Consider the following 57,343-nt stretch of genomic DNA (forward strand, 5'->3'; position numbering starts at 1 on the left):
ATAGTAAAACCTACAATAAAATCCTGGGTTTAATCAAGAGTGTTAAATATTATTCATTTGGTAAATGAGAAAAGCAGCAGTTGAGCAAGCCAGATGGTGTAAAGTATATGCTTCTGTCATCATATAATCCCCAAAGCTGATATGTTTATGGAGCTCTGCTTCCATATTAAATCAAAACAATGGGACTGTCTCTTTTTCTTTCACATTCCTCTATCCAATCTGTCCTTTAGGACTTTTTCTCCTTCAGATCTGGTTTCAGAGCTCAGATGAATCTAAAATCACCCAGATATGGTTTTACAGCAGGTCCTCAAGAAACATCCTTAAATTCAACGTCATTTTGTTATAACATTGATGAGATGCAGTAGAAATTTGACTCTTGTTTATGTCAATTAGCGGATGGTAAAGTTGGTTTCATTGTATGTCATTTTGCTTAAAGTCACAGAACCTATCAATGACCTTAAGTGGGACTCCATGTATTTGACCCAACTGTTCCAGTCCCAGGAACAGTGCAGGATCCTGCTGTCCCTGAAGATGGGGACCTCGCACTCTGTCTTCCAGAACAGATGTCACATCACATGAATTAGTATCTACAATGCTGGTCCTTTTCAAAACTAAATCGAAGTGAAAGAAGGCCCTATAAGTCTCTTTAGCTTTTTCTCTTGGGCTTAATTGGATCAACATTCCACCATTCCATTATTTACCATTCAGGGTAAATAGGTTCTTCTGTTCAGAAGGTGCAGCGTGGGACTACTTCCCTTGCAGAGTGCCTGGTCTCCTTGGTGATGGGGAGGAGGAACTGAGCATGCCTGCTTGGTGCCTGTGCTTTATGGTGCTGATCCCCTGCTCTGCCTCTCCTCAGGAATCTCTCATTCTGTTTCTCCATGAGGTAAGCTTTCTATGTCAGCATTTGGCCTTATAGTGGGGAGACTTGAAGTTTGAGTTCTGTAGGGTTAATTCAAAGAAGAAATGATCAGGTGACCTGAATTTGCTTAGTACCTATGCTCCATTCTCTAAAGTGGCCCTTTGAGTAATAAGACTGATTCTTGTGTCCGCTTCTAAAGTCAGAGGGTTGACAACAAATTATCATTTCTATAGACACAAAGAATCCCCAAATCTTAGTGGCTAAACCAACAAAGGTTTGTTGTTACCTATTCAGCAGGGTTCTGCCCATCTGCGTTGACTCTTTTCCAAACGCCTGAAATCTGAGAGCTCAAAGCAGTTTTTAATATTTGAATACATGCCACACAGTGGGAGTTTAGGTTTTAAGAGACTGGTTGAAATTTTAGCACCTCTGAGCAGGACTTTATTAGAAAATAGAACTAGAAAAAAAGTTTGAATATGAATTCTGCGATGCAATTACAAAAACTGTGTCAGAATGGTGTTCTCAAACGGAGAATCGTCTTCCTATTGGAGACCACATACATCTATAATAAACAACAGAAAGAAATACCGCCTACCACTGAAGGCCTTTCATATCTCCCTGCCTTGCTGAGAATTATTTTTAGTAATACTTAATTCATAGCTTTTCTTTCAGGGTGTTGGTACTTTCCCTTTTTAGATATGAGTTATACTAGACCAATCTCTATTATTTCTGGATTACATGTCAGCAATGAAAAATGAATTGAGTGCTTTGAGAAAAAAAAAATCATTACTGGGAAGATGAATAGATCCACTGTACTGGGTTACTAAAAGCTGGGGCTCTGGAAAGGTCATTGGTTTGCTTTTTCCAGGAAAACATATCTTTTTGGATACTCTTCAAAGTTGTGATAATTTCCTCCAGCAGTAGGTGGGAGGTTGGTGTATTGATATCACTTTTTCTCCTGGCCCACTGACTTCACAGACAGACCTTTCTTTGCTATGTGGTATTTAAATGTAAAAACAGCTTTGAGCTCTCAGATTTCAGGCATTTGGAAAAGAGTCAGCAGCCAGCCAAACTTATGTATTTGTTGCTTTTGCCACTGGAGATACCTTTTTTCAATAGATATGTATTGTTCCTATTATGTACCAGATAATGCTGTGTGCCAATAATACAACAGTTATCAAGACTGACACAGGCTACCACCTAATAGAGTTCTCAGTCTGGGGAGAGGGAGATGGCTCTATATGGGTAAACAGCCTACAATTCAGTTTGAGAAATACCATGATGAGGACACACAGGGTGCTATGGGAATCTTATAGCTGAGGCAATCAGGGAAGACTTCCTGAAAGAAGTGACTTGTCATTGTGATCTCAGGGACAGTAGGTCTTAACCAGAAGAACAGAGTCAGCAAAGGCCCTGAGGTTGGCATATTTGAAGGAACTGTGTATGGGTAAGGGAGAGAGACATGTTTTCTAGAGAATAATTGAATAGGAAAGGGACAAGGCAACAAGTTACAGGGGTAAGGAAATACAAGGTCATGGAAAATCTAGAAAAATATGTTAGTAAGTGTGGACTCTACATCATGGAAATAATCACTGAATGGTTTTTAGCAGGGAAGTAGCATGATAAGATTTGTTTCTAGAAGCCACTCTGATTGCTATGTTCAAGATAGATTGGGAGAGACAACGTGTGGAGGTAGGAGATAGAAAGATCAGCGGGGGGATTATGTAGTGATCCAGGTGAGAGATTATGGTCTCCTGAGATTAGTATTGACTGTGGAATGCACAATATGGACACATTTGAAAAAAATATAGAAGGTAGAACTAACAAGCTGATGACAGACATGACATGGATGGTGTATGAAAGAGAGAAATCTAGCATGACACTGAGATTGCTCAAGACTCTGAGTTGGACACTAGGCTGATAATAGAAACCCAAGAGGAAGAGCAGACCTGGAGGTTAAGACCTTGAAGTCAGTTTGGGAAATGTTGATTTGAAGTGTGTGGTGGACACTGCCATTTATCCACTCGCACCCCCTTGGCCTACCGTTGAAGTTGCCTGCAGATAGGCTTGCAGGTGAAGACAGCTTCCTACCTCTCTGCCTGAGGCCGTTCTCTGGCCACAGTGTAAGCTGAGCTGCAGAGCACCTGGAGTCAGACCAGAAGTTCCAGGAAATTAATGTCCCAGGAGTGACCATCAATAGTGAGGGACAGGGATTAATGAATAAATGACTCAGCTCTCTTGTGTCTTTTTGTATCAGTTCTGAAGCATCTTCCTCCCAGTGTCTCAGAGGGTCTCCAGTGAGACGGAGACACATTTGCCTGTAGTAATAACTATTAGCTTTCTTTAGTTATCAACACTATTAGCTTGCTTTCTTTCCCTGTCTCCCATCCCCTTAGAATTTCTTCCCATCCCCTTAGAATTTCTCCTGGTATCACCTTCTGCCAAAATAAACCAGTGGTACCCAAATAGGAGTATCAGAGTCTAAGATGAAAGTGTTCGTGAACAATCAAGTGGCGGTTCCAGAAGACAAAATGGATATTAAGGTCTGAAACTGGGGAGCAAAGTTTGGGCTGTATGTATCAATTTGGGGGAGACATCAATATATGCTTTCTCATTGAGGTGATGGCTGTAGATGATTTTCAAAAGAGAATGTGAAAGAAGAGGAGGGTTTATAATAATAAATTATAAAATTAGGGGACAGGCAGAGGAAGCATTGGCCACAAATGTGACAGAAAAGGAACAGTCGGGGCGAGGGGAGAAGGAGCAGCAGAATGTGGGACCACAAAAATCAAGGGTGGGTGAGAGAATCTCAGGACAGAGGGGTTCTCAGAGTTGTGTAAGAGAATAACTGAAAAGTGTTCACTGGACTTAGCTGCAGGAGGGAATTGGTGACTTTGGGAAACACAATTGCAGTAGTATGTGAAGGCAAAGCCAGGCATCATGGGTTAAGTCATGGCTCCCAGAACATACAGTAGATCTTTTCTAATGATTCTTCTCCAACCAAGCCCAGTTCCTGAACTTCTTTGTTGGCACTATGCCTATAAAACTTTAATGAGCTCTATTCCACTTTGATCTGAGAGGAAGTGAAGCAGAAAGACAGACGTCATCAATGTGCAAAGCGACCGTGGAGCATGAAAAGGGTGGCCTCAGCCACCCATCCAACCAGCCTCTGGTGTGAGGTGGCCAACTCACACAAGGGCCACAGCCCAGCCTGCAGGGCTGACCTGAGTGGAATGAGGCATAATGCGAGGCTGCTGAATGGCCCCCAGCCTAAACACACTTCTTAAGCCACCACTCTCTAAGTTGAAAAGTCAAAGTAACCAACATCTCCGTGATGATTACTTTACCAGGTTGATGGGTAGTTCAGCAGGAGCATAAGGGAATGGGTCAACAGCCCAGCAGGCAAGCAGGCAGAATTGCCCAGGGAATGTAGGTCACCCTAAGCAGAGTGGAGAAACTGGGCAGCAAAACACCCTTCTGGAGCCTTCCATCCCGTCCTGTTCATAGACATGGAAGTGACATAGCACATGAAAATAGCTCACACTTCCTGAATATGCATTAGCAACAGATCTTGCCTTCGATCCGTTACATCACCTTTAATCTTATCACCTGTTCAATGAGTTCCTTTTAGCACCTATAATTAAGAAAACGGAGGCCAGAGAAAGCCAGGCCACACAGCTGATACATTTAAGAGCTGGTTTCATATTTAAGACTTCTAACTCTAGAGTTCCCTCTTTCAAACAGGAACTACTTCATACAGCCTTCTTTTCTGAATAGTTTTTTCACAGTGGAGGGACGATTCAAACCATCAGCCCATCTTGCACTATAACAAGCAAATTTTTTCTAGGGGGATTTAGGGTGAAGTCTGGGACAAATGTGTAAAACAAGTAAGCTATGAAAAAATACCAGCAAGGGAAATAAAATAATGATGAGCAGGTATTTTGCTTTATCTACATTTCAAAGATGATAGTTAACTTTTGATTGCTTACACGAGAAGTGTAGAGAATGTATACTAGTTCACATGAACAAATATTTATTTAGTGCCATCACCAGGAACAAAGATGGTAGCTGGTATTTTACACTTTGTCTTCAGGAAGGCCTGTTTGACTTGATTTTCCTCTCTACCTTGAGAGACTTGAGGTTGCTAAGCCACTGTGGAGAAAGGAACTTGTGCTGGAATTGCTTTTCTAGATCTGACACTGCCCTAGAATCCCTAGTTCTTCATTTTTGTTGAATCATCCTAGGGTGTGTTGTGGCAATGAACTATAAAAGATTGTGCCGTGACCATCCATCAGTGTCTAATTGACTGGCTGATTCACTAGGGAGGGCAGTTACTGTAGGTAGCTAGTGTGTTCCTAGTAAAGATGAGGCTGAAGTTACTCTCTGACTCGCTCTGAAAGAATCATGTTGAGGGTTAGGGTTATCATGTTGAAAATAAAATTACAAGCAAAACCTTGTTGAGTCTTGGCAGAGAAGCAAAATTTAAATGCTAAATTATGAACTCCGCTTTGGGGCTATGCTCTTGCCAGAACCCCCTTATTTTGATGCTTTTTAGCCCAATGTTATTTATTCTCCTAATGTCCCTTCTCTTGGGATTCTTTCCAGTAAAGTACATTCAGAGCAGTCTATTATATTTACTTTACTCTATTTTATAAGGGTATCATATTTTATTTAAGCATCCTATTACTGATGGTCATGTATGTTGTTTCCAAACTTTGCTCTTACAATGAAGTCTTGTAATGAATATACCATTTTATTTGAAACCTTTTCACTTATATGGAACCATTTTTGTGGGATAATTACTTACAAGTGGAACTTCTGGATCAAAGGGTATGTGCATTTCTGTTTTTGAAAGATATTGCCCAATTGTCCTTCAGGGAATTTGTATCAATTTTCATTCTGTTAGTGATGATTCAGTGTTTCTCCATTATCTGCCTATTTTTAGTAATTAATTATTTTAACATAATTTCAGACATTAATGAGTATTCAATATCCATATCAGGAAATTAGCATTAATAGTTTCTCAATCTTTTGTTTGTTTGTTTGTTTCTATGACATTAACACTTTTGAAGAGTCTGGGACAGTTATTTTGAAGAATGTCTTTCAATTTGGGTCTATCTTTTCTTTAAAACAAAGAATCAATGTCAAATAACTCAAAGCAAAAAAACAAGGAAAAATTGCCAAGCATAAAAAAGAACAAGCAAAATAAAATTTAAAAATGTAGTTAATAAGAATACCTATCACTTTTTAATTTTTATTTTTATTTTTACTACTTAAGCATTTTTTTGACACTTACTTGATGCCAGATATCACTTTCCTGGTGATAATAGTCAGCATGTGCTGGATGTCAAATATGTGGCAGGAAAAATACTAAATGCTTTATATGCATTACCTCATGTTCCTCATAATAATCCCCCATATTATGGATGATTACATTATGGTACACAGAGGCAGAATGGTTTCTGTAAGGTCACAGAATTAGTTCTCTCTCTTCCCTTCTTTTCAAGTCACAAAAGTCATACATGCCCATGGCAGTAAGTCAACCTAATCCAGAGGGGGGTATAGGAAAAGTAGAGTGCCTGGCCTCTCTCCAGTGCCCCACACCAGAGGTAACCTCTAATAACAGTATTTAATTCCAGACCTTTTCTATTAGAACCAAGATTTGAATAAAACCTTTCTGAATTCAAAGCCTTTATTCATAATGAGTATTCAGTGTTGTCTCCTATATGCAAATAGAAAATTACATAACTATATATATTTTATTAAATAAAATGGCTCTTAAGACACTTATCAACCAGATTATTGTTGACAAGCAGGTGAAGCAAAAACATATTAAGTTTTTGCCATCCATCTCTCTGATGCGAAGAGCCTTTTTTATTCACAGCATAAAGGACACAAAATTAATTAACTAATTGAAACACAAAGATGTTTGACAACTGACCCCCTGCAAGTGCCTTTTGTGAACTTTCTATTTGGCCAAGTGTTGACTATAAAAATAGAAATACTAAGGCATATAACCAAGGAGGAGGAACAAAAGCAGTCCTGCTGTGCACTAGCTAATCTAGTTGAAGGGCTGCTGTAGGAGGAAGTTGCAGTTAATGTTCTAACAAAATACTTGTAGCTTCAGGTAACCTAGTATTAGATACCCTGTATAGTGCTGACTGTCCAGTATCCTGGTGAGATTATAATGGTGACCAGCATCTCAGGCATGTTTCATCTACTCAAGGTCAAGGTAGCAAACTATCCATGGTAATGGCACTGGAAAACAAGAACTCACTTCTTCAGGTCATAGAATGACCCAATGAAAATGTTATCCTTGTGCCTGGCAGGCATGGCCCAGTGGTTGAACATCAATCTATAAGCCAGAAGGTCATGGTTTAATTCCTGGTCAGGCACTCAGGCCTTAAGTATGCTATCCAGGTTTTGTGTGAATATCTATTTTAGAGGTTTTGTGAAAACGACAGGATGGATTATATCACTTCTGCTGGTGACTCCAGAAATACTTTATTAAGGGGGTCTGAAATGCCTCAGGGTTAAGAAATCGAAACCTAAGGACAACTAATCACAAACTACCAGTAGGCTTGCCCATATACAGCACTTAGCCTGTAGCCAATCAAAATATCCCCTTGCTTTGCTTTAGTCTCTTCTCCATAAGTCTTTCCACTGGCTGCTATCCGTGGAGCACTCCTAACCTCTCCCTGGTTAGTGCTGCCTGATTCCAATAGATTTTTGATCAAATGAACTCTTAAAAATTTTAATATGTCTCAGTTTGTCTTTCAACACTACAAATATGCCCTATTCAAATCATTAGTAAGCATTTATAATCATTACTCATTGTGAAGGATACAAAAGAGGCATGTAGCAAAAATATAATGGCTAATATGTACTGAGCACCTGATATATGTCAAGTTAAATGCTTCACATTCATCCTCTTACATATCATTTATCAACTTCTATTGTGTGGAGATTGTAATCAATGGCTGACTTAATTATCCACTAGGCTCACTAGCCACAATGCCTGGGTTCCACAATACTTTTGTTAAGTCCAGGAAAATGTTTTAGTTTCTTTCAGAATTAAAAGGGAAAAGAAATAAATATAACCTTCCCTGGATATTAATTAGTCTTTGTGCTCACACAGTCATAACTATAATTCATAATATTTTTTATAGAGTAAGGGGCCTATTAAGGCAAAAGTGCCTTCAGGCTCTGAAAGTCATAATGCAGCCTTCACCATATTCATCCCCACTTACCAGATGAAGAAACTGAGACTCAATAAAATTAAGAAATAAAACTTGTCACACAGCTTGGAAGTGGCAGAAGTTATGTTTGGAGTCTGTAGGACCTCACCAAAGACCATTTTCATTACCACACTACACACTATACATTTTATAGCAAGAAGTTCTAAGTTGAGAAAATGAGTGGTTGTACATTAACCAATTAGAAAACACTTCTTGGAAAGAATATAATCAACTGCTTAAACTCAGGAACAGATCCAGATTATGTAAGATCTGAGGCTTTTACAACTTAAAAGATCTCCTTTAAGAAAAAAAAATACAAAATTATAAATAAAAATTGGGTACATAATCTTGGAGAGGGCTGTCCAAGTAAGGGGCCCTCAAATGTAAGCTCTTTAGTTCATGGCAAATTCGCCCCATCTAAATGTCCTTGGGCCTGAAGGATGCCAGAGAAGGAAGGATCAGAGTCGGTCAGGAATATCAGTAAAGGTTTTAAGGAGAAAGGGGACTTTGAAGTGTGGCTCTGGTCTGGGAACCCTGCAAAGTCTGGGGGGCACATATGAGCATAATCTGATCAGGGAAGGGCAGAGAACTCCACCTGGCTGAAACCCACAGCATGTTAGTGACGGGGGGGAGCGCAGGTTCACTCAGGAAGGTGGGGCCTATTTTAAATGCCAGGATGGACAGGCTGCTGGGAATCTTTGTGTGCTCCTGGGTCTCCTGCCATCACCCGGGAAAAGAAGCACAAGGATGAGGAATCTAGCGCCGGGGCAGGACTCTCGGAACGGGTGACAAGAAGCAAAGAGATGGAACTGGAGAACTAACCTGGGTGCGCTTTAATGAGCACTTCATAAATTACGGTTGGAAGGGAAGAGGCGGGAATAAAAAAGAAAGGAAAAAGGGAAAAGTAAGAATCAAAAAAGGATCAACCAAGTAGATACAAGGAATAGAAGGGACGAAGAGTCTGTGATAATTTTTACATTCTGAGCCTGGATATTTGAAGGAATAGTTGTGGGATAGCCAGAATTTCAAGGTTGGTTAGGTTTGGTTTTACCGTATAGAAGGTAAAGTCAACAAAAAAGATTGCAACAACTGGGCTACGTACATCCCCCGAGGAAGCTGAACCCCTGGGACAGGGATGCATCTGACCAGGGCCCGGCTTGACTCTGCTGACATTGTTAGCTTTCGCCCTGTTTTCTGCATACCAACTCTCCATCTGCTCATCACATTCTTTCTCAATTATGTTAACAGCTTTAGGGACCTTGCAATCAGGTCTCATTCTTCTTGCTGACTAGGAAGCATTTTGCCTTTTTTTTTTTTTTTTTTTTTAGACTGCTGGGCTTTAAAAAAATGTTTTATTATTATTATTCTAGAGAGAGGAAGGCAGAGGGAGAGAGAGCAACATCAATGGGCCGCCTCCCACACAGCCCCCACTGGGAATTGAGATCCCACCTCTAACCCTCGCCCCCCAGCACTATCCCCACCCCCAGCTCACACACCCCACCCGCCCACCAGGGATTGAGTCAGCAACCTGGGGATGTGTCCCAACTGGGAATCGTAGGACCTCTCAGTGTGTGGGATGACACTCAACCGACTGAACCACACTGGCCAGGGAGAAGCATTTTGCTTTTTAACATGACTTTTGTTAAACACTATATTATGAGATTAGTTATAATTTAACTCTGAGTTTCAGCCGGCTCTGTGCCTCTCCAGGTGAGTGGTCAAGAGGACTAGTCACAACAGAAACAGAAGGAAGAGAATGGATTTGAGAGGGCATGACAGAGCTATAAAAAATAGAAGGATGTGGAATTAGAAAGAGGGTGGAGGCTTTTGATGATTCAAACATCTTAGTATGTGTCAGGCTCTTTGCTTGGAACAAAAGCCATTCCTATGAGTGATGCATCTGAATGGCCTGAAGGCATCTGAATTTTCAAGATAGGTATTTGGGAAAGTGACAGGTCAGACAGAGGATCCATGGCAGCAGATTCTAGAGGGTGAGGAGCAGGATGATGAGTTTCGTGTTAGCCAGGTTATGTTTGGGGTCATGAAAATGTAAATGAGGGCCAGTACACAATTGTAAACATGGGGATGGAGTTTAGGAGAGAAGCCAGGGCAAGAGGTATGCACTGTAGAGTATACCAATCAGCAGGAAGTTACTGACCGAGGCAGGCATGGGGGTGAAAGCATTGCTTCCAAGGCTGATAGGCTAGCACAAGTGGGGTTACAGGTACTTCAAAAATTGGGGCATGATACATAATTGGTGAAAAAAAAAGGAGAAGAGTTAAAACAACTTGACCAGTGAATATAGTACAAACAAGTCATTTAAACTTGGAGGAGGGTCCACCTGAGATCTTACTTTTTGAGATATAAATTTCCCTGTAAGTAATACTTTACCTACATCCCAAAACTTGGATATGCAGTTTTTGTTGTTGCTCTTCTTCAAATATTAACCCATAAATTATTTGGATGTCAATTCTAATTCTACAGAATTCTATCGGTCATGACAGAGAGACCACGGGAAGACACCCCGCTCCATGATGTGACTGCTGCCTGACCTGCCTCACTGCCGCGGACCTTCGCACTAGATCAGCTAGATCTGAGCCAGAGCAGAGGTTGCTTCCCATAAACCTCTCAGAGACTGTCTGACCTCCGTCCTGTGCCCCAAGCAAGCTGGTTCCTGGAACAGGCTCTTGCCCAGCCCCTGTGTAAGTATGTAAGGCATTTCCCCCTTACCTGGGGCGGGTCACATGCTAGTATTCCTGTCCATCCTGTTTTGTCCTGTACAACCGCTTAGCACCTGCTGTGTAGCTCTGAGGATATCCATGTCACCTTGCTGCTGCCCACGATGAGCCTCGGATATAAATTCCCTTGATAAACTTATATAGTAATGCTGGAGTTGTCAGCCTCTTCCTTAAGGCTCTTGCCCTGAGAAATTTTACATAACAATGATAAATGGATAAATATAGATATACAGATTTGACTGGAGGGGACTTTAATACAGAGAATTGATTCCATGGTGACCATGTATTGAGAAACCAACTGGGGACACTGAGGCAATCCAGAGATTAGCAACAGCAGGAACCCATTACCACTTGTAGGTCTGAAGGGACAATAGAAGGAGGTGGCTTTACTCAAGCTTTAATCTGGAGTCATCTGAAGTGAGTTAGAGCTAAAGTGGGCACTTGTGTAGGAAGGAGGAAACAGCTTGTCTTTCCCTTCTTCCTCCCAATCTCAGGTCAGTGCTGTCAGTGTCTACCATTGTTGGAGACTTCCTGGATGCCAAAGCTCAAGGGAACCTGGGAATTGTAGTTCCTTTCAGAGGGGGAAGAATATGGGGAAAACCATGCAGAGGAGTTGAGTATCTTTTAATTACTGATTTGTGATTTTATTATATTATGGTCAAAGACTGTTATCTATATTATATGACTATTTGGTATTGGTTGAGACTCAACTTTGTGAGCTAGGACATAGTCAAGTTATGTAAATGTTGCACGTGTTGTTGAAAAATATTCATATTCTCTATCTTTGGTATGTGTATTCAGTGTTCCATATAATCCATCAGATTTGGTTTGTTAATTGTGTTATCCACACAGTAAAGATATCTTTTTATCTATACAACGATTTTGATGACATGAAGTCAGTTTTTGAAAGAAGTTTATTAAAAAGCTTTGATTATAATTGTGGATTTATCAAATTCTACATGTCAGCTACATGGAAAATAGTCTCTAAGGACAATGAATGAAAATAGTGGGAAGGCTAGTGCTGTGAGAGATGATGGTAGCCTGGCCCAAGATAGTGAGAATATAGAAAGAAAGGGAAAGAGAGAAATTAATGTTGATTCTGGCTTGGGTAACTGGATGAATGGCGGTACTGCTCAAATATATGATTGCCACTGATCAGCATTTTACCTTGTGCAAACTAAATAAACACTCTGGGCTTAGTTTTCTTATTTATAAAAATGGGTTTAATAGATTGTATTTCATAGGATTATTGTGATGGGGAAAAGAATTAATATACATAAAGTAATAGCACAATATCTAAATAACTGTTTAATATTTTTTTCTTATTACCAACTAGGATATAGTTAATGGAGAGAAGTTTGAATCAAGATTTCCTCCTGAGGCTCATTATATTTGAGTTGATTTGTAAGTTATCTTTCAATAAAGAGGGTCTAAGTCATCTCAGCACATACTGTTAAGGTATGAAAGAGGATAGAAGTAAGAAAAGCCACTGGAAGGTCAAAGGCAACTTTCAGGAGTTGGCAGAATCAAGGGAAGATTTTCTTAAGGTGGGGAGAGAGGATTATGGTTCCAGGCAGAGAAGAAGGAGCCATTTCAGGGGGAGACAGAATCACTGCCTACATGTACTTTCCTGTTGGTGTTTGCTTTGCAGTGTTAAGTGTTGTTGTCTGGCTTGGTTCTGAGTAAGACAGCTCGTCATCTCCACAAGGCAACAGAAGAGCAGAGCTCTGGAAAAAATGACTGCAATTAACAGATCAACATTAACTTAAAGAACAACATTAACTACCTTGTGTGTGATTTATCATATCATCAGCAAGCAGATTACTCTAGTGACAGGTTGTTAAGAAGTCTGTATTAAGCGTTTGGTACAACAGGGAAAAGTGATTAACTTGAAGATTCCTGAGCACATATGTTTCCAGCTTTGAGCGACTATGTGGAATGAAGACTGAAATTATGAATTCCACAGTATGCACTGTCTTGGCAGAGTTTAGCGTGAGATTATGCATGACTACACCGTCCCTACAAGTTTGCACAGGCTTGGGAATTTTCTTATTAAGGTTGTTATGCAATCTGTTGGCATACAAATGCCTAGAAAAATATTCCCAGGAATATTAGTCTTGACTTACAATTATGTTTCCCCCTTTAACTAAGTTAATGCCAAACTACTTTTTCTGTTCTATATTGTTAAGGAGAAAAATAGTACTTAATTTTAGATCCTCACCTAAGGACATGTTCTCATTTATTTCAGAGAGAGAGGAAGGGAGAGAGAGAGAGAGAGAGAGAGAGAGAGAGAGAGAGAGAGAGAGAGAGAGAGAGAGAGAGAGAGAAACATTGACCGGTTGCCTTCTGTACACCTCCCGACTGGGTATTGAACCTGCAATCTGGTTATGTGCCCTGATCTGAAGTTGAACCCGTGACCTTTCAGTGTATGGGATGATGCTCCAACCAACTAAGGCACACCAGCCGGGATAGAAAACATCACTTTAAGATATTGTAACTGGAGCCATCTTTCATAAATCAGTTTTAGATCTATCACAAATAAATTATAAGCTAGATTTAATTATGAAGCCATTAACACACTTCATATAAATAAAAAATGAAAAACAAGTTATGTTTAAAGATAGAAGATTTAACAGGCATTTCTACTTTTTCATATTCTTGGAACCCCACTAACACAACCTGTGAAGGAACAGTTTAAGGCCGAAACTCGATGAATGGAGAGAGTGGGAGAAGAGATCAAATATATGGTGATAGAATAAACAGAGCTGAGAAATGGAATCTAATCAAGTAGTGGAGAAGATTAAGAACTAATCCGATTTCCAGAATATCCAAAGCCTTAGAAACTAACGGCAGCAGGCACTTACTGGAAGTGCGTATAAAAGGGGTGTGCATTCAATAAGAAGTATTGTTGGTAAGTCTGTTTAGAAGGAACTGCGTCCCTATACCCCTCCCTAGATCCATGCAGCATCCCGGAAATTGCCCTTTCTTAATTGTCAAAGAGCGATGGTTCATTTTCAGAATGACATAAAATAGGTGGTCTGCATGGAGGAATACCAGTGCAGCTGAGGCTCAGGGGTCCGTACTAACAATAGGGGATTAAATGAATGTATGCATATTAGCTTTGGAGACAACATGCCACATCTGTTTTCTAGAAAGTCTAGAAAGCTAGACTTTCACCCTCCTGGCAGGACACTGGAAGAGTCTTTTCTTGGAAATATGGCTAGTCTATGATGAAAGATATGACATTGAAAAGATACTGAAATTCTAAGTTTCCGCTTTAAACTGCCCATTCTGATGCTCCTACAGAGAAGCTCACATCAGACCAACATCTCTCATATGCTCAGGGCTTCTAGCCAGTGTTCTAGTGTTCTAGTGTTTCATTCTTAAATATCATAGGATACAAAGACTGAGATATTGAGGAAAGCCTTGAACCTGGAAGATAGAAAATCAAATAAAGAGAAACAAGTAATGTTGAAGAAATAAAGGTAAAATAAACGCCAAATATCTCACAAAGAAAAGCTACTGTGGCCAAAACCGGTTTGGCTCAGTGGATAGAGCGTCGCCCTGCAGACTGAGGAGTCCCAGGTTCGATTCCAGTCAAGGGCATGTACCTGGGCTGCGGGCACATCCCCAGTGGGAGATGTGCAGGAGGCGGCTGATCGATGTTTCTCTCCCATCGATGTTTCTAACTCTCTATCTCTCTCCCTTCCTCTCTGTAAAAAATCAATAAAATATATTTAAAAAAAAAAAAAAGAAAGAAAAGCTACTGTGATCATGAAACAAGAACAGAATTCTACCCAAATATAAATTAACAAGCAAGTAGATAAATGGAACATAACCAAAACATAAAGAAGGTGTTGGAAATTAAAACAATAGCAGAAATGGCAATTTTCAATAGAAAGGTTGAAATATAAAGTTAAGAAGTTTTACCAGCCAAAAGAAAAAGAGATGGAAAATAGGAGATAAAAACTAAGATAATTAGGAAACTGATCAAGGAAGATGAGCATTTTTTAAAAAATAGGAAAATGTAGTGCACCACATAAATCTCTTTGGCCACCATTTCATTGCACACTAGCCCGTCCTCCCAAGGGCCAGCAATAAATCTCTTTGTAGAGGGTTTTCTGTGGCCACCAGGGCCTGATCTACCTATCGTGTGTTTAGTGCTGATTTTCCTTGTCTTTGTGGAAACAGTCTTCAATGGGTGATTGGCAGGTGCTAACTGTCAATTACTGATAAAAGTATTCTAGTTCTCTTACAGCCCACGTGAGATAACTGCAGTGCATATTCTTCACTTGCTCCCAGAACTCCCCAGGCAGGATTGTACTTAATAGTCCAAAATATTGACTTGCTTGATAATGAACTTTTTATTGGCTTCCTTTATTTCTGTCTCAATTCTCTACTCCCCTACTGGTGTTTTCTTGGATCACCCCCCAAATAAACTGACTGCACTTACAAAAAGGAAAGAAACAAAAGAAAAGTAATAAAAAATAAGGAAAGAAAGAAGGAAGGAAAAACAGAAAATGGAGAGGAGGAGAAAGTTAATAATCTGAGTTTCTAGACTGAAACATTTACCCAGTGAAAACAGACTCAGGCAAATGCAACAACACTGTGAAATTTCAAACAATGAAGGCAAAGAGAAAAACCTTCAAGACTGTAAAAAGGAAAAAAATATCCAGGTCATATACAAAGGATCAGCAAGTAGTGAGTAAAAAATTGCTCCTCCAAACTTAGATGAAGACAATTGTTTTGTAGTCATGATAATAAATAGCCATCAAAAGTTGGTTTTGAACTTATTTAAATGTCTATCAAAGTCAACTCCCCGCAATGAACCAATCAGCATCAGTCATTCGCTTCTGAACACTGACCAGTCAGGGGCAGACTTACTCCAAAGGAACTATGATTCTACTGATGATGCCAATAAAGCCTCTGAAAGTCCACCAGTCCCTGAACTCCATGCTTCCCCAGGTTCAGCAGTCTGCTCTGCTTGGAGAGACTGAGCCTAAATAACATAGCTCTCCCTTACTACAACAAGTAGTAAATTCATCTTTGTCCTTTAATTTTAAATATTGTGTGGTGGTCTCATCATCCTTGGACATAGATTAAATTTTAACTTCTGACCAGGAGCATTGGAAGCTCCAAAGCAATGCAGGAAGGCTTTCAAATTTCTGAAGGAAAATAATTTACAACCTAAAATTATATCCCCAACAAAACTATCATTTAAATATGAGAATAGAAAATAATATCTGTATATATTCTCCAGGAAGGTCCAAGATGGCGGAGTAGGTGATAGCTGCACGCACCTCCTCCTAGGATGACATCAATATTACAACTAAATTACAGAACAATCAACCTAGATAACCACTTGGAGAGTAGCTGAACAGAAGCTCTATAGTCAGAATTTGCAGAAGAAGCCATATTGAGACTGGTAGGAGGGAGGGGCCCCCCAGCCTGGAGCACCAATGTCAGGAAGAGGAGCCCACATAACATTTGGTTATGATTCCTCTGCCTCCCCTGGGAGACAGAAGGCTGCTGGAAACCCAGGCATCCGCGGTTCTCAACCTTTGGGTCGCAACCATCAGAAAATACATATAGCATATCAGATATTTACATTACGATTCATAACAGTAGCAAAGTTACAGTTATGAAGTAGCAACAAAAATAATTTTATGGTTGGGGGTCACCACAACATGAGGAACTGTATTAAAGGGTCGCGGCATTAGGAAGGCCGAGAACCACTGTAAGGGACAGCACACAATCTCACTTGCAGGCACTCACCCTGGACTCCAGCAGACGGATGGCCACTCAGTAATTCAGGGAGAGGCTGAGTTGTGTGGCTTTGGAGCAAGGGACAGAGGAAAAGTCTCCAGTACCCCTGTGTTGAGTCATGCCATGGACTCCATCTTTCCTGGGTTAAGCACTCCCCCCAATGCAGCGGAAGCCTAGTGAGGTCCACTGGCTCCACCTGTCAGCTCCCAGGCCCTGCCCAAACCAACTCTGGTGGGGCCAGAGACTCTGTCCCCAGCACCCAGCCTGAGCCTGCTTTGTAGTCTTTCTTAAAAAACTCTCAAGGAATTCCTGTCAAGCTGGAGGGGTGCCCGAGACACACAGGGAGAAACTGAGTTGTCTGGCTCCAGGGCAAGGCCGTCTTCCCCCAGCTGACAGGCTCCGCATTTCCTGTGTCAAGCCCTCCCTACACACAGACAAATCTTAAATCTGCTTCAGCCTGGTGAACTCAACTAGCTCCACACTGACAAATCCCTGAGACCCCTTGCCCCACTGAAACATTCTGCAGGCCCCGGAAGGTGGTGGCTGGCCTCAGTGTACCCTAAAACTTTTGCTGAGTGACCTCAGACCAGCACTGGGGCTGAGTTTGAAACTGTATGAACACCACTCACCCCTAACTGGTTAGTCCCTGAGAACCTGTCTCACGTAATTCGCATAATGCCCAAGGCTTTTTTAGTAGCCCAGCTTAACAGGCAGCCAGCAGGCAGTGGCAGGTCTTGGGGTGCCTTGGGGTTTTTGCTAACCTGCCTCAGGCCCAGTACTGGTGGCAGCCAACCTTGGTTCACAGCTTGCTCCCTCCCATGCTCAACCAAGTTCAGCAGAGGAAGCTTCCAACCATGAATCTCTTTGTAGCCTGAATAGGTAGCCTGGGGCTGGTCTCAGGCAGCATCAGACATTGATCCTCACAAGAGTCCCTGCAAAGGCCCCAGATCCAACACATCTTCAAAGACCAATTCAAGAAGAAACAGAAAATCTGAACAGAGCCATTGCTACCAACAAAATTGAACCAGTAATAATAAAAAAAAACCAAAAAACTTGTAACAAACCAAAGTCCTGGAACAAATGGCTTAACAGGCAGATTTTACCAAGCATTCAAAGAAGAATTAATAGCTATTTTTCTCAAACAATTCCAAAACATTCAAGAGGAGAGAGAGGTCCCAAGCTCATTTTATAAGGCCAGCATTATCCTCATTCCAAAACCTGACAAAAACATTACAATATATATATATATCTAATCTAATAAAAGACAAATAGGGTAATTAACTGTACCTCCGATACGCTTCGCATTGGCTAATCAGGGCGATATGCAAATTAACTGCCAACCAAGATGGCGGCAGGCAGCCACTCAGCTGAAGCGAACATGAGGCTTGGTTGCCCCGGCGATGGAGGAAGCCAAGGTTCCCCACCTGCCGCGGCCCAGCTCTGAGCTCCGAAAGCAACTATGTTTCAATTATAGAAGCTAAACAAACCCCAGATACCTGCTTTCAGCCGGCTGGGCCTCAGCGAGCAGGACTGCAACAGTGTTTCAATTATGGAAGCCAAACAAACCCCAGATACCTGTTTTCAGCAGCCGAGGTCTCAGAGCTGGAGCTGGGCCTCAGAGCTAAAGCCAGCTCTCAGCTCCAGTGACAGCCATAGAAGGTAAATAAATCCCAGAATTAAAAAAAGAAAAAAGAAAAAAAGGAGAGGTTGGGAGCTTCAGTCACTCGCCAGCTTGAAAACGGCCCTCAGCCCCTCACCCAGACTGGCCAGGCACCCCAGTGGGGACCCCCACCCTGAAGAGGGTGTGGCCAGCCTGAAAACAGCCATCAGCCCCTCATCCAGGCTGGCCAGGCACCCCAGTGGGGACCCCCACACTGAAGAGGGTGTGGCCAGCCTGAAAACAGCCATCATCCCCTCATCCAGGCTGGCCAGGCACCCCAGTGGGGACCCCCACACTGAAGAGGGTGTGGCCAGCCTGAAAACAGCCATCATCCCCTCATCCAGGCTGGCCAGGCACCCAAGCAGAACCCCCACCCTGATCCGGGACACCCTTCAGGGCAAACCAGCCGGCCCCCACCCGTGCACCAGGCCTCTATCCTATATAGTAAAAGGGTAATATGCAAACTAACCCTAACAGCAGAAGGAATGGGAATAACTGGTCACTATGACACACACTGACCACCAGGGGGCAGACGCTCAATGCAGGAGCTGCCCTCTGGTGGTCAGGGCGCTCTCACAGGGGGAGCTCTACTCAGCCACAAGCCAGGCTGATGGCTGCCAGTATAGCGGTGGTGGTGGGAGCCTCTCCTGCCTCCTCAGCAGTGCTAAGGATGTCCGACTGCAGCTTAGGTCTGCTCTCCGCTGGCAAGTGGACATCCCCAGAGGGCTGCGGGGCTGCCAGAGGGATGTCTGATTGCCATCTTAGGCCAAATCCCCCAAGGAGCAGGCCTAAGCCAGCAGGTGGTCATCCCCCGAGGGGTCCCAGACTGCGAGAGGGCACAGGCTGGGCTGAGGGGACCCCCCCCCCCCGAGTGCACAAATTTTTGTGCACCAGACCTCTAGTGTGTGTATATATATAAAATCCTTGACTTATGAATGTCCCGACTAACGAGTTTTTCGAGATATGAGCCATCTCTCTGCCGAGTTTTTGCTTTGAGTTGTGAGCTAAAATTTGGGTTACGAGCCAGCTTCAGATACCCCACCGCTAGTTGGCACAGCGAACGTCACAGTGAACACCACAACATCAGCCCAGCATCACGTGTCTCACTCGTTCACTTTAACACATTGTATGTGGGAAACGTATTTATATGTTTTACGTTGACTGGTAGTAGAGTGCAGGACACGCATTAATACATTTTTTATAGACTAGCGGTAGAATGCGGGTAATGTATAAATACGTTTATTTTAATACTTTTTTATTGCTCTAAAGGGATGCTAACATGCAGATATACGAATTCCAAAGGACAAAATTTGGGTCTCTAACACATACAATGGTGAATTATGTATGTACTTCCAGGTATAACAGTAATCAATCTATTCAACTGCAAAAATGGCCCGCGCCACCTGTTAGCGCGTGATAAAAACTACCCGCAAACAATGTGTTAAGATTTGACTTACGAGTAATTTGAGTTATGAGCTCCATCTCGGAACGAATTAAACTCATAAGTCAAGGCCCCACTGTGTGTGTGTGTGTGTGTGTGTGTGTGTGTGTGTGTGTGTGTATGCTGATATTCTAGATGAACATAGATGCAAAAATCCTCAACAAATATTAGCAAACTGAATTCAGCAATACATTAAAAGGATCATGCACCCTGATCAAGTGGGATTTATTCCTGGGATGCAGTGTTGGTTCAATATCCACAAATCAATTAACACGATACACCACATAAACAAAATGAAAGTTAAGATCATATGCTTAGCCTGGCCGGTGTGGCTCAGTAGTTGAGTGTTGACCCAGGAACCAAGAGGTCACGGTTCAATTCCCAGTCAGAGCTCATCCTCAGGTTGCAGGCTCAATCCCCAGTGGTTGGCGTGCAGGAGGCAGCTGATCGATGATGTTTTCTCTCAGCATGTTTCTACCTCTCTATCCCTCTCCCTTCCTCTCTCTCTAAAAATCAATACAAATAAATAAATAAAAATCACATGATTATTTCAATAGATACAGAAAAGGCATTTGACAAAATCCAGCACCCACTTATGATAAAAACTCTCGGCAAAGTGGGAATAGAGGGAACATATATCAACATAATAAAGGCCATATTTAACAAATCCACACCCAACATCATACTCAATGGGCAAATTGAAAAGTGTTAAGATCAGGAACAAAATAGGAATGTCTACTGTCATCACTCTTATTCAACATGGTATTGGAAGTTCTAGTCACAGTGATCAGAAGAAATAAAAGCCTTCCAAATTGGGGGGAGGGAGGAGTAAAACTGTCAATATTGCAGATGACATGGATCTATATAGAGAGAACTTTAAAGATTCCATCAATAAACTACTAGAACGTATAAATGAATTCAGTAAAGTAGCAGGGTAAAAAAATAAATATTCAGAAATCAATTACATTTTTATACACCAATAATGAACTATCTGAAAGAGAAACTAAGAAAACAATCTTATTTGCAATTGCATCAAATCAAAATAAAATACCTAGGAATACATTTAAACAAGAAGGTAAAATATCTGTACTCAGAAAAATTTTAAGACATTGAAGAAAGGTCTTGAAGAAGATACAAATAAATGGAAATGTATATTGTTCTCATGGATAGGAAGAATTAACATCATTAAAATTTCCATACTACCCAAGGCAATCTATAGCTTCAACGCAATCCCTATCAAAATTCCAATGGTGTTTTTCACAGAACTAGAACAAATAATCCAAAAATGTATATGGGCCACAAAAGACCCTGAATAGTCACAGCAATCTTGATAAAAAAAGAACAAAGTTGGAGATATCATGCTACCTGATATCAAAATATCATACAAGGCGCCGAAACCAGTTTGGCTCAGTGGATAGAGCGTTGGCCTGCGGACTGAGAGGTCCCAGGTTCGATTCCGGTCAAGGGCATGTACCTGGGTTGTGGGCACATCCCCAGTAGGAGATGTGCAGGAGGCAGCTGATCGATGTTTCTCTCTCATCGATGTTTCTAACTCTCTATCTCTCTCCCTTTCTCTCTGTAAAAAAAAAATCAATAAAATATATTTAAAAAAATATATCATACAAGGTAATCAAAACCGCATAGCACTGGCATAAAAATACACACATAGATCCATGAAACAGGCTAGAGCCCAGAAATAAACGTGTATGGTCAATTAACTTAAGACAAAGGATGCTAGAATGTACAACACGATAGAGACAGTCTATTCAATAAAGGGTGTTGGGAAAATTGGGCGGGTACATGCAAAAAAATGAAACTAGACCACCTCCTTAAACCAAATACAAGAATAAATGCAAAATGGAATAAAGATTTAAATGTAAGACTTGAAGCCATAAAACTCCTGGAAAAAAAAACACAGGCAGTAAAATCTCTGACATCTCTTGTAGCAATATTTTCTTCTGATACATCTTCTCAGGCAAAGGAAACAAAAGAAAACATAACAAATGGATCTATATTAAACTAAAAAGATTTTGTACAGCAAAGGAAACCATCAACAAAACCAAAAGACAATCTGCTTAATGGGAGAACATATTCACCAATGATATATCTGATAAGGGATTCATATCCAAAATTTATAAAGAGCTCATACAACTCAACATAAAAAAAGCCCACAAAAATCTAATTAAAACCTGGGCAGAGGACTTGAATATACACTTTGCAAATGATAACCACAATGAGATATCACCTCGCATTTGTCAGAATGTCTATCATCAGTAAACCAACAGATGTTGGAAAACAGAATGTGAAGAAAAGGAAACCCTTGTGCACTGTAGGTAAGAAGGCAGATCGGTGCAGCAACTATGAAATACAGTTTGGAGTTCCCTCAAAACATTAAAAATGGAACTGCCTTATGACCCAGCAATTCCACTTCTTGGTATATATCCAAAGAAACCAAAAACAGTAACTAAAAAGATATATGCACCTGTGTGTTTATTGAAGCATTATTTACAAAAGCCAAGATATGGAAGCAGCCCAAGTGCCCATCAATAGGTGAGTGGATAAAGAAGAGGTGGTACATGTACATAATGAAATATTACTCGGCCATTAAAAAGAATAAAATCTTATTTGTGACAACATGGATGGAACTCGAGGGTTTTATGCTAGATAAAATAAGTCAGACAGAGAAAGACAAATACCTCATTATTTCACTTTTGTGTGAAATCTAAAGAATAAAATAAATGAAAAAAACAAAGCAGAAACATATTCATATATACAGAGAATAAACTTATGGTTGCAGGAAAAGGCTGGGTGAAGAAGGTGAAGGAATTAACAAATACAATTTGATAGTTACAGATTAGTCATGGTGATGTAAAGCATGGAGAATATAGTCAATATTATTATATTTCCTACTAGTGACCCAGCGTACAAAATCGCGTGAGACCCAGACCCGCGGGAAATTGCGTGAGACCTGGGACCCCCAAGTCCTGGAGTGCCACGGGACCCAGAGTCAAGTCCCTGCCCACCAGTGTACCTCGCTGCGCTGCTGCGCACGCAGCCTCCTGGTGACCGGTCTTTGGTCATTATCGTGTTACGACCACTGGGTTTTTATTATATAGATGTGTGGCGCCAGGTGGGTACTTGATTTATTGGGGGAATCACTTTGTAAATTATATAATTATCTAACCACTATGCGGAACACCTGAAACTAATATAAAATAATATTGAATGTCAACTGTAATTGAAATAAAATAAATATGCCTAAGGAATCCCTTTCTTTTGGTTGTAAAGGCTATGTGGGCCTGGTGATCTGAGTGTGTGAAATGTTGGTTTTAGTCCAAGCTGGCATTTGGCTTCTCCGGCAGTACTGTGATGACAGTTCAGAGTCGCTCCCTCCTGAGAAGCAGAAATGTTCAATTAGCCAGAATTTGGAATGTGACTTTCTTTTTTTTTTCTTTTTCTTTCCGTCTCTTTTAAACTTTTAAAATAGATGAATTTGCTTAAGGTATTTGTAATTAAAATGAGAAACTCAAATTAAAATATTGTAATATGTACACAGGATGTTTAAAAAAAGAAAAGAATATGTTTCAGACATGAAAGAACTTAATTTACTTCTCATATAGTTTTTCTTAGGAATTTACTGGAGGAAAGCGAGCAAGGGAAAGACATAGGTTACTGGAAACAGGAGATCCAATTTAGGAAAAAAGCAAAAGACAACTTCAGGATGACAGTGAAGAGAGTCCCAGTGTTATCAGTGAAAGTGGAGTTCTTGGGGTACCAGGAAGAAAAGAATTTCCTGAGGTCCCCATGGGAGGATGGGGTTTCGTGGAAAGCTTTATTAATGATGTAAAATTAAGGGGGTTCCCTCCAAGTTCTGTCCATCTCACCATGGCAGATGTCCAATCTTGTCTTTAACAGGGCCAGAATGAAGGCCACTGCCCAGAATTTCTGTTCCATATTTTTTTTTATTGTTTAAAGTATTACATATGTCTCCTTTTTCCCTGATTGACCCTCCCCCTGGGCCACTCCTGTTCCCCAGGACAAGCCCCCACCACCCCAGTATCCCTGTCCATTGGTTATATGCATGTATACAAGTCCTTTGGTTGTCTCTTACCCCTCTCCCCACCTCCCTTGCCTTCTCTCTGAGGTTGGACAGTCTGATCAATGCTTCTCTGTCTCTGGATCTATTTTTGTTCATCAGTATATGTTGTTCATTATATCCCACATATGAGTGAGATCATGTGATATTTATCTTTCTCTGACTGGCTTATTTCGCTTAGCATAATGCTCCCAGGTCCATCCATGCTGTTGCAAATGGTAAAAGTTCCTTTCTTTTTATAGCAGCGTAGTATTCCATTATGTAGATGTACCACAGCTTTTTTAAAAAAAATGTATTTTATTGATTTTTTTACAGAGAGGAAGGGAGAGGGATAGAGAGTTAGAAACATCGCTGAAAGAGAAACATTGATCAGCTGCCTCCTGCACGCCCCCGCCCCCCCTACTGGGGATGTGCCCGCAACCAAGGTACATGCCCTTGACCAGACTCAAACCTGGGACCCTTTAGTCCGAAGGCCGACACTCTATCCACTGAGCCAAACCAGTCAGGGCTGTACCACAGCTTTTTAATCCACTCATCTACTGATGGGCACTTGGGTTGTTTCCAAATCTTAGGTATTATAAATTGTGCTGCTATGAACATAGAGGTGCATATGCCCTTTCTGATTGGTATTTCTGGTTTCTTGGGATATATTCCCAGAAGTGGGATTACTGGGTCGAATGGGAGTTCCATTATTAATTTTTTGAGGAATCTCCATACTGTTCTCCACAGTGGCTGCACCAGTCTGCATTCCCACCAGCAGTGCACGAGGGTTCCTTTTTCTCTGCATCCTCGCCAGCACTTGTTGTTTGTTGATTTGTTGATGATAGCCATTCTGACAGGTGTGAGATGGTACCTCATTGTTGTTTTGATTTGTTCCATATTAAAGTCCAGTCTAGTCCTTTGATCTATTCCATATTAAAGTCCAGTCTAGTCCAGCATCTGGCCAGCTTAACTTGTATTCCCAGCTGCAGTGCATTGCAATGTGGGGTCTGCACGGCCGTGGTCCATATGGCTGCTTAAGGCCACATGGCTATAGAGAGAGAACAGGCAAGCACATGGGAGAGAGTGGTCACAGAGCAAGAGAGTGAGAGGGAACAAGGGGAGGGGGAGGGAACTCTTTGTCTGGGGATTTTAACCTTCCAAGATTTCACACACTTCTTTTCATAGATTTTTATTGATTTCTTTAGAGAGAAAAGGGGGAGGGGGATGGAGAGATAGAAACATTGATGAGAGGGAACATAATTGATTGGCTGCCTCCTGCACATCCCACTACTGAGGATTGAGCCCTGACCAGGAATTGAACTGGTGACCTCTTGGTTCCTAGGTCGATGCTCAACTGCTGAACCACACTGGCTGGGCTCACACACTTCTTAAGGGGGTCACCTCCTAACCAATCCATTGTTTCTCAGGCTAGACTGACAGGAAAGTACCTTCCCTACAACACCCTGACTTCACTACACATGTGCCTAACTCCCCCTTTGTTTGATCCCTTCCCCTAGTGGCCTGCAGGGAATGGACGGTGGTTCCCTGGGGAGTGTGCAGCTATAGCTTCCTGGTAAAGCTGCCCAGATGACTAAGCTTATATGTCTGGCCTTCCCCTTTGCTTTCTTCCTATTATTAATATTAATAAGCTGTCTAATTACCACAGTAACACAGGATAGTAGTTATACATCGGAGCAAACCAGTCCACTTGCAGCTTGTATCAGTTATTTAGTGCTGCATGACAAATTAACCCAAAATGCAGTGACTTAAAATGCCCATGGATTAATCTCTCAATTTGGCTGGGTAGTTCTAGATTTTCCTAGTGAGCCTCACTTGTGCTTCTGTGATCAGTTGGCAGTTGAGCTGGGTATGATTAGTTCCAAATAGCCTCACATAAGGTGGTGTGGTGGTCACTGGGTCCCTCGGGGTGACTGGGCTATATATTTCTCTGTTCACTCAACAGATGAACCTTGGTCTTCACATGGCAGCAGGACTCCAAGAGCCCAAAGTACAAGGACTTTTCAAACTTCTACTGTGTCATGTTTGCTAACATTTCATTGTCCAAAGCAAATCACAATGCCAAGTTCAGAATCAAAGTGAAAAATATACTGTTACAGAGCGAGGGCGCATGGGCACAGGAAAGGAAATTGTTGTTGGCCATTTTGTTGTCAATCTATCACAGAACTTACCAGAAGGGTTCAGGAAAAAATTCCTTAGAAAGATGAAATTGATCAAATGTACCTGATGTGGCTGAACTTATTGAAAGATGATTTTAACAACTGTCAGCTTTTGGTGTTGAATTCTTGAAAAATATTAAGATAACCAGTCAAAGGAAAAAATTGGCAATTAACTCTGAGGATAACAGAACAGCGTTTAGCAATTTAAAATAAGCATAGTTTGCAACAAATTTAGTGGTAATTAGTTTTTACTTAGTCATATGTCAGCCAGTTAACACTGAATATTGAATTAAGCAAAATTTTCATTTGGCCATATAAGGAGAAAGTTGGGTACAAAACGTTAGTACAAATGGCAGGAAGGATAAAAAAGAGCCGAGTCCTACTCTTTCACTCTTTTGTCTGAATGGAAAAACAGAGATCATATCTAAAACCAGAAAGTCAAGGAGTAAGAATGTTATCTAGAAAAATGAAGATAACCAAAAAATCAGATAAAAGAGGTAAAACTGGTGCGCCTAGAAAGGAGGAAATGTGCGAGGGGACAAGGGCCTGCTGTGTTTCACAGTATGTCTTGGAGAACTATTTGTCTTCAAAAGTATGTGTATGTTCACTTAAAATAGAAATTAAAAAACAACAACAAAAAAGAAAAGTAATCAGATTAATATGCAGTAATCGCTGTCTAATACCAAGTGATAAAAAGCAAAATGCAGAATAGTTTGTAAGCTATTATTTGTATTTTAAAAATGGAGGAAGTGGAAAGTATATGCTTGCATATTTATAGAATAGTTAATCAGCAACTTCTGTTGAATCTACCTGCAGAACAATTTCCAATTCCAACCATATCTCACCCCTCTGTCACCCTCATCCCTAGGAAAGCTATTACCTCTTGATACACTAGGCCATTGGCCTTCTCATTGCTTCCCTGGCCTCCCTGCCATTCAGTCTAGTACCCACACAGCAGCCCAAGGAATCCATTAAACAAAAATTTAATGACTTAATTCCCCATTGAAAACACTTAAAGTTTTTTTGTTTGTTTCAACAGGTTGAATAAAACCAGACTCCTCACCAGGGCTCCATAGCCTTGTGTGATCCGGTTCTGATCTCATATCCATCTTGTTTTAGTCCATTCTCACCTCAGGGTCTTTGCAACTCATGGCCCCTCTGCCAGAACGCTTTCCCCAGATTATCTGTGAGCCTGACCCCTCACTCAGATCCCTGCTCAATTGTCATTTCCTTAGAGTGACCTTCCCCACCCCTCCTCCCTGTACCCTCCCTCTCCCCACACTACCTACCTACCATTGTCTAGCACCTCACCCTGATTTATTTTTCTTCATAGGGGTTATCACCACTTGACATTTAAATATATTTAACATTAATATTTAGTTGTCTCCCCCAACAAAATGTAAAGTCCCCATGAGGGAAGCTATATTTATCTGTTGTGTTTATTGCATTTATTCCTAAGCATCCAAAATAAGGCCCCATGCAGATTAGCTATTAATTTCTTTTGAATAAATTAATAAACAATGAAAAATACACGAAAGATTTTTGAAACTATTCACAGTGGCTGCTTTGGGAAGGAGAACTGGGAACTTGAGTGTCAGAGATGAGAGAATAAGGAAGACTTACTTTTCTCTTCTTTAGGTACCATGACCTTCAATCTTCTATGGCACCTGGAGTCCAGCAGCAATCTCCACAGTGCTGCACAGGTGGTCCGCAGGGTGAAAACGACAAGTGTGAGAACATCTGCTTAGAATACTGTTTTCTTAAAAGAAAGAAGGCATTATTAACATTAAACTCATAGATTTCGAGTGCATGAATATAATTTGTAAATTATATTATAGTCGGTTTAGGAGGTGTTTGCGATCCAGCGCACCAAGGGTTTCCTCCCTGGCTACCTGTGGGTTCTCAGAGTCCACTCATCTCACTCCCTGCAGGCATTTTAATTATGACCCTTTTCTGACTCTGTTTCTCCATTTCAGCCAAATCATTTGTACCTGATGGCAGTGAAAGTGCTGAAGTTTGTTAAGTGTTGACTTAAAAACAAAAAGATTGAGTTCGTATACTTAGCACACACTATCTTAACATACACTTACTCATTCAATCCTGTTGATTGAGGTTAATAGAAATGGAGTAGATGTTGGCACAGCCATGCTTACCCGGAGAGGGTGTCCCTGTAAATTATAGCCCCTTGGGTGTGTCCTGGCTGAGAATAGGCTAAACTGTAGCCCACAGTTTTGAACTTTGATACTATAATTATATACAGTCCTTTGGTACATATGTATTTACTAGTACAGGCCCATAGCCGACCTCTTGTAAGCACTCCTTTGTGTACAGTACATCTGAGCTCCTCAGAATACCAGGTATTGAGAATATTTAATAAAGACTGGTTGGTTGAGTGATTAACATTAAAAAGCATGGATACTGCCATTAACTTAAATTATATCACCATGGTTTGCATAGTTAAGTATACAGAGATAGTGAAACACACACATACACACCTATGTTCATTTAGTAAAAGCAGGAAGGATGTCTCAATCATTTTGGTTTTCCCCTAGTGCCTAGGGAAATAGTTTTTCTATGATCTGTACATTATAATAACTGGATAAATGGATGAATAAGTGAATGAATAAAGTATACAATATCTACCTTGCTAATAGTCATAGATACTATTCATTAAGCACTAATTGTGGGCTGGCCATTGAGCTAAATCCTTATCATCATTTCTTCATTTAATCCTTACAATGATTATATATAAGCAGGTTTTTAAAATATTACAAATTAAAAAATAGGGTTTAGAAAAGTGAAATAAGCAGTCCCCTGTTATTTAATTGCTAAATAGCAGATTCAGGATTCAAACCCAAATCTAATCCCAAAGCCATCAGTCTTTACTAAGCAATACCAAAAAATAAAACAAACAAAACACCCTCTGGATGAAAAGATGTTGAAATTTCTCCAATAAAATATTCCCATCCAATGACTTGATTGTCACTGAAAATAAACTATAAAGTCAGCACATTATGCAGGGGCAGAAGTTAAAGATGTCATTATCAAAATTAATGGGGGCATGAAGGGCGTTCAGAGTAGAACTCAGGGCAGGTTTAAGCACATGCCCTAGAGAAGTTAAAACACTCACATTTAAAAAATGTAATCAGAAGTTAGAGATAACCTTGAAAAGAGTAGACAATTGGAAATTGTTACAAAAATGGGAAGTTGCTTCTTGGCCACAACTTCTATTTATTGTAGATAAAAAGTAATAACTGAACACTTTTTATTATATACAAGCTCAAAACTCCAGGTTCATTCATCCAACAGAACCTTTCCTATGCGACCAAGGCACTGTTGGGTGAAAAGGAAGTAAAGAGTTTGCAGGCTTAAGCGCCCCTCACAAGGATTTCATCATCCACCGAAGAACTGAGGCGTGTACGCAGGGCTGGAAGAGAATGCAGGTCAAGTGAGGCCAAGCCGGGTGGGTCCTGCCAGCCAGCTAGGAACTGTGGACCGATGGCTGTCAAATGGGAGCTTTGGAACAGCAAAGGGTTAAGAGGTTGCTCTACGCCCAGGCTTCATAGGCCACCACACTCCGCATGCTCACCACAGAGAAAAAGAGATGTGGTAACCAGAGTCCTTCCTGAGATAAGATAAAAAGCTTAAATAAATTAATCACAATTGTTTTGAATATGATAAGATAAGGGGTTTAGATGACAGCGAGTGAGGCAGCTGCTGAATAAGAAGAGATGAACATATTTCTTCAGTAGGCAGCTGGTTTAATGGAAAGGGAAATATGCTAATTAGATCAAAAGTTGAGTGTGTTGTGTGTGTGTGTGTGTGTGTGTGTGTGTGTGTGTGTAAAAGCAAAAAAAAACCCTAAGCTGCCTGGCAGAGGATAAATGAGGTGTTGTGATGGAGGTTTTAAGTTTACTTTAAATTTCCCCATTTTTTCCTAACTGGAGAAATATATTTTCCTTGCAAAATTTATAAAAGTTGCAAGTCAAAATAAAGTTCCCTCTGGCCACCTCCTGTCAAAATTTGATCATAATACAAATAATCCTGTATAATAAAAGCCTAATATGCAAATTGTCCCCTGGGAGTTTGACCACTCGCTATGATGTGTGCTGATCACCAGGGGGCAGCATGGAACATGGTGGACGTCTTCAATGTGGCACTGGCAGCGGGCAGCAGTGGAGACGCTGCCAGCCCCGATGGGCCCTGATGAGAGCAGGACCACAGCAGGATGGTGAAGCAGGTGAGCAGGTGGTGCATGGCCAAGGCCGGTGCGAGCAGGAGCCCGATTGCCCTGCCTATCGCCCCGCAGATGATGACCAGTGGTGGCTGCAGTGAGGGGCGGGGCTGCTGCCCGGCTCCCAGGCACTGAGGGAGCTGGGTGGGGGACCGGCCTGATCATTCACCCTGCAGGCGGCATGGTGGAGCAGATGAGGGGGTGGTGCCAGGCCACGGTGGGGTGCCAGGCAGGGCTGCGAGGCTGTGAGGCTGGGGGCCTGAGCTGGGGCCCCAATCCCCGCAGGCCACCCCGAGGGACCCCACCCATGCAGGAATTCATGCACCAGACCTCTAGTAATAATAATAATAAGCGTGGCAGCAATTATAATATGAACTCCCTTTTACTAAGCAGTCGCTATAATAGACATTATTAATTCATTCAGCAAATGTTTTGTGAGCAACTATTAAGAGCCAAGGACTAGAAAGACGACAATGACCTCAAAGAACTCATAATTACCTCCGTCCAAGGCTTGCATCATTTCCATCATAAACTGATAAGGAAAGCCAGAGTCAGCAAGACAAAGCAACGCACCCAAGGTTGCTGTGAGGTAAGTGGTGGCACTGGAATTCAAATCTCAGTCTGTTTGTCTTCCAAGGCTGACCCTCCTTTCACTGCTACCCAATTGCTTTCAAATCATTTATTTTAAAAGCAGAAGTCTTTTAAAATATTTTTAATAAAAATGAAAGAAAATTATCGCATAATAGCTCAGTGCAGAAGAAAGATAAAAGTGGAAGCATTTCGGTTCATTCAGTGGCCTTTCTATAAAATAAATTTGTTTCTATCAAGAGGACTGGATGGAATTGCTTAAGGATTAATATCTCAAAGGCCCAAGTCACCTGTTGTTAAACAACTTTAGGGACAGTGGCCAAACATTAATATTGATAGAGATAATCAAGATGAGTGTATTCCCATCCTAAAAGTGCCATGGAATCAGACTCCTGTTTCCCTCCCACAAACTCTAAACTCACTGGTGCTCTGAAATCTGGAGTCAGTCGTTAAAATCTCCGCTGGTGATCGATGATCTGCTAGATTTGAGAAGCAATTCCAGCACAACGCTGATCTGTTTAGTGATTTTTCTTCACCATTCTATCTTCTAGCCTTCCTCCCAATATGGCAATGTTTGACCGGTGACCAATAGGGCCACTTTATGGCAGCCCAGCAGTTGTGAATTATCATCCTGAAATGCCTTGCTTTCTTCCTTATATTGGACTTCATTTCTACCTACCCTGCAGTTACAAGCCACATATTCCTTTCTAGAATGATGCAGGTCTGTTATTCCCAGCTCCAGTCTAAAATTCGCCCCTTAGTAACTGCTTTAATTTCTCATTCTTGTGAAATTGAATACTTTCTTCCAGGTAATACCACGCCTATTTGTCTCTTTCTGCTGGCTATGTCCTGGCAAAACTCTATGTGCCCCTCCGTGTGCCCTACCATTCAATCTCCTCAGATCAATCCTAGCCCCGTGATTGCTTATGCAGCAATCATTTTTACAATTCCCCCATGAGCCATCAACCAATGTCTGCTTATTTCTAGTCATGGAAAGAGCCTGGCCATTGTGAAAGAGTAATAATGATTTTTTAAAAAAATATTTCTCCAGATTTTTAACTAAAACTAGCTATCTTATACTTTCTGCCCATTGGTTCTTCCCTCCAGAATAGTCTTTTTCTTTTCTTAATCCTCACCCGAGGATATTTTTACATTGATTTTTAGAGGGAGTAGAAGAGAGAGGGAAAGACAAAGAGAAATATCTATGTGAGAGAAACACATGGATTGGTTACCTCCTGCACGAACCTCAACCAGGGCCCCAACCGGAGAGGAGACTGCAACCGAGGTACGTGACCTTGACCTAAATTGAACCTGGGACCCTTCAGTTCACAGGCCATCACTCTATCCACTAAGCCAAACTCACTAGGACCAGAATAGTGTTTTCAATGTGGTCCTCAGACCAGCAGTATCAGCATTACTGGGGAACTCATTAGAAATGCAAATTCTCACCCCCACTTCCCCTACAGATTTACTGAATAGAAACACTGGGGTCAGGGCTCAGCACTCTGTATTTTTACAAACCCTCGGATGATTCTGATATACTCAAGTTTGAGGACTCCTGCATCAGAAAGCAAGACCCGTCCTGGACCAGCTTTCTTGGACACACTTAGCTTGATCTGGAGTTTTTAGTCACACTGATGCTACAATCTGCTGGTCTGATTCTCAAAAGAAACTTGACTCTTTCCAGCATAGTTTATCTCTTGGTCAAAGGGCATATCATTGGATATACCCCTTTTGAGGGGTAGAAGCAAGTGTAGCTTTCAGTTTTTAAATTTCTGACTATAGAAATTATAACTAAGGTTTTCCCAGGGATAAAAATATTTTTAGGCAAAGCTTGACAACCACTGGCCAGTTATGGAAAGCAGCCAATATATTTCTAGCATAAACACAAAATATTAGAACTTGATACTTAGTGTGTCCTGTAAATATTTAACTGATAAATGGTTTGGAAAACATGAGAGATATAATGGTTAGTTGTGGTCAACATCAAGCTTGGTTAATCAGGACTTCATGGGGGACATGAAAATTATGTTGAACTCTGACAGATGGTAGAAATACAATTTTTCATGAAGAAATAGGGATAAGGGCAATGTTGAAGGTAACGCTGAAGGCAGATGTTGAGATAATAAAGGCGGATTAGTATATTGAATCAGAGCACTGATTTTGAAATAAAAATGCCCTGCCACTTGCAAGCTGTGTGACTGGGCTTCACATCTGTAAGATGGGGGTCACAGGGGTACCTCCAGGTGGTGAGCAGAATTCCAAGGCAGCCTCAAGATTTCTGCCCGATGCTGTGCATGCCTCTCCCCTTGAATGTTGGATGGCACCAGTGAACATAATGGGCTACCACTCCTGCAATTGGGTTATGAACCAGTTGCCTTGGAGTCCATCAAAGAGAAATAATCCTGTGTGAGCCTGACATAATCAGGTAAGCCTCGTAGGAAGAAGGGGAAGGCTCAGAGAGACCCTCCTCTACCACAGCCTTGGAAGAAATAAAACAGACCATGAGACAGAGCCACAGGACAAGAACCTGAGAGTGACCTCTTGGCGCTGAAAGTAGTCCCCAGCTGAGAGCTAGCAAGAAAGCAGGGCCTTGGGCATCTTGCTGAAAGGAATTGAACGCCACCGACAAGCAATGAACTTGGAAGAGGAACTCTGATGTATTGCACCTTGGTTTCAATTTGTGAGATCCAGAGCAGAGGACCCAGGTAACCTGGACCTAGACCTCTGACCACAGAAAGTATAAGAGAATAAAGTTGTGTTGTTCTAATCCACTAAGTTTATGACACTTTCTATAGAATTACTGGCAATAGAAAACCAATGTATTGTCTCAATGGGTTGTAACAAAAAGATGTTTGTAAAGTATTTATCATAGTGCTTAATAGATAGTAAATGCTTAATAAACCCTAACTTAAAAACATGAGATATGGTTTTGGATGACCAGATTTGAGAAAATAAGTCAATGAGAGGTGAGGGCCCTGTCAAGAAAGCGGAAGTTAGGTGTTGCTTTGTGAGGGAGTATGGTTAGTGATGCAGGTATGGCCGGAGGGAGAAGGTCTCTAGCCTTGTGCGCTTTGGAGGCCTTTTGGGAACACTGGAGAGATATATCAATGCCCGGTGGCAGTGGAACTGAGGCACCAGTGGAAGAAGTCTCTGGTGAGGCAGAAACTAAGGATCTCTGCAAGGCCACACTCACTGGGCCAGGGGCAGATTTTTCCTGTTGGGAAGATGAAATCTTGTACATGGGTCATTGTACCAACTGTGAGCCTTGGCCGTGAAGCACTCAGTAGAAAGTGCTTCTTGATCAGCTGAGCACTGAGGCAGAGTCTCTCTCTCAGACTCACCCAAGGCACTATCCACTGACTGATGCCTTCTCCCTGCTCCACTAACTTGACACCTGGGTGTGTCTGTGCCCCAAACTCACCTTACCAATCAAATGAACCCCAACATCTGCTCTCTGACCACCATCTTTTTAAGGACCTGGTCCTGAACTCACCCCATCCAAACCTTACCAGTAACCCCAGTTGATTTTGACCTCTATCTGAACAACTCCAAGCATATTCCAACACTTCCCTAGCCCTCCCTGATTGGGTTCTTATTAATCTGACTCAACAGGGCCCTTTCCAAAAGAGAACACATTTTAGGAATTAATTGAACACAATTAATTGGTGGCAAGCTTTAAGATGACTTGAACTTAGAAGAATCTAAAGACTAAAATGTCAAACTTACTGAGAGCAACCGACATGCAAAGTACTAGATCAGATATTATGGAGATTCAGAGAGTCGGAGGTATAATTCATCTTCATCTACCTTATTTGGGAAATAAAATAGAGCACACAAAATTAACAACACAAATCACACATGATAACTTAATATGGCAAAACAAGAGATGTTTACAAGAGAACACATGGCTGATTACCAGGTAGATGGTCAGGACAGTAACTTCCACACAAATTCAAAAAGGACCAAATTGCGGTGGGCTTTTGAAAAAGGAAATGTCATGGATAAAAAGGAAATGTTTGATCTGTATGTTAAAGTATAGGTAATATTATGGGCTGAATTGTGCCCTGCCCTCCCCCCCCCCCCCCCCCAAATGTTGAAGTCCTAACCCCCAGTACCTTGGAATGTGATTATATTTTGATATAGGATGGGTCTTTAAAGAGGTAATTAAGTTCAAGTGAGGTCATTAGAGTAGGGTCTAATCTGATACAACTGGTGTCCCCATAAGAAGAGGTCATTAGGGCACAGACAGAGAAAGACCATATGAGGACACAGAGAGAATATGACTGTCTACATGCCAGAGGCCTCAGAGGAAACCAGTCCTGCTGACACCTTGATCTTGGACTTCCAACCTTCCGAGTTTTGAGAAAATAAATTTCTGTTGTTCAAGTCCCCTGTCTATGGTGCTTTGTTATAGCAGCCCTACCACATTAAGACAAGCAATACCTGGTATCATTGTCCTTTGGATGCACGGGAATTAATTGATTCTATAAGACAAGAAGGAAATAAAGGGGCAATAGAAGAGATTGATAAAAACAAGAAGATAAATTTCATGAAATGATGTACATAAAAATAAATGAATAATAAAAAGTGATTGCCACAATAAACTTTTGTTGAGAAAAGAGTACCAAGCTTACTTACTCCAGCAGAGATACCCTTGTTTTGAGTTAATGGGGGAGAAAATTCCATGAGCTCAATGACAAGGGGCAAGGAAGAAGTGAAAGGAAAGAACTTCCAGGGAAATCCATGAAGGTAAAGTCCAAAGGAAATGAGAAGCACCATAAGAGCCTAAATTATTGAAATATAGAAAGGGAAGTAACGAGTCCTGGGATTAAAGAAAGTAAAAAAAATTAAGAATCAAAGGAAGTAAAAGGAGTTTGAATGAAGCCGAGAGGAGCTAAAAATAAACCATTAAACATAAGGGTCAAATGTTTTGAAACAGGCCATTGAGATAGCATTAGATCATTAAAGGCTAGAATCGCAATTTACAGGGATCAGAAAAGAAAGAAACAGGGTGTAATTTTAAAACAAGAAACAAAGTAAGATGGAAACCAAGACTGGGTTTGGGCATGTACTTTTTAAACCTTTTCTGAATCCTCTGAGCAAATAATTGCCCAATTTTGCACCATTCAAAACCAACCAAGCCGAAACCGGTTTGGCTCAGTGGATAGAGCGTCGGCCTGCGGACTCAAGGGTCCCGGGTTCGATTCCGGTCAAGGGCATGTACCTGGGTTGCGGGCACATCCCCAGTGGGAGATGTGCAGGAGGCAGCTGATCGATGTTTCTCTCTCATTGATGTTTCTAACTCTCTATCTCTCTCTCTTCCTCTCTGTAAAAAATCAATAAAATATATATATATATATATATACCAACCAAAATAATAAAATAACTATGAATGGAGGAAAAATAGTAATACATTTCTCTTTGTCTATGTTGAGTAGGTTAGATGTAATGTACCCAAGGTGGAGCTTATGGACAGGCCAGTCATCACACAGCCCCTTTTGGGGAAACCACACAGCCTGTGGCTCCTACTAAGAGGGTCGTCGTTACATGGCCTCTGCTAACCTTCCCTAAACCCTCAATCCCCAGTTCTCCCACCTCAGCTGACCAAAACTAGGAATGAGCATGCAACCCCAAGGCAATCAGTTTTTAGATGGGTTTATGGCTTATGAGGAGGTTGGCATAGAGCCTCTATTTAAATAGGGATATTGTTGGGTTAGCAGAGACCAACTCCTAGAAATCTGACATAGAACTGACAAATTGTGAATAAGTTGAAAACTTTGAGTTATTAGAAAGGTTGAGGAAGCAGATATGAACAAGCAGAAGTCGAGGTAAGCTGAAATCAAAAGGTATTCATAGGAGAGTTGGGAAGTTGGTGACTAGAAATAGGAATGGTAGCTGCGCCGATGAAAGGATGCTGAGTCATTGCAGTTATGGGATCCCTGACCTTGCCAAGGCACAGAGGTGACTCAGATCAGTGACTCTTCACTGCATGCCTCTAGTTCCTGAGTGACTGCCAGTGTCCCTGCGGCCCAGCTCCATAGCTTTCCCTGCATCCCCAGGAGGTTCCTACAGCCCTCATTTCCACACGTACCCTCACAATACCCCTACTTCCATCACCCAAATGAACCATTGCTCTTTGTAGTGAAAGGATACTGACAAACATCTCAATAATAATATTGGCTAACAATCATTTAACACGTATTATGTGACAAGCACTGGGCTGTTAATTTTACATGCTCAAGCTTATTTAATTTTCTCAACAATCTTTGAGGCTCTATTCATATTGTCACCAATTTATATGCAGAGAAATCTCACTTACTAGCAGAGAGGTTACCTCACTTATTCAAGGTCACACAGCTATTCTGCAGCAGAGCTGGTTCTGAATCCACATCTTTAGAGCCCAAACACGTAATTATATTTAACTCCTGTTAAGTTACTCTCTTTCTTTGGGATCATTTTGGACTAGATAGTGGGAGTCAACTACTCCAACTCATAAAATTTGAAATGTGATGATCAGAAAGAACTAATAGAATAGGGGAAAAAAGATTCTTATCATGAATATCATGTGCTACAAAATAAAACAATCTTGATGAAATTTAATAACGTAAGTTCTAAAAAGTTTCCCCAAAGGAAGAAATGCTGAATGGAAATTAATTAGTAATTTCAGATGCATAATATGCCAAATGTATTACTTTATTTTAATAACTGTTTAAGGAAAATAAGTATTTTTTCTAGTTTAAGTATAACCTTGATTTCCCTAATTTTTCTCACAAAGTCTTAAGCTTAACAATTAATTCTGTACAAAGAGGTTTTCAGAAACCAAACATGGATGTATGAGAGATCACTTTGCATTAAAGAAAGAGAAGTGAAACTGTAGAGCTTACAAAATTTATACGCAAGAAAAAAAAGCTGTGAAATACAAAGTGCAAGATTCCAACTCTTTTAATTAAGCTTAACTAATAACTAAGATTTATTTCTCAAAATGGGAAAATTTAGCAGAGGTATGTGGAGAATATATCTATTTGAAATGAACAATAATGTTGAACATGTGTTAGCTCCAGGAGGGCATAGATGTTGTAGTTTTCTTCACTGCTGGATTCTTAGAAGCTAGAATAGCTTCTACTTTATAGTAGGTGTGCAATAAAATCTGGAAACTAAAATGAATAGGTGACCCAAACTCAAAAGACTGAAAATTTTCTCTGAATTCAATCTCTAAATGATACATGAATTTTAGCAAGTCATTTAAAAAGGTGTAAGTTCTATTTAATTCTTGGTTTGTGAGATTTTTGTTTATTTATTTAAAAGATATTATAAGAAGATGGGGTTTGTCCTACCAAATATCAAATTTAACAACAGGGCAATTTTAGGACTAGAAAATAAATCAGTAGAACAGACTAGAAAATTTAGAGACAGATTCTTTGTGTGTGTGTGTGTGTGTGTGTGTGTGTGTGTTAGTCCACAAAGGTAACACACAAGATCAATATATAAAATAAAATGAATTGGTTTGGGACAACTGGCTATTGTTTAGGAGAAAAAAAAATGTTAATTTCCTCTCACACCATATACTAAGCTAAATCCTGATAGCTCAAGGACCCAAACATCTATAATAATAAAAGCATAATATGCTAATTAGACCTGATGTCCTTCCAGATGACCTTCCAGATGAAGCTGGGGCTGTGAGGGAAACCCAGTTTCCTGGTGCCTGTCGGTGGCCAGAGGGAAGACCAGGTCCTGGGTGCCAGAAGGAAGCCAGTGCCAGCAGCCGGGGGCAGGAAGGCCTACTCTTGCACGAATTTCGTGCATCAGGCCTGTAGTTTTTTAATAAAAAAGAAAATTATAAAACTACCAGGAATAAAATTTACAGAAATGTGAATTACCTTAGGGTGATAAAATTCTTTCAAAAGTAACATTAAATTTATAACTATAAAAAAATATTAAAATGTAAACAATTATAATTGCTTTACATTTAAAAGTACTATACACAAAGTTGGGAGGTAAATGGCAATAAAGGAAATAATAATTATAACAGAAAATAAAGAGTCATTATGCATAATATAGAGTGCTATAAATCAATAAGCATTACAAATAACATATAACACAGCAGGAGAACAGAAAAATGGAATAAGCAGGAAATTTAGAGAAAGAATTATACAACTGGCTAATATGCATATTAATATATGTGTATGGTAAATACATTAATGGCCAATAAACATGAACATTCATTGATCATTAGTATAAATTAATATAACCTTTTGGAAGCCATCTTGGCAACATGTCTCAATAGAATGGACATAATTAAAAATAAAAAGTAGAGGAGAGAGTACTGGTTTTGAAGTTAAACACAACTGAGTCTGATACTTCCCTCTGCTATTTACCGGCTGTGTGACCTTGAGCACATTGCTTAGCCTATCTGAGCCACAGAGTGTGCACTGAAAAGAAGAGGGTAATAAAAGTGCCTCTGAGGCTTAAGGGAGAACTGAGAAAATGCATGTATAGAGCAAGGCACTTAGCAGAGACTCAATAAATATCAGTTTCTCCTTTATTTATTCACTAGAGGCCCGATGCACGAAATTCGTGCAAGAGTAGGCCTTCCTTCCCATGGCTGCCGGCACTGGCTTCCCTCTGGCACCTGGGACCCGGGCTTCCCTCCGGCTGTTGTCAAGCATCCGGGATCCCTGCTTTCCTCGCAGCCCTGGCTTCGTCTGGAAGGTGGTCCAGAAGGACGTCCAGCCTAATTAGCATATTATGCTTTTATTATTATAGATTTTTAAAGTTTCTCCTCCTCTAATTCTCCTGCCCTCCTTCCCCCCTACTCCAGATTCTCTGCCAGCTTTGATTAGACTGAGGAATGATTCAAGGCAGGAAAACAAAGTCACAATTTGGTTAAGGCATTTGTATGTAATTCAGGGAGAACTTTCATGGAAAGCAGCAAAGCAAAGTGTTACAGTGAGTGAAGAAAACAGAGCAGAAAGAGCAAACTGCAAGTAAAAATTCGGCAGCAACAAGAAGATGAACAGGAATAATCAAACAAGAATGAGAGTAACATCAAACCCAAAACTATAAAGAAAACAGATAAAAAAGTGAATATGTAATTATACACTTTGGAGAGCAGGAATGCTTTGCTCCTACATTCTAGCCCTACCATACCCCTTTGTCTTCTACTCAAACCCTAGACCCACACTAGAAAAGCAACCAAGTTTAAACTTTTAATAGCTACAGTTCTAAAATTTTTTTCTGGGTGGTTACTTCCCTATCTCTCAATAATACAGTCATATTGCCACTTCTTCATTTATCAAGCAGATGGGCAATCTGTGGACTTCCGACTTCCTTCCCATTCTGATAGATGAGAGCTTAGTTCACTTACGCCTCCCCACTCTCAATATGAATGCCTATTTTTAATTCCTCTATTGTAATTTTAGGTAATGCACTAACTTCAGTTCCTTTTCATAACTTTTAAAATATTTGTACTTTTGTTTCCTGCTGTTTTCTGTAAGATTTCAATGAAAAAGTCTAAATAACCAGCACAATGGAATAAAAAGTTTTAAAAATGACATTTTTAAAAAAATGTGAATTAGTTCATACACACAGATAATACTAGAGACTAATATAAGAACATATGTGCCCTAACTGGTTTGGCTCAGTGGATAGAGCGTCGGCCTGCGGGCTGAAAGGTCCCAGGTTCAATTCCGGTCAAGGGCATGTACCTTGGTTGTGGGCACATCCCCAGTGGGAGGTGTGCAGGAGGCAGCTGATCCATGTTTCTCTGTAAAAAATCAATAAAATATATTTTTTTAAAAAGAACATATGCATTCACCACCTAGATTTATCAAATTTTAACATTATAACATATTTGCTCCCCCTTTTAAAAAAACATTGCCAATCCGTTGAGGGCTCTTATACTAATTACTGATTCTCTCTCCCACCCTAGCATTGATGATTATATCAAAACCTCATATTAATTCGGTGGTTATTATTCTAACCCAGTATGGATTTTTGACACATACTTCGGCACCCATATATATCATATATTAATAATGACACTTTCAAAAGTAAAATGAAAGCTACTGGGATTGAGGAGCACTAATATTCCTAAATTCTAAGATTTTGAGGTAAATCTTACTGCAAAAGATTTCCAGGAACATGACTCACAAGGCACAAAATATACCATTAATGGGTAAAAGGAATTATGAGGCACACCAAAGAGGAATTATGGGGCACACCAAAGTAGAGAATCAGGAAGGTGATTTTTAATTTTGCATCAAGACCGATTTAAGATTGAGCCTCCATGCAAATGAAGGGCTGAAACTGAAGAGGGCATGCCCTAGCAGAGTCCCCTCACTACCTTCACGGGTGGGTAGAAAGAGTATCAGGGACAAGCAACAAGTCTGGACTTTATGGTGCTTAACAGCATGAATCGCACTTCAGAGAAATGGGATTTAAGGAAGAAGGGACCGGGACCTGTCACTGTCCCATTTTCTGCTTATGCAGAAGATATTACCGTTTACAGCTAGAATGGGTAACAGAAGAAGCATAGCATCCAGCATTTAAACACTTGAGCACCTGCCAGAGAAGCAGAAGCAAGAGGCACAAAAGAAAGCACAAAGGTAAGAGAATGGGAGGCAAAGAAAAGCTCAATGGTATGAAGATATTAACGTAGAGACAGTCATTTTTCTTTATTACTAAATAAACTAAAATTTTACAAGAGATGTTTTGCCACCCATAATTCCTATATTACCATACAGAATATTTCTGTTTCTTCATATTCTTTCCCATTTGTATCCCCCTTCTACACACACACACACACACACACGAGTGTGTTTGTCATGTATACCTACTTGTCTTTTCTTTTTTTACTGTTATTTTTATTTTTTTTTTATTATACCTACTTTTAACCATTGTATAATATACAGTTCATTATGCCCCTTTTAAAATTGGATATGCATTCATGACACAGTTTCAGCCATTAGACTTACCATTCTTGGTGGCTGCACCTGGTGCCTACTGTTCCCATGGCTACTGCAGTAGTACCCTTATCTGTGGGTGATATGTCCCAAGATCCCCAGTGGATGCCTGACATCGCAGATTGCATCAAACCCTATATATACTGTTTTTCCCTACACGTTGGCCCTGTGATTAATTTATAAATTAGGCACAGTAAGAGAATAACAACAGTAATAAAACAGAACAATTATGACAATATACTCTAATAAAAGTTACGTGAAAGTGGCATCATTAGGTGAAATGAGGAGTGCTTGGACATAAGCACTGTGACACCTCGACAGTCGATCTGCTAACCAAGATGGCTACTACGTGGCCAGCAGGCAGGGAATGTCCACAGCGTGGAGACGCTGGACAAAGGCATGAGTCAGGCCCAGGCGAGACTGAGCGGGACTCTCGAGCTTTCATTCCGCTACTCAGAACGATGTGAAATTTGAAACTTATGAATTGCTTATTTCTGGAATCCTCTACTTCATATTTTCTGACTGTGTTTGACTGCAGGTAACTACGACCATGGAAAGTGACACCATGGACAAAGGGGAATACTATATTATAAATAGGCACAGTGAATATTCACAACATAAATAGGGGAGGGGATGCTAAGGAAAATTAGAAAATGAACATTTTTTTTAAGAGAAAAGAGGTGAATGTGGAAGATTTAGAAGGTATCATTAGGAGCCAGTTGATTCAGCAGAACTGTGTCCCTGTTTCTTTTATGTTAATTAGGTGTGACTTAGCAGGCATACTATTCTGCTAATTTTTGAACTTGAAGACATTTATAAATGCAGAAATAAACATAGCTACTAAAAATACATGGGGCCCCAAATTAATCAATGTTCATAATATTAGTGTAAAATAAAGGAATACTCCTGAAAAGTTGATGTTTCCTTTGGACCCCTCTGTAGTCACAGAGGTAACCTCTTACTGACTCCAAGGACCAAGGCAACTTCATCCCAAAGTAGTTCCTGTAAATGATAGAGGAAGGAGAAATGGGTGTGACCTATGCAGAAAGACGATACTCTTTAATGGGTTGCTGTTTCCAACATCATTGCATAGTACTCTGCTTGTATAATGCATTCTAGTTTGCAAAGTGCTTTTGTGGCCTGAATAGTAGTGGGATGGGAGGTGAGCTTCCACCAAGACTGCCCACACTCCAGAGGTGGGCATGGGATGCTGAAGGTCGCAGCAGCTAGGGAGGGTGCTTACCGGAACGACACAAAAGGTAGGTTTTTGGTCTAGTTTAACAATCTTTACCAAATGACACTACAAACTTTCCTCCTGTTGAAACATAAGCAGCAAAATCCCTTCTTCTTGCATCAGTCCTACCCAGAGACAGTTCAAGGAGGGACAGCTTTTGACAGGTTGAAATTGAGAACTTCAGCCCATTAACAGAAAATACCCTTGAGGGTGATCAAGAGAGCCATTCAGGGCATAGAGCATCTTTCCCGGTAAAGACAGCAGCACTTTCCAAAGTGCAGGCCCATTTGGAAGGTGCAGGATTGCACGGAGCTTTGAAAGTAAGAGCAGGGCTGCATACGAAGACCACAATGTAAGGCCTTCCCAGGTGTTTCTTCTAAGAGGTCCTGGGGCATGCTGCTGAGTCACAGGCTTTAATGCTGGTGAGCCACGGGCAAGCATGGTGAGGAAAATACAGAGCAGAAAACAGAGATGGGAGCCTGAGACAGGAAGGAAGGAAGGAAGGAAGGAAGGAAGGAAGGGAGGGAGGGAGGGAGGGAGGGAGGGAGGGAGGGAGGGAGGGAGGGAGGGAGAAAGGGAGGGAGGGAGGAAGGGAGCTTGTGGATTAATGTCAAAAATGGCATACAGATATGTAAATTGTATACTGATACCAGCTTCAGTTTATTTAGAAGAGATCACCATTTCTATCTACAATGTAGAAGAAGCATAGCTTCAAGCATATTTAAACACTTGAACATATGTCAGAGAAGCAGAAATAGAGTCACAAAAGGAAGCACAATATTGCTAATATATACACATATGTATGTATACACACACACACACACACATACACACATATAAAACACATTTGAAAAAGACAAATTTATGAGTAAGTTGAAAAGACCATTTAAAAATGAAAATTAGGACAGACAGGAAATACCAATCAGCTCCATAATTTATTTCATTTTCACTTTGGCTAGAACCAATATGAAGATCCTAATTAGCATTACTATTACCCCTTGTGTGATGCCTTCTCTTAACTCCCTCCTCCATTAAAGCTGACCAGTCCCTCTTTAGGACCAGAAAGTACTTTTCATTTTGAGTCTTTTTAGCATCAGTCACAGTCATGATGGGTTGCCCTGTATTTCATTTGTCCTTCCCATTAGGCTTTGAAGTCCTTAGATAAGGACCATGTTCTACTCACCTCATATCTCCAGCATCCACTGCAGGATTTGGCCATATATGTACTCTATACATGCTTGCTGAGCCACTGCCTGTCACAGAGAAATCAGTTGTCCTGTTGAAGTAACCTATTCCTACCTTCCAGTGCAGTCCTCCCAGCTTTTCCTTAGGCAGAGAATCAACACCTGTTATGTTATGTTCACAGGAGCTTTTGCTTCCTTTCTTCTATATGGCTTTTCCACAGAGGATAAAACAATAATTCTTCCTATGTGTCATTAAATAAATAAAAAAAAAAGACAATCAGAGACCTAAGATGGGCCTGAATGGACAAGCAGGGAACTTGACCCAGACAGAGGCACAGAGTTAGGAGTCGTTCAGGGATGAGATCTGGGAAAGCAGAAAGGGGGTAGAGCTTCTACAGCAAAAACACTCAAACTGTTTCCGACCCATATTAGAACAGTAAAATGCCTGAGTGATGTTTGGCTGGCAATATCTGCATCTGTTGTTGCATAATTCAGGGACAATTAGAAGGGTCTTCTCTGGAATTATGCTATGCAGACGCCTCCTGGCCTTGCCTGATGGGGATTATGTCATCACTCGAGTGTCAGCAGATGCTCTGGTGTCAGGAGGCTTGGTGGGCCAGTCAGAGTAATGCCCACAATGATCCTGGGTGATTGTTTGAGGGTAGAGTTCCCATCTCTAGTTTTATCAAGAAGATCAAACCACAGCCCTTGTCATATAAGCTGTGGGTGACTTTGGCAGTCAGAGGAGGTAAGGGAGAGGAACGAACATTCATTCAATGCCTACTGTATGGCAGGAGCTTTGCTGCCCTTAGAAACTTCACAAAAGTTATTAAGCAAGATATCACCACTTTATGGTGGATGCCATGTAGCTATTAAGTGGTAAAGCTAGGGTTCAAAGCCAGGTCTAATCTGGCTTTAAAACTTTAGCCCCTGATGCCCTCAAACGGCCTCAATAGACCACAGTGGCTCTCACAGGACCAATGAATGACTTGGCAGTTGGCTATGACATAGAGGCCCAGATATTCATGCCAACCCAGAATTTGTTTTATGTCTTACAGGTCTTGGTTACTTTGTTAAGTGAAAGACTAGAAATTTGGAAAGTTGAGAGGACTGACCAGTGGCACAAAATGCTCTCTACTCAGAAAAAAAGAAAAAGGAACAACTAAGTGAAAACAGAGAAAGGTTGAGAATAGTAGAGTGCAAGAAACTCATTAGCATAACTAATGTTTTATTGGTTTTGAGAGTAGAAAGAGACTACGTAAAAACACATGACATATGCCGAAACTGGTTTGGCTCAGTGGATAGAGCGTCGGCCTACAGACTGAAAGGTCCCAGGTTCGCTTCTGGTTAAGGGCATGTACCTGGGTTGCGGGCACATCCTCAGTGGGAGATGTGCAGGAGGCCGCGGATCGATGTTTCTCTCTCATTGATGTTTCTAGCTCTCTATCTCTCTCCCTTCCTCTCTGTAAAAAATCAATAAAATATATTTAAAACACACACACACACACACACACACACACACACACAAAACACATGACATAGGAAATGCCCTTTATGATAGAATCCACTGAAATTCAAATGAGAAAATGCATCTGAAAGGGTTTTAAAGCTTAAAGTGCTATACAACTGAGAGGGATTCTTTATATAAGGAGATACTTTTTACAAGAGAAACTTGAAACAGGGGTATTTTTGCCTCTTCTTTGAGAACTAGAGCAGTTTTGAGAGCTGTTTCTTGTCGAAGAAACAAGGTGTGTTTGTTTTCTCAATTTGGCAGGGTCAGGTACAGAACAAAATTAACCTTCAGGAAAAGAAACTCTGAGTCTATATGAGACTCAGAATCAGACTCTGAACTGTGGCCAAGAAGGTTGAGTAGCACTTATTAAAGTATTTTTAGAAAAACACACACAAAAAATAGTGTAATAAAGCTGTATAAACTAAATGAAACATTAATGGCACGCCTAGACACTTTGTACTAGTGAAATATTTTTACTTAAAAATCATTTTTTAAATTCTAACCCTTGTAAATATTCAATCGGATTCCATTTCAGTTCTATCTGCCCTGTCAAACCCTCGCCCACCATCCCTTATTCATTTTCTCTCCAGCCTTACATTGCTGCTCATTGTACTTAAGGGAAATGTTATTCCTTTCTACTAGAACTGTTTCTGATTCTTGGGGTGTGAGTCCAAGTACACATTGTGACTTCTTCTTCCTTTCTCCTTGTTCCCTGTCCCTCTCCCTACCACCTCGGAACTTCAAATTCACACTGCAGTTTCAAATATAGAATTTTTTGCTGTTCTTCCCACGAGAGAGCTTAAAATGCCTCTAATTACAGTTTCCCCATCCATCCTCTCCCTTGCAATTTTAGATGCAGCCTAACAGTGCAGTTTCCTTGACTCTTCTTTGGTTTATCATGTCATTTTGATGGATTTCTACCTTATATGAGTCTTGCCTAGATAATGGCCCAGCACCCCAACTGTGCCTACAAGAACTGCTTCCCAGGCAAAGCGAAAGGGCCACAGAGCTGCAGTCACAGTGGGCGGTGCTCTACAAACAGTGGTTGCCATTCAACTCTTCATTAAAAAATAAACTTCAGTTTTAATCACCTTAACATTTTGTCCCTATTCTGTAAGACTGCAACCTCTTATTTCATTCTGGGTGTGTTCACAGTGAAAAGTAATGCAATCCTATGGATTAGCCTTTTTCCATCTGTCAGAGTGTTCTTCAAATAAAAGTGGGGCCTGTGCATCTCCCCTGGGCCATTCTTGAACATCCCCAAGCTTGAGAATTCTCTGGGCAGCTGTCTTGAGAAAAGATCAACAAATGTGTCAGGATGGTATTTTGAACAGTAATTGATGCTTTCCTTTTTTTTTTTTTTTTGCCATCTATTCTTTCCTGTTATCTCTACTTTTTACCCTCAACCTTCAGGCTACTAATTATTTTGCCTTTATTGTCTTAAGAAAAAGAAATGAAAAAACAAAACAAAAACAGAGTTGATTGTTGACTTTTTTTTTTTTCATTTTTTTTCATTTCAAAACAGACTTTGAACCATAAGCAGGGGAGAGTTTAAAAGAAGAGACTGTTGAAGGCTTTTTGATACTTTTTGATATTAAGCTTGAAGCTTCAAGGGTGGGGCATGTGCACTATGTCAGAGCCAGACTTGCTTAGGAAGGGTCTGGATCCAGGATCCCTTGTGAGGAAGCTGGTGGTGGGTAGAGTTAGCAGTTTCAGAGCAAGTGGTCTGTGAAGTATATATACCTTCTGTCTGAGAACAAAGGTGACAGGTGCCCTCGGTCTGAGGTAAGGCAGGAAGATACCAGAGTAGGGAGGGGCAGGGAGAACCTGGGCAGCTAGGCCTAAGGCACTTCCAGGCACAGTTCTGGGGAAGGAGAGGGAAATGGTGAGAGGAGAAAATCTTGACTTAATTGATATCAAATCTCTACCACTTGGTGGCACTTAAGGGCACATATACGAAAGGGGAATTAAACATTTCTTGTATCTTTACTCTTTTGGCCTGAAATTCATACCCACTACTCAGTGGAAGCAGGAGGTGTGGGGTCAGGTCAAGAGTCTCTTGCAGGTTTTGTGCGCCATTGGGCAGTTTCTCAGCTTTTGTCAACCTTGAGTTCCTCATCATTAAAATGTGGATGTTGACATTAGATTGAACATATGAAACTGACATTTTTGTGGTAAAAAAATCATTGAATATCAGCATTTTCATGTGATTCAACCTAATACCTACTTCACAGGCATGAGAAAAATATTACATAGAATAATATCCTAGACTGTCCCTGATGTTCAGTAAGTGCTAAATAAGTACATGAGTTATAAAAAGATACATAAATTAAACCCTGTGGTTTAATGCTCATAGAATAATCTGAGCTCAAAATACCTGCCCCTTACCATAAAGAATATAAAATGCCTATTAAGATCTTTCTTCTTTTCCTTTTTCTTCTTCCTTCTCTTCTCCTTCCTTTCTTCTCTTTCTTCTTCTTAAAGTTTAATATTTTTCCTTTCTTCTTCTTTTTAGAAAGCTTACTATTTTTTTTTTGAAAGCTTACTTTTTAAAATAGTTAATGTTTTCATGGTTCAAAAACCAAAATATGTGTTAGAGTTCTAAAAATAGCTTTAAAACTATCTGTATTTATATGGACATAAAATATCTGTCTTTATATGAATAAAGAGAGAGATGGGTTACTCCAAGGCCATTTAGGCCACTGACAACTTCCCTGGACTCTTTCATGCAAGAGTCATTTAACTGCTTGTCATTCGAAGGTCAAATTAATGCAGAGAGAGTTTCTAGGGGAGAGCATCAGGGGTCTTCAGAGGGGTCTTCATTTTTATTTGACATTAACAGTCTTAAATGTGCTTTGTTACCTACTCTGGGTGCTGATTACAACTTTCCCTCCTTTATGCAGGCAAATCTACTTGGAACTATTTTGGGCTCAGCGTGGGCATGAGTCTTTGTTCACTCTGCTCCATTTCCCATGGTTTCCCTATTGATGGGAATATACTAATGAATAAAGACAAGAACTAAGTGGAAGTGGCTTTTTAAAAAGTAAATGACTGTTTCCATTGTATTATATATGTTCAACAACATATTTATTCCTTATATCTTTTTGCTGGATATTTTGGGATGTGAGCCTTGCAATACTGACACAAATCCTTCTGTGATGATGACAATTTTCTTTGCCTTACAGCCTAACAACTGGCCAGGTATTGTCACTTCAGTGTATGAGATGGCATCTTGTCAGAAATGACAGCCCAAGTGAGGTAGATCAGTTGAGGGAATTAAATACCAGGAACTAATTACAAAGGTATAGGAAGGGCAGGAAAGCCAAAGTGGGGAAGGAGGAGCACTCTAGTATTAAAAGCCTTTATCTCTCACCCCTAGGGTTGGAGAGACAAACAGAGGAGCTGAAGTAACAGACCCTTGGAGCCACTGTCCCTGGCTGGACCCAGAATGGGAATCATTGAGGAGAAGCTGTGGGAGAAGCTCCCTGAATCACAGAGGGGGTGAAATACATTGGTTTCTCCTCTTCTTCTGCCCATGCTCCTACTTTATCTCTTTATCTTTCATTGTCTTAATTTGTTTGGGGAACAGGCAAGTGAGTTGAGCAAATGGAATTGGCAGGAATCAGTTTCCTTCGAAACAGAGTAAGAGAAGGGCAAGAAATGAATGAATCTGAAAGCAAGTAGGCAAATGACCAATATATTAAGGCTAGAGCATGTGTTATATTGAACTTGGGGTAGTAAAAGGTCAAAGCTGGCCAGAGAAACCCAAACTAGGGGTTAGGCAAGGCCAGTGAGGTATAATAGATATTGCATATAAAATACAGGGTCATAAATAGAAGTTGAGGCAATATAGGGGACTAGCACATACATATCATAAATTATAAGTTGAGAAGATTAAAACAGTTCCCTGGAGATTGAAAAACAGGAAGTTACAGATTTTTCCAATAATTAGGTCACACAGGAGATAGAAAATCAACACACATGGAAAAATAACAAGGTCAAATATGCTAGAGAAGTACAATGTGTTATCTGTACCTAGGAATTCATTCCAAATTAGTTGAAATGTAGAGAGCTGAATCTAAAAAATCATTTTCTTAGTTTTTGCCAATATCTTTTCCATTTTATATACTTTTATTATCTGAGTTAATTTCCATATCTGCTTAAAAATTGTACTTTAAAATTGCTGATATTAGCTTACCTAGTTGTTATTGGTCTTTCTCAGGAGAGCAGATTGTAAAGGAAAGTCGTTATGTATTGGAGTTTTCTGTTGATTTCAAGCTCAATAAGTAGGATATTCCCATTATATTCAATGGGTATTTAACTGCAATGAAGAAGGCAAAGATAATGGGAAATAAAAAGAGAAATCATCCAAACAATGAACAGAACAAAAGCTTATACTTAAAAAGTAATATAACTTTCAAGTTAGTCTTATATTTTCTATCCTTTCATGGCAATCTCCTATTTATTCCTTTCAGCATCATATAAGAAAAAGATAGATACTTTAAAGTGATCCTACCACTCTATCCTATACAATAAAAGGCTAATATGCAAATTGACTGAACGGCGGAACAACCGGTTGCTATGACATGCATTGACTACTAGCAGACACTTAATGCAGGAGCTGCCCCCTGGTAATCAGTGCACTCCCCATGGGAGCACTGCTCAGCCAGAAGCCCTGAGCTGGGCTCATGGCTGGCGAGCGCAGCGGTAGTGGAGGGAGATCTCCTGCCTCCGCGGCAGCGCTAAGGATGTCCAATTGATGGCTTAGGCTCACAGGGAGCAGGCCTAAGCTGACAATTGGACATCCCCTGAGGGCTCCTGGACTGTGAGAGGATGCAGGCCGGGCTGAAGAAATCCCCCCCTCACCCAGAGTGCAGGAATTTCATGAACTGGGCCTCTAGTGTAAAAAATAATCTCTTTGAATCCATATATGCTTATTTGGATAACTGAATCAAAAAATTATACCTAGCCTTTAATTAACTAGATTTAAAGTTTTTAATTTTTTTTTTTATTAATCAAGATCTTTTGATGGAATCTAAGTGAATATCTGCAGGAGATGCCTCATTCACTAATTATACAAGCTTCTTGCAATAATTAATGTTTGGAAAAAATCAGTGTATTTTGCATACTGTTATTAATTATAAAAATGTGCATTTTGGAATGTAATAAAGGAAGCATGTAGAGTTACAGAAATACAAGTTTATACAATCACACACACAACTGAGGCCCAAAGCCTATACAGATATAATGAGGCTACTGTAGCTATAATTACCTAGGTAATTAATAAAATTCATTCACCTAGAAATGTGAGCATCAACTATGTGAAGGCACTAGACTAGACTCTGAGAACATATAGGCTCACATAATTCATAGCTTCAGGAAGTTTATAAGCTAGAGAGAAAGCCTAAGAGGCTCTTCAATGGACTTTGAGAAATGACTACTGGCAGGACCACAGGTGGCACAAAGAAGGGAGATGTCCCCAGGTGAGGAAGCATCAGCAAGTTTTCAACCTCAGGGTTGGCAGATCTGAGCCTCTGGATTTTAGATAGCTCAGCCCCAGGCCTTGACCTGCTGCCCATGGCAAGCTCCAGCCTGGTTTACCACCTTGAGCTAACATCACACTACTGTACACACAGCCACACCTTCTGCTATCCTCTCACTCCCAGATCACAAGGGCACACTTTGCAAACTAGAATTCCACCTCTACACACACACACACACACACACACACACACACACACACACACACAGACACTTCTATTCCCACACCAAGTAGATCGTCTGGTCCTGTGGACTGCATTATTCAGAAATAACTCTGAACATTCCCCTCCTCTGCGCCTGCACTGCTCTGCTTGCCATTTCTTAGTTTACTCTATCACAGTGGTCTCCTATCAGGTCTCCCCATCTCCTGGTTTGTTTGACCTGCTCCATTGCCCCTTTTCACTGGTAAAGAGGTATCTTTCCAAAACATGTTCTTCTCTTTCCAATACCTTCTGTTGGTACCATTGCCTACACACAGTGATTCTCAGACTTGGATGCGCTCAAGAATCTCTGAAGGAACTTTTTCAAAAAAAAAACACAAAACACAGATTCCTCCAGAACCAAAATTTCCAGAAGTGGGGCGAGGACAATCTGTATTGTTTATAAGTTCTCCAGATGGCTCTTTCCTATCAGCCTGGTTCTAATTGGGGGACCAGGATTTTTGGAACTGCAAGGTAAAGTCAAATGTAGCTCACAGTCTTTCACACATTCACATAGACTCTTCCCTGTATAACACTTATTTTTTCCTCTTGTGACTACCCCTCCTGCACTTTCTGTCCATGCGGTTCTTTTTGGTGAGACTGGTGGAGGTGGTGTGGGCATGACCCAGGCGTGGCCAACTGGAGTCACAGTGAAGTGCTCAATAGGGCGCCCGATCCAAGCCAGCTAATGGGAGTCACTCCCAGTGTCTTTGTTGAGACCACTGAGAAAGAGTGTTCTCTGCACTGGGGTTAGAACATAAGCTATTTTTGCCACTGTGTGAGTACAGCTGCCTGGGAGGGAGGCAGGCACAGTGGTAAACAAAGCCAAAAGAGAAAGGCATATTCTGATGATATTTTTAGTCTTTGCATCCAGCTATGCCTGAACCCAATTTACCCCTTGGAATTTACATTTGGAGATTCACTCACTTTAAAGGAAAAAGTTCCTTTTTATTCTAAAGCTGGTTTCAGTTTTCTTTCTTTCATTTACTACCAAAAGTTTCTTGGTCAATATGTAGGACATTATACCAGATTTTATAACATCATTAAGTTTGTTATATTCCACAAGAATTGTGTGAATTTCCTTATAGCTTTTATCTTCTAAGGCTCTCTAGAGATATATTTCTGTAGAAATACTCCAGTAATTTGTTGTGAAATCTTAAATAAGTTACTTATCTCTCTGTACCCCAGTTTCTTCATTTGCTAAACTAGGATGTTACACTGAGTCCTTTTGAAAAATTATTATTCTATTAAAAAAATACCAAACACAATGTTAGAGCAATTGACTGCTATTTAAGGATTATAATTCCCCAGGAATAAATGCAGCAATGGCACATACTATGCATTAGGCTTGTGGGGGCTAGAAGGGGGTGGAGCAGGAAGAGAAAATTTGGTAAACTTTGTTTTGGATAAATCCAAAACAGTAAAAAAAAAAATATTATTTATCATATCATCATTAGCTTCTTTTGTAACTGGGAGACTTGTTCCAGAAATGTGAGAACTGTCACAGGTTGTTAAATTTACCAAAGGGTGAAAACAAAAGATGTGTCAAAAAAAATGTATTCATAATTGAGTTTGTTCTCATTAAACTGGAACCAAATACACAGTTTCAGATTGAGATGAGAAGCCTGAACATTTTTCAAACATGTTTTAAGGAGGATGGCAATGCCTGAGATAGCAGTAGGAAAAAAAACCCCAATGAATATTTAAAAATCTGAGCTGCTCTAAAACTAGAACCAGTTTTAGGAAAAAAACATGACATGTTAAACTAAATGCAATGTATGCATTGGACCACATTAAAATTTCAAAGAATTAAGAATGCACAACAAAGAAGTGTTGTGGAGGAAGGGGAACCCTCAGACACTTGATGGGAATGCAGACTGGTGCAGCCACTGCGGAAAACAGTGTAGAGTTACCTCAAAAAATGAAAAATGAAACTGCCTTATGACCCAGTAGTACCACTTCTGGTAATATATCTGAAGAAACCCTAGCCATTAATTCAAAAGAGTATATGCACCCCTATGTTCATTGCAGCATTATTTGGAATAGCCAAGATTTGGAAGTAGTCCAAGTGCCCATCAGTAGATGAGTGGATGAAAAAGCTGTGGTACATTTACACAATGGAATGCTAGCCATCAGTAAAAAAGAATGAAATCTTATCCTTTGCAATAACATGGATGGACCTGGAGAGCATTATGCTAAGTGAAGTAAGCCAGTCAGAGAAAGAATTCACTTATATGTGGAATCTAATGAACAAAATAAACTAACAAAGAAAATAGAAATAGACTCATAGATAGAGAACAGAACATAGCCACCTCTCAGAGAGGAGGGAGGTTGTGGCACTGGTTGAAAAAGGTGAAGGGATTAAGAAAAAACACCTCATAGACACTGACAACAGTATGATGATTACCAGAGGGAAAGAGGGCGGGGGAGGTAGGAGACAAGAAATGGGGACTCAATAGAGATGGAAGGAGACCTGACTTGGGGTGGTGAATACAGAATACAAAATGTACAGATGTATTGTAGAATTGTACCCCTGAAACCTATATAATTTTATTAACCCATGTCACCCCAATCCTATCTAATAAAAGAGAAACATGGTAATTGGCGTACGACCGCTACCCTTCCCATTGGCTAATCAGCGAGATATGCAAATTAACTGCCAGCCAAGATGGCGGTCGGCAGCCAGGCAGCTTGAAACTCACATGAGGCTTGCTTGCTTCAGTGACGGAGGACTCCAACATTCCCCGCCTGCCGCTGCAGGCCTCTGAGCTGCAACTCTAAGCAACTATGTAACAAATATAGAAGCTAAACAAAACCCCAGAAACCTGCTTTAGTCCACCCGGCTTCAGCCAGCAGGATCGCAACATTGTAAGCAAAGGCCAGAAATCTACTTTCAGCAGCGGAGGCCTAAGAGCTGGAGCCAAGCCTCAAAGCTAAAGCTGGCCCAGAATAAAAAAAGAAAAAAGAAAAGAAAAAAAGGAGCAGTTGGGAGCTTCAGTCACCCCCAGGCTGAAAACAGCCCTCAGCCCCTCACCCAGACTGGCCAGGCACCCCAGTGGGGACCCCCACCCTGAAGGGTGTGTGACCAGCTGCAAACAGCCATCATCCCCTCACCCAGGCTGGCCAGGCACCCCAGTGGGGACCCCCGCCCTGATCCAGGACACCCTTCAGGGCAAACCAGCCGGCACCCACCCGTGCACCAGGCCTCTGCCCTATATAGTAAAAGGGTAATATGCCTCCCAGCACCAGGATCAGCGGAGCCGTGAGGCCTCCCGGCACCGGGATCAGCGTGACAGGGGGCAGCGCCCAAACTCCCTGATCGCCCTGCGTCCCTGTGTGTGACAGGGGGCGGGGCCACAACCTCCCTATCCACCCTGCTGTGTTTGTGACAGGGGAAGGCGCCCCAACCCCCTGATCAGCCCTGCTCTGTGCCTGATAGGGGGGAGCTCCCCAACCCCCTGATCGCCCTGCAGCTCTGTGTGTGACAGGGTGCAGCGCCCCAACTGCCCCCCCGCGCCCCCACGGGCCCTGCTCTGTGTGTGACGGGGTAGAGCCATAACCTCCCCATCAGCCCTGCCCTGAGTGTAAGAGTGGCGGCCCCCCAACCCCCTGATTGGCCCTGCTCTGTGGGTGATAGAGGGCGGCGCCCCAACCCCCTGATGGGCCCTGCTCTGTGCATGACAGGGGGCAGCGCCCCAACCCCCTGATTGGCCCTGCTCTGTGCGTGACAGGGTACAGAGCCCCAACCCCCCTGATTGGCCCTGCTCTGTGAGTGACAGGGCAGTGCCCCAACCCCCTGATTGGCCCTGCTCTGTGCATGACAGGGGGTGGCGCCGCAACCTCCCCATAGACCCTGCCTTGAGTGTGACAGGGGACGGTGCCCCAACCCCCCAATCGGCCCTACCCTGAGTGTGACTGAGGGTGGCATCACAACCTCCCGATTGCCCTGCTCTGTGCATGACAGGGGGCGGCGCCCCAACTCCCCAATCGGCCCTGCTCTGAGCCTGACCAGGGGCTGCACCTAGGGATTGGGCCTGCCCTCTGCTACCGGGGAGCAGGCCTAAGCCAGCAGGTCGTTATCTCCCGAGGGGTTCCAGACTGCGAGAGGGCACAGGCCGGGCTGAGGGACCCCCCCACCCCCTGAGTGCACTAATTTTTGTGCACCGGGCCTCTAGTACATTATAAAAAGAATGCACTCCTTTTTATCTTTTATTTTAAAAGTAATCAAAGGTACCATTTCCTGTAACATTTTTTTTATCCAACTGGCAAGCACGTGTTTATGCATGACTCCCAGTTTATTTACACATAAAAATGTCATTGCAACCTACAGTGTGTTTGTTTCCCCTCTCACATCTGTTTTTTCTCTACTTTTAGATATTAATACTTAAATTAACGACCTTTCCCTAAGACATGTCGAACTTAGATGGAATTTTCCTAAAAGCTTTTTTTTTTTTTTTTATTATGTTGTGGCATTGGCATTGGATGTGCAGTCCAGATAACTTAGAAATATCTCTCCTATCCTACTAGATTTTTTAAAATTACAAGAATCAATGTAACAAGACAGAAATTTAGTTATAACAAGAAGTGAATAATCTTCCCCTTTAATCTCATTCCTTTTAGGTTTCCCATTGTTTCATGTATAGCTGTCCATATCATCTCTGTTTATACCACATATCAATATATACATATAGGGCCCACCCTTCCTCCCTTTTCTGTATTTTTCCGAATATTAGATCACACTACAAATCAAAGATCACAAACTGATGGCCTGCAGTCTAGATATATCCGGGGAAATGTTTTGTTTCCAAAACTTTACGGAAATTTGACATGAAAACTGGAAGACCTGGTTCCACAGGCCTGCGTGATGATACTATTATTGATGCTGCACAGGCCCTCCAGTTTCCATTCCCTGTTATTTATACCTTCACTAATCCACCTTGCTATATTACTGGTATGTCACCCATAAGCATGTGAGTTTATATCCTTCTGATATTACTTAGCATCTTGTTTTGGGGACTTATCATATCATGGTATTATCCATTAGAATTAGATTCAGCTGCATATAACTGAAAAAGCCAAATTACACGGGCTTAAATATTAAGGGTTTATTTTTCTTTCCTGTAAACTAAGTCTGGAAGAGGGGGTTCCAGAGCTTTTATAGGGCACTTCAGGGTCATTAGGGACCTGAGTTCCTAGTTTGCTGCTCTGCTTTCCTCAGGACGCAGCCTCTGGTCTCAGGCGAGTTAATAATCCATAGTGGCTGAGAAGCCACTTTATCTGTGTTTTCGGAAGGAAGGAGAGTGGAAGACACAAAACCAAAACGGCACTCTTCCGAGTCAACCTTCTTAAAAGATATTTTCCAGAAGTTCCACCCAACTACTTCTACTTGCATTTCGTTGGCCATAACTTGATCACACAGCCACACCTGCCTGAAAATGAGATTGAGAAATACAGTCTTTTGGTTGGGCACATATGCATCTGAATAAAACCCAGGTGCTAGTAGTATTAAGGAGAAAGCATAAGTACCAATCTCTCTTACATTTCCCTGCAAATTAAAACAGGTGCGTGGAAGAGATTGTGAGGGCCCCTCAACATCCAGCCTCCCCTCCTAAGTTAAAAGAAACCTGAGAGATACCTGGTCACAGAGGCACTGGAAATAAAAGATGCATTTTTAATTCTTCACAACTTTAAGTAATTCTTTGTGATAATAATCTTTTCTCCCTCCAACATCCAGTACTTTTATTTTTTAAGGGGTCACCCAAATGGGATTTCTAAGACTAACATATACAAATTTTAACTTTAAAAAAAATTTATCTTGCCCTAACCAGTTTGGCTCAGTGGATAGAGCGTCAGCCTGCAGACTGAAAGGTCCCAGGTTCGATTCTGGTCAAGGGTATGTAACTGGGTTGCAGGCACTTCCCCAGT

The 57,343-nt window shown here is 41.1% G+C and overlaps 2 long non-coding RNA genes across 3 annotated transcripts; one reads left to right on the forward strand and one right to left on the reverse strand.

Annotated features, from left to right (window-relative positions):
* Window positions 1-796: 796 nt before the first annotated feature.
* On the forward strand, window positions 797-27,731 carry LOC118662193. 2 transcript variants are annotated; one of them, XR_004969616.1, is made up of 3 exons: window positions 797-886; window positions 10,585-10,802; window positions 27,599-27,731. It is a non-coding gene; the product is annotated as an uncharacterized LOC118662193 (long non-coding RNA). The 2 variants fall into 2 exon arrangements; XR_004969615.1 differs by lacking the exon at window positions 797-886 and adding an exon at window positions 9,683-10,475.
* Window positions 27,732-44,193: 16,462 nt separating this feature from the next.
* Window positions 44,194-49,994, reverse strand: LOC118661932. The gene is made up of 3 exons (XR_004969534.1): window positions 49,876-49,994; window positions 44,327-44,406; window positions 44,194-44,233 (listed from the first exon to the last, which is right to left on the reverse strand). It is a non-coding gene; the product is annotated as an uncharacterized LOC118661932 (long non-coding RNA).
* Between the last annotated feature and the right edge of the window lie 7,349 nt (window positions 49,995-57,343).

The sequence above is a fragment of the Myotis myotis genome, unplaced genomic scaffold (assembly GCF_014108235.1).
Source record: "Myotis myotis isolate mMyoMyo1 unplaced genomic scaffold, mMyoMyo1.p scaffold_m19_p_8, whole genome shotgun sequence".
Taxonomy (NCBI): Eukaryota; Metazoa; Chordata; class Mammalia; order Chiroptera; family Vespertilionidae; genus Myotis; species Myotis myotis.